Below are 72,089 nucleotides of genomic sequence, written 5' to 3' on the forward strand. Positions count from 1 at the left end.
CTCATATCTATCTATTTCCACTGTGGTGATAAGATGATGCATTTTTCCCTACCAGTTTCATGTCTCTCTTTTTCTCATTTTTGTGATGTATGTTTTGTGCTGTATTTATGTTGTGGTGTATATGATGGTGTGCGCTCTCTAGCCTATTGTGTAGTGGTGCCCACCACTTTCTAGGATAGCTCCCCCCATGCTATAGGTATCTGCAAGTGGCAATTAAGATGAAAATGTTGTTTCACCATATAGCTGCCAATCACCACACGCTTTCCATTATTTCCTGCCACCAGCTTTGTCATCTGGCTGTTATAAAAATGAAAACTATGTCTCATGTCTATCAATGTACAGCATTGCCATAGAGGTCAATAAAGGTCATAGTGCAGAAGGTAGAATGGAACATGCCAAGTTTTCTTTATGAAAAGGTCAATAAATTAGTTATTGATAAACAATTTAGTTGAATCCACATTTGCAACCTTGTTTTTATTGCTCTAGTACATCTAAAGTACAAATGAAACAACTTTGCAAACGGTTTTGATAAAACAGTTATCGTTTTGCATATACAGGTCCTGTTCAGACCAACGTGTCTCCATGGTTGCAGACTACAAACAAACCTCTGTTGTCAGATTCTGCAGTCATACTCCTTTTAATTAGTGTAACCAGAAGTTTTTACCTACAAATAAAAATTTACTGTACCTGAATGGGCCTCCTCAGCCCCTAGGGTCCTTACACCAGCTGCTATAGTTACACCCCTTCCAAAAATCTTTTTTGAAAATTAGTCTCACTGCCTAGTTACTGAACTTAAATGTAATATTAGAATAAAGGGATTTTCAATAATTACATAAAACAGTTATAAGAAACAAAGTTATGTAACACCCATATCACAAATGCAAAACACTTAGGCCTCATTCACACGAAAGGGTCCGAGTGTCGGCCGATAAAATTGGCCGTTTTGGGCCGTTTTTCCCGGCCGGTTTGCTTCTGTTTTGCATCCGTTCCAATTCCATTCCCGGCCGTGTTGCCGTTTATAACGACCGATTTTGACCCGTTTTGCATCCGGTTTTTTTCCCTGTCCGTTTTAAAATCGGATGAATCTGATTTTAGGCGGAATTCACACGACAGGGTTTCCCGGCTGGGTGATGGCCGTTCATAAATCGGCCGTCACCCGCCTGCATTAGGAACAATAGACCCCTAATGGGGCTATTCACACGACCGATTTTTTGACGGGCCGGGAAAATGCCACCCAGCCCCCTGCAGGTAATGCCATCCAGTCCCCTGCAGGTAATGCCACCCAGCCCCCTGCAGGTAATGCCACCCAGCACCCTGCAGGTAATGCCACCCAGCACCCTGCAGGTAATGCCACCCAGCACCCTGCAGGTAATGCCACCAAGTACCCTGTAGGTAATGCCACCAAGTCCCCTGTAGGTAATGCCACACAGCCTCCTGTAGGTTATGCCACACAGCCCCCTGTAGGTAATGCCACCCAGCCCCCTGTAGGTAATGCCACCAAGCCCCCTGTAGGTAATGCCACCAAGTCCCCTGTAGGTAATGGCACACAGCCCCTTGGAGGTAATGCCACACAGCCCCCTGTAGGTAATGCCACACAGCCCCCTGTAGGTAATGCCACACAGCTCCCTGTAGGTAATGCCACCCAGCCACCTGCAGGCAATGCCACCCTGCCCCCTGCAGGTAATGTCACCCAGCTCCCTGTAGGTAATGCCACCAAGTCCCCTGTAGGTAATGCCACACAGCCCCCTGCAGGTAATGCCACATAGCACAATGCAGGTAAAGCCACCCAGTGACCCTGCAGGTAATACCACCCAGCCCCCTGTAGGTAATGCCACCCAGCCCCCTGTAGGTAATGCCACCCAGCCCCCTGTAAGTAATGCCACCCAGCCCCCTGTAGGTGATGCCATCCAGACCCCTGTAGGTGATGCCACCCAGCCCCCTGTAGGTGATGCCACCAAGTCCCCTGTAGGTGATGCCACACAGCCCCCTGTAGGTTGCACCCATCTCCCCCCCCCCTTACAGGAGAAGTCACTGACTTCAATGTCCATATATGGACAGTGTAGTCACTGACTTCTCCTGGAGAGGAATTCCCTGCCACAGGTCGGGAATTCCGCTTCAGAAGTGAGTGACGTCACTGTGTCCATATATGGACAGTTTGGTCACTCACTTCTTCTGTAGCGGAATCCCCGGGCACAGGGTCGGTGATTCCGATTCAGAAGTGAGTGACGTCACTGTGTCCATATATGGACAGTGTAGTCACTCACTTCTTCTGTAGCGGAATCCCCGGGCACAGGGTCGGTGATTCCGCTTCAGAAGTGAGTAACGTCGCTGTGTCCATATATGGACAGTGTAGTCACTCACTTCTCCTGTAGCGGAATCCCCGGCCACGGGGTCGGGGATTCCGCTTCAGAAGTGAGTGACGTCGCTGTGTCCATATATGGACAGTGTAGTCACTCACTTCTCCTGTGGCGGAATACCCGGCCACGGGGTCGGGGATTCCGCTTCAGAAGTGAGTGACGTCGCTGTGTCCATGTATGGACAGTGTAGTCACTCACTTCTCCTGTAGCGGAATCCCCGGCCATAGAGTCGGGGATTCCGCTTCAGTCAATCGGTCGTGTGAATAGCCCCATTTGGGGTCTATTGTTCCCAATGCAGCTGGGTGACGGTCGATTTACGAACGACCGTCACCCGGCTGGGAAACCCTGTCGTGTGAATAAGGGCTTAGTGCCTCCTTACACCACAATCGGTAGCAAAAAGTTCAACAAAATGTTTTCTATTGGGGCGTTGGGGGGATCTATGTTTCATATTTGGTGAAGTTGTTCCTCCTTGCGGAGTTTTTGGGAGGCGGTACTTAAAATAATACTGGAAGTCTCTGGGGTCTCTGTCCCCAGTTCTCCCGAGGCGGCCCTTTTGTTTATGTTACCTATGCCATTACTCAGTTACAAACGCTCCCTGGTAAGGCACCTCCTTCAGGCAGCCAAATCAGTTATCCCCCGCAAATGGAAAACGGCAGTTCCCCCACTGTTGGATGAATGGTTTCAGGAGGTTGCCCTGATACAGCGTATGTAACTCCTCCTGGCTCAATCCCCGGCGGCCTCTGCACGATATACAGATACTTGGTCTCAATGGCTTCTGTTTCTCTCTTCTCCCACATACCATACTGTAGTGGCTTGAGGCCCAGTACCTATCCTCCCTCATGAGAGTTCATCTGAGAGGAGACTGTAGACAAGTACGGAAGAGTTTGCTTGCTCCACCCATGTATTTATTAGGTGCATGGCTGCGTTTCTTATTCTTATTTACCCATGCTTTTCCGGAACTGGAGTCCAGGTTTACCAGGAACTTTCATTGTCTTCCCCTTGCCTTTGTTTGTTTCCTATTGTATCCCCCCTTTTTTTTCTTTCTCTCTTATGTCTACTTTGAGTGGTCATTCTTCCTGTGATTGTGGTCACATGATGTAGCCAGCGCATTGTAGGATGTGTAGGAAGTCGACTAATTATGGTATGTTTCTTTTCCTCTACTTTTAAGCAATGTTCCTTCCCGTTATGATTACTCAGAAGGTTGGCGTACTGTGTGCTCTTCATGGGTTGTGATGCTTACCCTTCTGTTTGGGCTGTGCCCTATTTGTCATGGTTTTTTTTTTTGTATTAAAACCAATAAAAAAATTTGAATTGGAAAAAAAAAATGTTTTCTATGATTTGCTATAACACTTTCACGTTTCTGTTGAATCTAAACCTCACTTTAACCCTTTCCGGACCAAGGGTCATCGATGCCTCAATGACCACGCTTAAATTTAAAGTTTTGGCATACATTCTTTTACACCGTTATAACTTTTGAAGTATGTTGGATAACTTAACCATTTTGTTAGAGTTTTTCAGCTAACTAAGGCTCTATTCACATCTGCATCAGAGGCTCCGTTCGGGGCCTCAGTCGCAGATCCGGCTGCGCTATTGTGTCCGGTAGAATCACGAACACCACAACGGAAAACCGACAGAACCTAGTAAAGTCAGTGGATTCCATCGGCAACTGACAGAGCCAAACAACGGAATGACACAACGCAGGTGTGAACATTGCCTTATCTACTATGCCTGCCTATTCTAATACTAAAAGGCACAGGGAATACAGAGTGTATATTTATATATACTTTGTAAATAAATATATATATATATATATATATATATATATATATATATATATATAGTGAAGGAAATAAGTATTTGATCCCTTGCTGATTTTGTAAGTTTGCCCACTGTCAAAGACATGAACAGTCTAGAGTTTTTAGGCTAGGTTAATTTTACCAGTGAGAGATAGATTATATTTAAAAAAAAAACTGAAAATCACATAGTCAAAATTATATATATTTATTTGCATTGTGCACAGAGAAATAAGTATTTGATCCCCTACCAACCATTAAGAGTTCAGCCTCCTCCAGACCAGTTACACGCTCCAAATCAACTTGGTGCCTGCATTAAAGACAGCTGTCTTACATGGTCACCTGTATAAAAGACTCCTGTCCACAGACTCAATGAATCAGTCTGACTCTAACCTCTACAACATGGGCAAGACCAAAGAGCTTTCTAAGGATGTCAGGGACAAGATCATAGACCTGCACAAGGCTGGAATGGGCTACAAAACCATAAGTAAGACGCTGGGTGAGAAGGAGACAACTGTTGGTGCAATAGTAAGAAAATGGAAGACATACAAAATGACTGTCAATCGACATCGATCTGGGGCTCCATGCAAAATCTCACCTCGTGCGGTATCCTTGATCCTGAGGAAGGTGAGAGCTCAGCCGAAAACTACACGGGGGGAACTTGTTAATGATCTCAAGGCAGCTGGGACCACAGTCACCAAGAAAACCATTGGTAACACATTACGTCGTAATGGATTAAAATCCTGCAGTGCCCGCAAGGTCCCTCTGCTCAAGAAGGCAATGTACAGGCCCGTCTGAAGTTTGCAAATTAACATCTGGATGATTCTGAGAGTGATTGGGAGAAGGTGCTGTGGTCAGATGAGACTAAAATTTAGCTCGTTGGCATTAACTCAACTCGCCGTGTTTGGAGGAAGAGAAATGCTGCCTATGACCCAAAGAACACCGTCCCCACTGTCAAGCATGGAGGTGGAAACATTATGTTTTGGGGGTGTTTCTCTGCTAAGGGCACAGGACTACTTCACCGCATCAATGGGAGAATGGATGGAGCCATGTACCGTCAAATCCTGAGTGACAACCTCCTTCCCTCCACCAGGATATTAAAAATGGCTCGTGGCTGGGTCTTCCAGCACGACAATGACCCGAAACATACAGCCAAGGCAACAAAGAAATGGCTCAAAAAGAAGCACATTAAGGTCATGGAGTGGCCTAGCCAGTCTCCAGACCTTAATCCCATCGAAAACTTATGGAGGGAGCTGAAGATCCGAGTTGCCAAGCAACAACCTCGAAATCTTAATGATTTACAGATGATCTGCAAAGAGGAGTGGGCCAAAATTCCATCAACCTCATCATCAACTACAAAAAACGTCTGACTGCTGTGCTTGCCAACAAGGGTTTTGCCACCAAGTATTAAGTCTGGTTTGCCAAAGGGATCAAATACTTATTTCTCTGTGCACAATGCAAATAAATATATATAATTTTGACAATGTGATTTTCTGTTTTTTTTTTATATAATCTATCTCTCACTGGTAAAATTAATCTAGCCTAAAATTTCTAGACTGTTCATGTCTTTGACAGTGGGCAAACTTACAAAATCAGCAAGGGATCAAATACTTATTTCCTTCACTGTATATATAAATAAATATACACACACATTTACACACATATATATATATATATATATATATATATATATATATATATATATATATATATATATATATATATATATAAAAAATACACTTTTCTCTTGCCTTCTCCCAATCAGTCTACTTCTCTCTGAGACACTGTGACAGAGTAAAGGAGGCTGAGAGGAGAGGACAAGCGTGAAAGGTTTGTTTACAAACAAACTTTTCAGAGATCACCATGATTCGTTAATCATGGTGATCACATGCTCAGAAGCCGAACCAATTGGTTCAGCTATCAGGGAGCAGGGAGCTGGGGACACTCACACCGCCAGCGTCAGAGCGCTCTCCTCAGTGCTATGTTGGCAGAGCACTGTAGATTCACGCCCTGGCTACATGGGGCACATGCGGCTAGGATGTGAATCTACAGATTGTTGGCATGAAAGGGTTAAATAGAGCATTTCTCTGGGGGTGAAGAAGTCACCACAAGAACCCTATGTCCTGATTAAAGGAAACTAAAGAAAAGGCAAGAAAAAGTTGAAATATATGAGCCATTTTTAAAGCTCTGGGATCCAATTGTTTTTGAGTGCCATTATTTTTATACACTGGAAACAATGGAGAATTTTGTGAGGAGGGGCCAGACTGCCAAGATTATGCCAGGGACACAGCTACAAATTATTGTTGACGTCACAAAACATCTCCAAAAATAATAAAAACTAATTTTGGCCTTTCTAGTCTTAGCTAAGGCTGGGGCTGTAGTGTTGTAAATTAAAGATGTTTTTTCATAATGATTGGTTTCTAATATTATTAGTTAAAGGAGTTTTCCCACCAGGGACATAAATGTCAGATAGATGCAGGTCCCACCTCTGGGACCTGCACCTATCTCTAGAACAGGGGCCCCCTAAACCCCGTTCTACCTTCTTCTACTCTCGCTGCCTCCCGGCCACTTCCTGACTTTATGGTCGGGAGTTCCAAAAACAGCAGAGCGCGCTGAGCTACACTGTTTCCGTAAGTCCCATAGTAGTGAATGGCAGTTACAGAAGCAGCGTAGCATGCGAGTTACGCTGTTTCCGTAACTTACTAATCAGTACTATGGGCCTTACGGAAAACGTTCTGCCGACAACGATGATATTAATTGCTGCATAAATGATACGATCAGTCGATGAACGAGTGTTTGCTCATTCATTAGCTGATCGTTGCCCTTTTCACACGATCATTGGCCCGTGTAAAAGGGCCTTAAGGTTAAAACATCTTCCGAATTGCAATTGTTGAAAATGAATGGACAACTTTAGACCCATTGTTGACGTCTCGAGATTTATCTATAGAGTTTTTTTGGGTCAAGACCCCTGATTATATTTCAGACTTTACTAAGAGATAGAAAACCCAAAAATCCAAGTCTGAAAACTACTTTTGTAGTATAATGAAATTACCTTCAGGCACAAAGCAAAATTTGAACCTATTGTACTCGTTACATGCCATTTATAGTACTACTGTCCTCATGCCTGGCAAAGGGGCCTTTGGACCCTCTTAGACACGTTGGCCTAGTTGTGATTTAACATCCCCTCTTTTTACACCACTGACAACCCTCTTTCTTAGAACTGTGGCTTTCAATCCTGAAATAACTGCTTCCCAGTATAACAACTGAGGTGTGAAGGGTAATGAAGCTAATATATTCTCCAGAGGGATTGTGTAAGAACATAAAAAACATATAGCGCACATTCTCAACCTTGCATACTGCTCGTGGGTGTAATCGGGTCACCAAGATGACCTTGTTTAACGCAACGTATTGATTTGTGTTCCTTACACATTGTACTTTACCTTCTGTTTATCATGCAAGTGGCGCATAATGAGACTGTCTGAATCACAAGGTGTGTTACCTGAGTAGACAACTCATTGATAAAGAAAAAAACATGAGTAATCCAGTGCTCACAAGACACAACATTCCCTTCTACGGTAACAACACTATTTACTTTTACAAATTTCGTTCTACTGGACATGAATGCAACATTCATCCAGAAAATAGTCATCATTAACCCTCAAAGTCATACGGGTTCCAGTCCAGGACAAAGAAAGTGAGGTGAGATGAATCACCTTTCTTTGATGTTTCTATGACAGGGACAATTATATTTACTCTTTATTCAGGGACTTGTCCAAATCACCAATGATTGAGTATTATTAGAAGGAGTAAAATTAACATAACAAGTTGTAGTGCCAAGGACGGTGATCCATTTCTTTAGAGCATCTGTCATCACACTGCTGTTTTTGGATATTTTTGACAAATCATTTTAGAATACATTTTTTTCTTTACATAATTTAAAGTGGTATGAAGTAGAAAAAGTCACCTCCTGTCTATAAGCTTCAAATGGACTGAGCTTCAATACCAGACACAGCCCATGAACAAGAGTGGGGCTATTTCTGTAAGAAAGCATTTATTTTTTTCTAATCATGTGCAATCCCTTTTAGCTGGCCCTAGTTATTAAATAATAAGTCCTGACCATTCCTTATGCCAGACAGAAATGGTCAGACAAAGTGGTCATACATGTACTACCAGCTTAGATATTTATTGGCCAAAAATAACAAACAATATGCACATGTCCAAACTAACCAATCAATAGAAATGATGACTAATGGTTCAACTAGTCCAGCATGAGCAAACAGTATGATCATCATGAATTACAGATGTGAACAGAACAATATATTTATCTTGCCCCTGTAATTCAGAAGATCCATGGGGGTCTTCACATGGGCAGATTTCTCAAAGCCGTAACCTATTTAGATCCCGAGTAAAGGTTGTCATGACCTGTCTGGGAATCTGTACAGGAAATAACTCTCTGTGCGTGGGAGGGTCATTTTAAAGGATCCACCCCTGCTTATCCCTATTAAAATACATCAGTTAGTAGCTTCCTGTACATCCTGAGAGGGGACTGGTCATTTATACAACATTGCATACAATGCTGAGCAACAGTGAACATGATTGGTCAACTCCCTCTCTGAACAAGTCTACAAGCTCTACCCCATAGACTTCTTTAGAGAAAGAAAAACCCCTTAAATCTGTTTACACCTGATTGAAATTTTCCCAAAAATGGGACACAGAGAATATATTATGGGCTAACTTTGATCCTAAATCCTAGAAAAGTGACAAATAAGGGACAAGCAACTGAGACCGTATGTACACTAGAGAATTTTTGCCACAATATGACTAAGAATAATGGATTCTGATGATAACTATTTGTAAATCTACACTATACAATACTAGCACGAAAATGGTGTTTAGAGAGGACTCCTAGTGGGAGAAGTAGGATCAACCTATGTTTAAACCCCCTTTAGGACTAATCAGTTCAAAGGCAATTAAATTTTCTTGGATATAATATAACATGTTGTCTTAGTGAGCCCGAGGGTCTAAAAAGATGGGTCTATACAATATAACTTAGCATAATTACCAACATATTTTTGGAAGAAAATCTGAACAAAGTCTGCCACATCTATTTTTGTAACATTCCAGTCCCCATAGACATTAGATCATTTGGGTATCTCCTCAATATTGATGGGATCCCCAAATAATCTAATGTCTATGGGGCTGGAAGGTTACAAAAATAGATGTGGCAGACTTTTTGTTTCTTTTGATCGGTTCATGCCAGATCTTTTCCACTAAACCCCCGATTTGACTCCTAACTAGGAAATCGATTAGCTTGGACTGCAAATTCCAGTGGATAATATTTGAGTATGTAGAAAAAAATTATTATGAGCACATGTTCCATTACAAAATCTGTTGCTTCAGTCAGAAACTTTATTGGACATGCTTAACTCTTCTTCTAGGAATCGTTGCATTCATGTGGTATAACGGTAATCAACTAAGAATTTCCCATTTAGGGCAATGTCATTTCTAACACAGAATAATGTACACTATCTGGATAATTTTTTAGTACAAAAATGATCACAATTGCTTAGCAATAGCGGAAATTTATTGAGCAAAATGCACCAAAAGATGGAGTACATGGCTCTCTCTAATGCCACCTAATAGCTAGAGTATCTATAAACCAATAATTTGCACCACAATTTGGTCCATATCTTTTACCCCTTGGCGACATGTGACATAACTGTTCATCACAGCCGCCAAGGGGGAGTATGGAGTGGTCTCACGGGCTGAACCTGCTCCAAACTCTGCGGGTGTTGGCTGTAACATACAGCCGACACCTCAATGTAATGGTCAGGATCGGAGATAACTCCGGTCATTTAGCCACGTAGATGCTGCGGTCAATAGAGACAGCGGCATATAAGTCGTTAGTGCAGCCCCCTCTGTCTGCCCATCAACCTCGATGAGATTGCGGCGTGCTGATGGTTAGCATGGCAGCCTGGGGGCCTACTGAAGGCCCCCAGGTCTACTATCTTTGTGCTCCTATTAAGCCCTGCCAGAGGCTTAATAGGAGCCAGTTCTAAAAAAAAAAATAGAGGGGAAAAAAAGAGTTAAATAAAGTATTTTTTAATGCACAAAACAACATTTTTTAAAAGTCTAAAAAAAATCCTTTCCCATTTTTTCCCCTAAAGTGTTGTAAAAAAGATCAAATAAATTAACATAATAGGTATCGCCGCGTCCGAAAAAGATAAAAACTGTTGTAATATAGCATTATTTAACCTGCATCGGCACCTCAGCCTATGGAATGGAATTTAAATGTGATCAAAAAGTAGCATGTACCCCAAAATGGTACCATTAAAATCTACAGCTTGCAGCGCAAAAAACAAGCTCTCACCAGTGGCAGATCCCCATAGGTACGTTATGGGCGGCTGCCCGGGGCAGCCCAAAAATCACGTTTTTGTGTCTATATTGTATATAGTTTTTTTTTGTTGTCTTTCCCCTTGTTCTACCCTGATTTATGTGATTTTGTTTTGTATATTTAATGCCTTCCCTTCGAAACAATTACCCTCTGCGTAGGGTCATTAAATTTTGTTTTTGCTCTCCTGCTTTGGTTACATGCTATCAAACCAAGTCCTTTTGAAATTAAAAACAAGTTTTTGCCGCAAATCGTGGCAAAAACTGCGACAAAACTGAAGGCCCCTGGAACTAATTGTATCCACGTCTGCATCCGCCACTAGCTCTCACACCACTCAATTGATAGAAAAGTATAAAAGTCATGCCTCTCAGATTATGGTGACGCAAATAATTTTTTTAACTAACTGTTTTTTCTTTGTAGACGTGGTGAAAGATAAATATATATATATATATATATATATATATATATATATATATATATATATATATATATACACAGTGAAGAAAATAAGTATTTGATCCCTTGCTGATTTTGTAAGTTTGCCCACTGTCAAAGACATGAACAGTCTAGAATTTTTAGGCTAGGTTAATTTTACCAGTGAGAGATAGATTATATAAAAAAAAAAAAAAAAAAAAGAAAATCACATAGTCAAAATTATATCTATTTATTTGCATTGTGCACAGAGAAATAAGTATTTGATCCCCTACCAACCATTAAGAGTTCAGCCTCCTCCAGACCAGTTACACGCTCCAAATCAACTTGGTGCCTGCATTATAGACAGCTCTTACATGGTCACCTGTATAAAAGACTCCTGTCCACAGACTCAATGATCAGTCTGACTAACCTCTACAACATGGGCAAGAACAAAGAGCTTTCTAAGGATGTCAGGGACAAGATCATAGACCTGCACAAGGCTGGAATGGGCTACAAACCCATAAGTAAGACGCTGGGTGAGAAGGAGACAACTGTTGGTGCAATAGTAAGAAAATGGAAGACATACAAAATGACTGTCAATCGACATCGATCTGGGGCTTCATGCAAAATCTCACCTCGTGGGGTATCCTTGATCCTGAGGAAGGTGAGAGCTCAGCCGAAAACTACACGGGGGGAACTTGTTAATGATCTCAAGGCAGCTGGGACCACAGTCACCAAGAAAACCATTGGTAACACATTACGCCGTAATGGATTAAAATCCTGCAGTGCCCGCAAGGTCCCCCTGCTCAAGAAGGCACATGTACAGGCCCGTCTGAAGTTTGCAAATGAACATCTGGATGATTCTGAGAGTGATTGGGAGAAGGTGCTGTGGTCAGATGAGACTAAAATTGAGCTCTTTGGCATTAACTCAACTCGCCATGTTTGGAGGAAGAGAAATGCTGCCTATGACCCAAAGAACACCGTCCCCACTGTCAAGCATGGAGGTGGAAACATTATGTTTTGGGGGTGTTTCTCTGCTAAGGGCACAGGACTACTTCACCGCATCAATGGGAGAATGGATGGAGCCATGTACCGTCAAATCCTGAGTGACAACCTCCTTCCATCCCCCAGGACATTAAAAATGGCTCGTGGCTGGGTCTTCCAGCACGACAATGACCCGAAACATACAGCCAAGGCAACAAAGGAGTGGCTCAAAAAGAAGCACATTAAGTTCATGGAGTGGCCTAGCCAATCTCCAGACCTTAATCCCATTGAAAACTTATGGAGGGAGCTGAAGATCCGAGTTGCCAAGCGACAGCCTCGAAATCTTAATGATTTACAGATGATCTGCAAAGAGGAGTGGGCCAAAATTCCATCTAACATGTGTGCAAACCTCATCATCAACTACAAAAAAACGTCTGACTGCTGTGCTTGCCAACAAGGGTTTTGCCACCAAGTATTAAGTCTTGTTTGCCAAAGGGATCAAATACTTATTTCTCTGTGCACAATGCAAATAAATATATATAATTTTGACAATGTGATTTTTTTTTTTTTTTTTTTATACAATCTATCTCTCACTGGTAAAATTAACCTAGCCTAAAAATTCTAGACTGGTCATGTCTTTGACAGTGGGCAAACTTACAAAATCAGCAAGGGATCAAATACTTATTTCCTTCACTATATATATATATATATATATATATATATATATATATATATATATATATATATATATATATATATAGGTATTCCCAGTACATTGTATGGTACATTAAATGGTGTAGTTAAAAACTACAACTCGTCCCACAAAAACAAGCCCTCATACGGCTAGGAAGTCGGAAAAATAAAAAAGTTCTGGCTTTTGGTCAAGCAGACAAGAAAAAACTAAAATAAAAACCCGAAAAATGGCTGTGGCCACAATGGGTTAATAAATTGAGAGCGTAATATGCAGATATTTTCTAGAAGCAATGTTTCTAGGAATGGAGCACCTGTAAATGATGTCTAGTGTGGCATGCCATGATTTTTCACACATGTCTCTGCCAGAAATAAGAGGTACAGTAGGGCCCTATAGACTTCTATAGGTGTCATATTACAACTTCGTGGTGTCATAACAAGGCAATGTGCATACGGCCTTAGAGTGAGTAAGAAACTGTATTATGAACATATGTTCTATTACGAAATCTGTTTCTTTGGTCTGAAAATGTATTGAACATGTGTATTGCTTAACATTTCTTCTAGGAATCAGAGCTTTCATATGATGTAATAATCACATGAGAATTTCCCATATGACGTCTCGTGCAGACGGCAGAGCTGTGTGTACTGCACTTATAGGGCGGTAGTATGGTTCCGTACTATAGAGCCTTAGGTACTACATGTGCCGCCATATGGTGCCTCCGCATGGCTCCATATTATGGAGGTGTTTTCCCCTAGGAGAAACGCATCTGCTGGACAATGGTACAATTTTTTTGTGCAAATTTTTACTCGGATGTCATATGCCGCCATATAAACTTGGAGACATACGAAGGGTCAATATAGGCCCATATACTTCTGGTTGGAGATCTATGGTTTAGAATATGATTGAAATGGTTTTGCCATGTAAAAATTGTTCTAGTCAAAGCAAAATATCTTCACGTGAGCGACCTACAGACAAATTCTATAATCATAAGTGATACCTACCATATGAAGAGATAATATAATAAAAGTGACTCCTTACCTTTATGAGACTATATTTCTTTGGTAGTGATTCCTGTGATGGCGTCCTTCACTATTCTGCTGACACCTGTTCCACACACCGGCAATGCGTATAGCGCAGAGGTACCTGTATACACAGCTGCAATTTTATTGCACTGAAATCAATAAACTCTTATCTCTGATTATAAAAAGTTAATACCCTATTTTTTAAAAGGTAGAAAAGCAGAATCAATCGTATAGTCAAAGCTGGCCAAGTCTTTGGCCTCATGCACATGACCGTACAGTATTTAGCCAATAAATACTTCAAGGACGGGCTGCGGAGTGTCAACCGCATTTGCAAACCATGCTCATAGTAATAAGTATAGGAGAACAATTCGTAAATGCAAAAAATAGGACATGTCCTATTTTTTGCGGGTCATTTCTACGGCCTGGTCACTTACCCATGAATATACGGGAGGGTGTCCGTGGCCGATAGAAATGAATGGATTGGTATTTGATCTGCAATTACAGATCCGATAAAGACTACAGTCGTGTGTATGAGGCCTTACTCATTTCGATGGAAAAAATAAGTGGAATTGAGGTTCATGTATGTGGCAATGTCACGTGCACAGACCCTGTATGGCAGCACAAGGAGACCCTCCCTATGGGTCCTATGGATTCGCAGGCAATCCATGTAATCCTGTATGGAGCCTCTGAAAGCCATACACCTAGGGAAGAATACCGAAGGCATGCAATTGAGCATGACACCAATTTTTCCAGTTTGTATGGAATCCAATGTGCTTCCATGTAAAGTCATACAAACACAGAGGACCTGTACATTTTCATGGGTGCTGTATTTGGGGTTGTGTGACACACAGGGATAGGAGGGGTAGATAGAGTAGGCAGTCTCCCTCCGTGCTTCCATGTGTAAATAAGAACATTAGGGATTAGTGACGAAAGGTGCAACAGTGGACAATTAAATGAATGATGTCCATCCTACAACTATCACACTCAACAGGGACTGAGGGTGGTGGGCATTCTGAAACCTCTGCCTTGGGCACCAACAGAACTTGTCCCGCCCCTGAAGACATGCAGCCAGAATATAGCCGCGTGCGTGAGCTAGGGGTGTAAAATAGGAGGTGCAAAGGTTACAGTTGCACCAAGACCCTGGTGCATTGTTACGACCAGCAGGTTTGTCTGCACACTGTGCTACTCCACTGGTGTGAGTATTGGCTGATCCAGCGGACCAATATACAACAGTGTAGTGCACCGAGGGTACAGGCACTGGCAGATCATACCCTGGCAGATGAGAGAGGATCACAGTTTGTTACAGATGTAAAGTCTCAGGCGCGTCTCAGTAGTTGGATACAGATTCAGTAGACAGTGGGATGCAGACTGATGGCGAGTACCAGGATAAGGACTGGACGCAGATAGAAGAATGCAGACTGGTAGGGGATAGCTGGATACAGGCTGGTGGCGGATAGCTGGATACAGGCTGGTAGTGGATAGCTGGATACAGGCTGGTGGTGGATAGCTAGATACAGGCTGGTAGCGGATAGCTGGATACAGGCTGGTAGCGGATAGCTGGATACAGGCTGGTAGTGGATAGCTGGATACAGGCTGGTGGTGGATAGCTGGATACAGGCTGGTGGCGGATAGCTGGATACAGGCTGGTGGCGGATAGCTGGATACAGGCTGGTAGCAGATAGCTGGATACTGGCTGGTGGCGGATAGCTGGATACAGGCTGGTGGCGGATAGCTGGATACAGGCTGGTGGCGGATAGCTGGATACAGGCTGGTGGCGGATAGCTGGATACAGGCTGGTGGCGGATAACTGGATACAGGCTAGTAGGGGATAGCTGGATACTGGCTGTTGGCGGATAGCTGGATACAGGCTGGTGGCGGATAGCTAGATACAGGCTGGTAGCGGATAGCTGGATACAGGCTGGTGGCGGATAGCTGGATACAGGCTGGTAGAGGATAGCTGGATACAGGCTGGTGGTGGATAGCTGGATACAGGCTGGTGGCGGATAGCTAGATACAGGCTGGTAGCAGATAGCTGGATACAGGCTGGTGGAGGATAGCTGGATACAGGCTGGTAGCGGATAGCTGGATACAGGCTGGTGGCGGATAGCTAGATACAGGCTGGTAGCGGATAGCTAGATACAGGCTGGTAGCGGATAGCTGGATACAGGCTGGTAGCGGATAGCTGGATACAGGCTGGTGGCAGATAGCTGGATACAGGCTGGTAGCGGATAGCTGGATACAGGCTGGTGGCGGATAGCTGGATACAGGCTGGTAGAGGATAGCTGGATACAGGCTGGTGGTGGATAGCTGGATACAGGTTGGTGGCGGATAGCTAGATACAGGCTGGTGGCGGATAGCTAGATACAGGCTGGTAGCGGATAGCTGGATACAGGCTGGTGGCGGATAGCTAGATACAGGCTGGTAGCGGATAGCTGGATACAGGCTGGTGGAGGATAGCTGGATACAGGCTGGTAGAGGATAGCTAGATACAGGCTGGTAGCGGATAGCTGGATACAGGCTGGTGGCGGATAGCTAGATACAGGCTGGTAGCGGATAGCTGGATACAGGCTGGTGGCGGATAGCTGGATACAGGCTGGTGGCGGATAGCTAGATACAGGCTGGTGGCGGATAGCTGGATACAGGCTGGTGGCGGATAGCTGGATACAGGCTGGTAGCGGATAGTTGGATACAGGCTGGTAGCGGATAGCTGGATACAGGCTGGTAGAGGATAGCTGGATACAGGCTGGTAGTGGATAGCTGGATACAGACTGGTGGTGGATAGCTGGATACAGGCTGGTGGCGGTTAGCTGGATACAGGCTGGTAGCGGATAGCTGGATACAGGCTGGTGGCGGATAGCTGGATACAGGCTGGTGGCGGTTGGCTGGATACAGGCTGGTGGCGGATAGCTGGATACAGGCTGGTAGCAGATAGCTGGATACATGCTGGTAGTGGATAGCTGGATACAGACAGGTGGTGGATAGCTGGATACAGGCTGGTGGCGGTTGGCTGGATACAGGCTGGTGGCGGATAGCTGGATACAGGCTGGTGGCAGATAGCTGGATACATGCTGGTAGTGGATAGCTGGATACAGACTGGTGGTGGATAGCTGGATACATGCTGGTAGTGGATAGCTGGATACAGGCTGGTGGCGGATAGCTGGATACAGGCTAATAATAGATATCAGGTGCATACTGAAATCAGATTGCAACCAGGAACCTTTGCAGGGCACAACTGGGTTGCACCAAAGTTGCTCAGGTCAGGTGTGTTCAGTGAAACAGACTAATATATCTGGTTATTGACAGAAATTGGCTGGTGAACGTTTTTGGGTGCGTGTGCTGGCCCTTTAAGATGCAGGGATATAGCTCGCGCCTGCCCTATAGGCAGACGCAGCAGCATTGGCAGAGGAGGGAAGTGCATGGCAGTGTGGAGATGCAGGAACAGCGTGTAGCAAGGGTAACCTGGCAGCTGTGCCTAATGGGAGAAGTAGTACGCCAGCGAGCACAGAGCACGGGTTACATGAATAAAGAGACCCAATGGTATTATAAATGGCACATGGATGGTAACAGATCTTGCACATTGGTCCAGGAGCTTCAAATAACACCTTTGGCATGAACCCTAAATGAACATCTGGCCACTAGAGCCACAAATTTGGCTTGCATGAACCTGTCCTCAGTTATTTAAAAAAGCCGCTTAGACATAATTTATCTTGACTTTAATCTGCTGGAAATTTTTTTAAAAATAAAAAAAATAGAGACGTATCCTATTTTTGCACATAAAAATTTACACTGACAATTCAACCGTAACCAAGAAAAATTATTTTCTTAAATCAACACTAAGTAAACTCAATGCTTAAAGCGAGTTGCTCCTATAAAACAGTGTTTGTGCCCTCAGGCCCTTAAATATTTTCATCTGTTTGGACAAGACTTGGAGTGACTTGACGTTTACTGGAAAAAACTACTTGAAGCCGGTAACTCATGTGTAAGTTAATTCCACGAAAAAAAAAGTATATATATATATATATATACATATATATATATGTATATATATATATACATATCACAGCACTAAGGGTGGAACAGTCGAGCATAGTCAGCAAACAGTGTATTTTTGTGTATTACATTTTTCTTATCACATTCCTGACACACCTTATCAATACAAAAATATTGTACGCTACACATAGAAGACAATTAACCTCAGTATTTAAGTCTGTTTATACGCAAATATCAGTCGTGGCAAATATCACACATATAACCTTGATCCTCCTGTAGTGTTGGTATCAGTTGGGCTGGGTTAAATTGGCAAAAATACATATAAAAAGGACTGTTCACACAAAAAAATGGTCCATTTTTGAAAACCCTTTTCCATGTGCCCAATTAGGGCATATGGATATCATGGAGGGCGGTCCAGTGCTCGGATCCCCCTCTACGAGCCAGAGCGGGAACCACAAAATGGCTCTTGATCCGGTAGACACAGCCCGTCCATGTTGTACATGGTCGGACATTCAAAGCTGATCACCAAGGGCTTTCTGAGACAACCCCTTGAAGGCTCAGACACATGGCCACATTATAGCTCCATGCAATAGCCATGTATTTAGTGGCAAGTACAAAATCAGATCTTGTCCTATAGGAACAGAAAAGCATCTTACCCCAAAATCTCACCTACGTGTCCCTCATCAATCAGGGGATTCATGGGTGTCTTCTGGCAGGTCACTCCTGCTGCCTAACTGTAGGCTCAGGTCATGGGCAGTGGTTGTCATAAATGACCCAGGAACCTGTATAGGAAATAACATGCACACATGCAGACTTCACATTGAGACCTACCCTATACAGGAAGGACTACAGGCTTATGGATTGGGCTTACTTGTATATATACAGTACATTAATGGACGGAGTCCTCAAGAACTTTTTATAGGAGTTGTTCAACATTGAAAATTCTACCTGCACAAATTCAGACTCCAAGATGAGATCTAGATCCTCCAGGACTAATGCAGAATATATTGCAAAGTAGTATTAGTAGTAGGCTAACTCTCCTTGACAATTGACTTGACTCTTTGACAATTGACAATATCCAGTATGGCTAACTAAAGTGTCATTGGCTTTTCTTGAACTTGATTAAAAAGTCATTTGGCTGGTGAAGATATTGACCCAAAAGGTGAATTTTATCCGATATTGTTATAAGTTTCCAAATTGAAGGCCCAACTGTCCTAATAAGTGACTGGAATGACATATGTCTGGCCCTCTTAATGGGGATTTCCCTGTTCTCTTCCCATTTAAAGACATGTACAACCAAAGGTAAAGGTCAAAACCTCAACCAATAGAGTACCAGCCAAGAGATTGGTCAGAACTTGATGCCACAGATGCAACCCCCGACCACATTGGCCCAATAGAAACTTTATGGCTCCATATCAGATATCAGATATAGACAAGAAGTTACTCATTATTATGGAAGCCAAAAAAGGTAAAAGAATACCATGAAACCAAGGCCTAAAAAAGCGTAACAGTCTCTTACATAGACAACATGTATGGAAACCAATGGGATTGGGTTCCATACAGAATGGAAAGCTGCAGTTGTGTCCACCCTTACTTTTGCTTTAATTTGGTGAAGGATTCCAATTTCTCATGAAACCATTTCAATACAATATTGCGATATGCCAGCAATTCACATCACAACCACTGGGTGGTCACACATAAACACATATAGCATAGATATCGCATGACAAGGTATCCCTAAATCATGTTTTTCTTTAAAGCTGTTCATCCCACGCCATACAATTTAGGATATGTTGAGATAAGAGGAAATATTAGGAAGCAGACATCTGTATGTAGGATTTCCTCCTCTCCACAACAGTACATAATGGAAGAGGGTAATGGCCCAAATGTCACATCACCTTTCTCTTCTCCAAGGAAAAGCAAATGGGTAGCAAAGAACCACCAGCCCTCCTTCCCGATATAGTAGGTACGATGGCATGAACCAGCTGCAGGACGAAAGCCCAATTTTTAGTGTTAATATGGAACCCTCTTTTCTTTAGGTGCTACCTTAATTTATCTATACAACTACATACATTTACTAGAGATCAGCAGATTTTCTAAAATTTGTTTTGGGCTGATTTTGTTGAATCGGCCGTCCAATACGATTCGGTCTGACTAAATTTTCAGCGAATAGCAAGTTTTCCCTGTTTGCCCTGTCTGACTCTCTGAAGGACTGTATCCAAGTTAGATACAGTCCTAGAAAACATCAGAGAGTCAATCAGGGCACTTGCGATTCCATCCTTAAAATAAAAAAATTCCAGACTCACCTCTTCTAGTCTCCTGTAGTGACGCATCCCTGCCAGACTCCTGAGCTGATGCCACTTCGTCCCAGTTGACCGCTGCAGCCTCTGGTAGGCTGCAGTGGTCACATGGGATAAAAAGACACCAACTCAGGAGGCCACCAAGGACATGTCGCAGCGTCGGTCACATCTCAGGAGGTTGGCAGGGCCGCGTCTCTTTGCCAGACCAGGTGAAGTTTTTTGTTTTTTTTTTGAAATCTCCTCTTCTCCCCTCTTTGTTTTTCTAAGCAGTAAAATGATTGCCCGCGACCGCCATTTTGATGATCCGTAAACCGCAAACCCCAAATGTTTTGGATTTCAGTGAATCCAAAACGTTTGTTAAATTTAGAGCTTATTTGATTTGTTTACAATCAATTCACTCATCTATAACAATCACTGTACATATTAGTTGAAAAAATCAGATCACTTAGTCCAGGGTCCAGGGGCATAGCGCATAAGGCGGGCAGAGGTCGCAGTCGCAACAAGGCCCTGGCGCCTGAGGGATCCCAAATGCTACTCTGCCACATAAGAAGGCACCAGTATTATAAATATCACATGGTAGGTGGGGGGTCCTGTTACAGATTTTGCACTGAGGACCAGGATTTTAAAGTTAAGCCTGTAGCACTGACTCTGACCCAAAGATTTCATCCGTAATTTCGGACTGCAATTACAGACCCATTACTTTCTAATGACCATGGACACCTTTCTGTATATTTGCGGGAAGGTGTCCGGGCCGTAGAAAGCCTCCACAAAAGATAGGATGTCCTATCGTTTGCTTTTTACTGACCGTACTCCCATACTTTATATGGGAGCACGGGCCGAAAATGCGGATGGCTGTCCGCGGCCGCCAACAGCCGGCCGTGCCCGTAATCGCAGACCGTGATTATGGGCACGGCCGTGTGCATGAGGCCATAGGGCCCCATGCACACGGCCGTAGATTTCACCCATCTGTAAATACTGTCTATAAATGACTGCAGATCCGTATTTATGGTCATCCGTAAATCATCCGCATATACGGAAGGATGTCCGTAAATACGGTCCAAAGTGCCTCCGTAATGCATCCATATTTACGGATCTGCAAACAGAAGAAAACCACAAATGACATGCAACATCTGAAAACCTAGCGTCGCCTACCAACGCCTCCATATTTACGGACGGCTACAGGTGTACATCCGTAGCCGTCCGTAATTACGGAAATGCCCTTAGATTTCTATGGTGGGTCCACGCCATAATTACGGACAAAAAAAACACATGTTCTATCATTTCTACGGCACGGACATCCATCCGTAAAAATACGGAAAGGTGTCCGTAGCCCATAGAAATTAATGGGGCCATAATTGCAGTCCGAAATTACGGATGAAAAATACGGACGTGTTCATGGGGCCTTAGAAGTAGCATCATATTTCTGGAAATTCTGTCTTGAAGGTCCCAATGATGATTCAGATCTACTTATCGAAGATGAACAATGGTCTCTGAGGACGACGGTGACTAAACAATGTGTGATGTAAAGCCTTTCCTTATCAGGTGGGGAGAACAGGAACTGTGTGTGTAAAGGGAATGTGCATTGTGTCTCACGGAAGCGGTTTCATAAAGCATGGGCAGTGGGACAACATCAAGAATAACGCTCACGGAGGAAATTGTAAAGTAGAATGACCGTATTGTGGGAGGAAATATTACAGAGCATTTCTCGCCAAAAATAAAACAAAATCAACTCATCAGCAAATTTAAGTCCTTGAGTTATTTCATCTCTAATTCCTAGAAATGCAATTTAGTGGTCTATCTTTTTATAAAAAAAAATTTTTTTATGAATTTTTATTGGCTTATCAAAATAGATTTAAAACAAAACATACAATTATATTTTTTAAAGAGAAAAAATAAACGATCTGACCAATCCTCCCTCCTATACCGTAAGTTGTATATCCGATTCTGGGAAAATTGATTGGCAACCATAATGGAAACCGGGACAATTTTCCTAGGGTCCTGAATGGCAAATCTAGGTATGTCGCAGGGAATGTAGGATTGTATAACTAGCAGATCTGCCTGGGAAAGTTGGGTGACAGCTCCTATGAGCGCCATAGTGGTTATCATCCAGCTTTGCCAGAAAAAGATCTTACCCTTTAGGGAATTTAGAGTCTATGGGGGGATTCCCACATTCAGGAGAATAAAATGGCTACAAAGCGCATCTCTCACTCTAGAATTACACAGACAGACCATTTAATAGGCACTGTGTAATGCTTTATTTCCCCTGTGGTGGCGCTGCAGGGGAATTTACAACTTGATGTGGACTTCCTTCACAGATTACAGCTGATCGTAGGGGGTCTCAGCAGCAGAACATCCTGTGAACAGCCTATTGTTGGGAGACCCTTCTATGAAATTGAGAAGGCCCAATGTGGACAACCTCTTAAAACCTCCAGATGATATTTGCAATATGGAGGATAGTCAATGAGACCAATAAAAATGTAAGACTTTGTAGGTTACATCTTTCAAACCATCATAACATTGTTTTTGTATCAAAATTGATGGGGGTCTTAGGATAGACTTGAGGAATATACCATGAGAATATAAGGAGCCTTCTCCAGAAAAACTCTACTTGAAGGATCACTTGACAATAAAGAGATCATAAGGTCTCCCCTTCCTGGGACCCCCAGCGAACCGTTATAATCTGTGGGGAAACCTGGCAGCAAGTGTTCAATTTACCTGCAGCGCCACCACAGGGAAAATGAAGCATTACACAGTGCCCATTCATATTAACGGGTTGTCTGTGTAATACAGAACAGGTCCTCCAGAGCTAGAGACGCTTTTTGTAGCCGCTCTCAACTCTAGCCAAAAGATGAGGATCCTGAACAGAGGACCCCCCTCAATTAAAACAGAATTCCCTAATAGGGTGGTTTTTTTTTTACTGGACAACCCCTTTAAGTTGACCATAGACATGCTATATTTGCCAGCACGGATCGTAAGGATCAAGTCTATGTTGACTAGCAGATGGCGTCAGAGGTGTCTGATGGCTGCGGTTCCCTGCTTCCACCATAGAAATGATTGATGTTTGTGGTGGTGTTGGGGGAGATCTCTGTCAGTCGAAAAGTAATCTCATGTATATGGCCAATCTAGAGCCACGTCTTCATTCTTAGAGCCATGGTCTATCCACCTACATCAGCTATACGGTGAACACGAGAAGCTTATAGTCTTAGGCTTCCTCGAGAAAAGAACATCTTGGATGCTGTCCATAGAAAGAATTTCTCGTAAAGGGAAGTATAACTGAAAGGGATATTGACCACAGGGAAATTATAGAAGAATGTTTCCGTAAAGTATCTAAGTCATTGTTGGACAAGTCAACCTGAGGATCCTTTAATGAGCCAATGTTTTAACGAAAAAATGAGGCCAAGCCACGTCCGGGCTCCTGAAGTTCAGCAGATGACAGCCTCACATGTAGATCACATGATTTTGGGGTTTATAACTTTTTGGGGTTATACAATGAAAAACCTATTAGTACTGATGACGTGATTAGAAATGAGGTAATTGACTCTACACTGATCGAATTTGGTCTGAATTTCCCAAAAGTTTTGGATCTGTAACTTTTAGGGTTCGAGACCCATACATTTTACAAATTTTAAAAAGGATCTTTCCCATAATGTCGTGCAGGCAGTCTTCTCAAAATGCACTGAGGTTCTCCCTTCCTCTAGCACGACCACTCATGAATGGTATAGGTGAATGACATTACTAATGCTGTCTTGGTGGCAAAGAGCTTAAAAGGGGTTGGATACAGTCCAAAAAGACATCAGAGAGTCAGACCTGAGATTTTAGGGCAAATGGGGCACTTGCAATTCGTGGTGAATTTATTTAACTGAATCGGACAACTGATTTGATTGAATTGGACCAAAAATGAGTTTTGGGCATTTTAGGTGGAAATACCCTTTGATTTAAACTAACCTAAAATGTTTCTTCTATTTAAAGGGGATGTCCACCACTCTACCAGTCACTAATATATTTTGACCGGTTTATTAGGGTCAACAGAGCACAGCATAAACCTCTAATTACAGAGAATTATCATTCCATGACAACCACAATTATTGTAGTATCTTTGTATAAGTTTTTTGTCTAAAAATGGAGCATCCCTTTAAATTACAAAAGTCTACGGAGTAACCATGAGCACAAAAAATAAATGATAATAAATGACAAATGCAGCGCAACCAGTCTCTCCAGTGAGATGATATTCAGGTTTCTAATGTGACTCACACAGCAAAGAAAAACCTAATTTCTACAAAGTCAAAAAGGTGAATTCAACTTTTTCATCTGTGATATTTATAGTTTTTCTTGATATGTAATACTATGCAAAGAACCAACAGCTCATTCAGTTAATTCCCACACTGTCATTTCTGAAGACTCACTCATATACTCACTAAGTAGTGGACGTGATGACTGTCAGTACGAGAGTGTCTGATGTCTGAAGTGAAAGTAACACATCTTTCAAATGAATCTCCACCTTTCAACACCATGTAGTGTTAAAGGGGCTTTCCAGCCAATAAAAATTGATGGCCTATCCTCAGGATAGGCCATCAAGAGCTGATGGGTCAGGGTCCGACTCCCGGGACTACTATCGATCAGCTGTTTTGAGGGGGCCAAATAGGTCTTCAATTTTTTATTAGCTGGAAAACCCCTTTAAGGTCTAAAATTCTTGCAGATTAATTTTTAAATATATCTTTATAGCGGTTGGAGCCCCATTTTTCTGATACAGAGCTCCAAATTCCCTGCAAAGTCATAGAGTTAATTGAGAATATTCTGGCTACCTGCAGCCACCACTAGGGGGAGTTCACACTATACAGTGTTATTATTCATTTCAATGTATGAGGGTATGTTCACACGAGGGCGTCCGTAACGGCTGAAATTACGGGGATGTTTCAGCCTGAAAACATCCCCTTAATTTCAGCCGTAACGGCATGTGCAGGCGCTTGAACACCGCGTCAATTACGGACGTAATTGGCGCTGCTATTCATTGGAGTCAATGAATAACGGCTCCAAATACGGCCAAAGAAGTGACAGGTCACTTCTTTGACGCGGGCGTCTATTTACGCGCCGTCATTTGACAGCGGCGCGTAAATTACGCCTCGTGTGAACAGACAAACGTCTGCCCATTGCTTTCAATGGGCAGATGTTTGTCAATGCTATTGAGGCGCTATTTTCAGACGTAATTCGGGGCAAAAACGCCCGAATTACGTCCGTAAATAGGCCGTGTGAACATACCCTAACAGTATGCATTAAGCTCCTAAGCTCCACCTAGTGGTGACTGCAGGCAGCCAGAATTTTATCATGAATTGACAGAATTTTTAACTATGGTGTTTAAGAGTGAATATTCACTAAAAGTCTGGGTTCATGATATGGTTTGTGCCTCATCGCGAAGTTGCTTTTTAGATCTGTTCCAAGTTTTAAAGCTACCATGGTGGTGCACTGCACCGTGTCATGGGGCATGAAACCAATTTAAAGGTGGCTAAAAAACAAACAACTAAAAACGAAATAAGTCATATTACAATTCTATTCACACCACATTTAGGACTTGTTCACACGTTCATGATTCTATTAAACAGAAGCCGCTCACATTCCGTCGGCAATGCATGTGAATGGGGTATTTATGGAGTATCCAAACATATCCGGTGACGTACCTATAGGTTTCTATGGGTCCAACGTAGGCCAAGAGGGTATTCCTTTGTCAGTTTAACATCTGGATACTGTTCATGGGCAGTAGAGTCATCATTCTATTCAATACTGCAAAAGGTATATGTTTTTTATTTTTTTTACAATGAAAGTCGTTGGCAGATCATGCCCAAAACGTGGTGTGAATAAAGTCTACGGCATCTATCTCTGACATTGACAGCTTAATACCAGGGGTTCCAGCAGTTATTGCATGGGGAAGAAGTAATAGTACTATAGAGCACCAATTGAATTCATTACATACATGGTTCCGTCCAGTTCTCCAGGGCAAAAGCCAATTTCTGTCCTGACTAATATAGGGCGGTCCTGAATGGGGGATGCCGTGTATGACTTCCATAAACTGACTCTACACCGATGTTTATTCCCCGTGATCTGTTTCCACTGCAATATTTTATAAACTTGTATTTTCTTTTTCCCCATAAGTTCAATCACTCATTTAAGGTCAGGTTGGTGCAGCGAAAGCTTTGATAACGTAAGCAAACACACTCGCCAGCTGTTAAACTGCTGCATATTGACCATAGGTAAAGACGTCATTGATGTCAGACTTGTCATTGTAGGCAACATCCTAGGGACACGCATTGGGCATGAGGCGGCAGCATGAATGAGCTAACAGATGTCATCTAAATAATTGTAGAGGATATTGAATTATAGTAAGTCATTAACATGACAAATCCATCTGCCCGTGCAAGACAACACAAAGATGCCAGCACTACCATGACATAGTAGCCATTTTTCCTACTTAAAGGGGCTGTTCTCATTCCCCAATAGGAGTTGCTGGGTCAATAGAGGATCTCAACATTAGAACCAGTCCTATATTATATAAACAGTGCAAGACGACAGACACATAAAACACGGTACTCGGCACTAAAGGACCACGTGCCCCTATTAAAATAAATGAAGGCCGATTGACCCTATCGTGACCTGAATGGAACTTGCAGAAATCCATGCACCTGCTGCAGAAACAACCCCATTCAGATGAATGTAACGTATTTTCAGTCACAGAAATTTCTGCAACAAAATTTGCCACGTGTGACTGCACCCTTAGACCACATGCACACGATGCATATTATGTGCAGATTTGCCGTATGGATTTTCCTGCGGCAAAACCGCAGAATAAAACAGTACTAGCAAAGTTATCTCATCTACACGTTGCAGAATTTTTCCGCGTATAAATTGACCGGCGGTGCGGATTTTGTAATTTGCAGCATGTCAATTTATCTTGCGTTTCCGTCTCAGAATTGTATCTGACAAATTTATAAAAAAAAACATACTAAAATCCGCAGCATAAAAACCGCACCTATTTCTGCATCAAAAGGTAAAAATTGCATTATAAAAACGCATATTAAGTCCAATTTTTATTTGCGGAATTACCTGTGTTTACCTGCGGTTTTGATGCGGATTAGGCTGGATTCACACATCGCATATTTGTTGCAGATTTTGTTGCAAAATTTGATGCAGATTTTTGCACATTTTGATGTCGATTTTTTTTAGACAAAGTCAGAAGTGGTTTCAACAGGAACGGGGAATATAAAGGAAAAAATTATACTCCTCCTTCCTCCTGGCTCTGGCTCAAAAATCTGCATCAAATAGCCAACGTGTAAATCCAGCCCCAAGGGCAGGCTGCGGATTTTCTCACTCAATTCTGTTGGGAATTTTCCCTGCCGATTTTACCCTTTGCAATGCACACCAAAATCCTCATCAAAATCGGTGTGAAAAATTCGCAACGTAACACATGCAGATTTAGTCGCGGATATGCTGCAAAATCGGCGGCACCTGAAATAGTATAAGTTCTTCCTTGATATCTCCTTTTCCTTCTGAAACCACTTCTGGCTTTAGCTCAAAAATGTGAACGTCACCTAAGGCCGTGTGCACGGTCCGTGATTACGGGCATGGACGGATGTGGACTGACACCTGCATTTGCGCTCTGTGCTTCAATTATAAAATATAGGAGCACGGTCCGCAAATTCAAAATACAGGATGTCTTATTTTTTGCGGGTCATTTCTATGGCCTGGACACTTAGCCGTAAATATAAGGCAAGTTGTCCATGGGCCATAGAAACTAATGCATCTGTATTTTTATCAGCAATTACGGATCCGTAATTGCGGATGAAATTTACGGCTGTGTGCATGGGGCCTTAGGCTGCAGATTTTGCCTGCATTTTTTCAGCCAAAACCAGGAACGGAACCTAAACAGAAGAAATATATACAGGAAGTCCTAATAGGTCGGCTCTCCCGGATCCAAATCTGGTTTTGACTCAATAAATGCAGGTAAAAGCTGTTTTCACCTGTGCTGTTTTTACAGGTGAATCCTATTTATTGCACATTTTTCAGAGCGGGGTCCTCTCCGCAGCAGGCGCATGGATTTCTGCAAGTTCCATTCAGATGAATGGATCCGATTTTCAGACCAGGGCTTCATGGCGTTGCAACGTAAGCAATTATGACGTGTGTACATTAAATTGCATTGCGATGTCAGCAATGGTAACACATCACACGTGTACATGTGACGTCATGCGTCCGTGATTTCCGTAATGTTTTTATGGCAGAAATCCCATTACAGTCCCTCCTCGCATGTCGCATGCACACTGTGGGGGATCACTGGTCTTATGATACTTTTCTTGGTGAGAGCATCAAGACTACCATCATCTCAAGTGTACAAATCCCCCCCACTTCACACAAGCACCCTGCAGCAGTGTGATTCCTGCTCTGAAGCTCTCCTGCCGCCCCAGGTGTTTTGTATATGACTAGCTGCTTGGAATAATAAGAAGTGATTGCTCTGGGAAGCTCTACAGCAGCCCTAGGAGTCTTCACACCTGGAGGAGAGAGAGATAGAAGGGGAGGAGGAGGGCATGAATGAGTGTGTGATCTCTCCCAGGCTTTTATTACAGCTGCTGCTGGGGAGGGGTGTACAGAACAATGCTCCTCCTTGCTGCTTGTGCTCAGAGCTGGACTTCCCCTAGTACAGGCAGATACAGGCAGCACTAGAGCTAGAAGCACACACACTCTGTGACTTGGAGGGTCTCCTCCTTCTTTGGGGTCCCCTGGGATACTATTCACCCCTTAATCCTGCACACTCTGGACTATTAACTAGGACGCTCACTGCTCACTTTTGGGACTGTGTATTTTGGACTGGATCCTGTTTATTTAGGTAAGAAGATACATTGTATCTATTTGTTTATATTCAGTAGAGGATTGTAGTTTGTTTGGTTTTACTATTTTCTATCATGTATTGGAAGGAAACTGTATATAATATGTTGAGCTTGTAGGTCACTACGAGTACCAGCAATTCGTGTCACCCAAGGTCCCTACAGATGGACCCACTCTGGGTAACAATTGAGGCTAAAAAACTATAGAGTAAACTGGGAACAGAGTTGTTACCCTGCTTTACCCACATTGTATCATCACATGTCTGAGTGGTATAGAGAAACTGTGGGGGGTACTTTTTTTTTTTTTTTGTATTCTATATTTTGGGTTTTTTGTGACCCTATTGTGTCACTGCATAGAATGGGAAAGATATAATATTTTGTTTTTATTGGTGTGTGTGTAAAAAATTAAATTAAATATATATTTTTTTACCATCCGTTTTCTTTCTCAACATCTGTCGCTCGTTGACCGTCTCTTATACTCTTTTATGTCTTTTAATTTGATAGGTGGATTTAAAAGGCCCTTTATTTTAGATTAGAATTTTTTTTTATAATGTAATATAATTGTACTGGGTTTAGTTTTGTCAGCCCTTAGTGACCTGTGCACCTTGTTCTACCTGTTTGTAAAATTCCTCTCACGCCTACACGTTTTTATGAAATTAATATTTTACTTTACTATGAATGGATTAGTCATGGCTTATGGCTACTACATGATTGCTGGCTAGATAGGGTGATGAATATACAACCTCCGATGTAGTTGATGGTAATAAACTCTTGGATCTGGGCACGTGCGTAAGATCGGATTGTCTGCAATATTCTAGGCATATGAAGAAAAAACAAGTTGTTTTTGCTTCTACTTTTTGCATTTATTGTTTCTTTTCTATACTTTTGCTTGTAGGCTCCTTTAGTCAAATTGCTCTATGTATTTTTTTTTATTTATTTTGGCCAAAGCGAGAGGGTGTCAGATTTCACAGTAGGTTGGGATTGCGAATTACGAGAATGGGACGTCATTGTGTGCCTTTGAAGAGGAAATTCTAGAAATCTATTTAATGTAAGGTTGTGGTACTACTTTTTTATTTTAAAAATTTTTTTTCTTACCCAAAACAATGACTAGGAAGGACTATTTTTGGATCTAGCCCCAGTTTTTCTAAACCAATAACATTGCATTGCGTGAGCAGGGCCTTATGCAAGTCCTATTTCACCATGTGTGTCTTTTACATGAGACGTTGTCATTTGTGTCCTGTCACTTTTGTGCACTAAACAATTAGCAAAAAAGTCTGTAGAAACCCCAAATGGTTTCCACAACGCTATAGATCCAAACCCTGATGATGTGTTTATCTTCGGTGGGGGGGGGGGGGGAGGGCAGCTTTGTTTGCTATATAAATATCCTTCTCCCTTTTTATAATCTGATCTCAATGCGGAGGATATTTTCTAATTTGTCACATTGTTGTGTAAATTCTCCTATTCTTTTGCTGGAAGACTTTGAGGAAAAAAAATAAAAAATTTCAAAACTAAGCGTTTTGTCTACATTACCTTCTACACTTTGATAAAGTCTTTGTAGTTTAAAGACAAAAGAATCTAATTTTGTAGCTGCAGATGTGGACTTTGATGTGGTGAACGCACCCCCAGCGTTTAAAGTGCAGGCCTGGCTCTTACATTGAAGTCACCAGACAAATTAATTTCAGGGCTTTTGGAAACAATGGAGGTTGTGGGAAACAGAATATATATATATAACATTTTTAAAGCCACCACCATGTTTGAGTTCTGTCCTCTGTTCCTTTTACATTATCGTTGCATATGGAAATGATCCATAAGCCTCATTCTCATGAATTTTGTGGGTGTGTGTTTTCTCCCACCCTCGTTTTTTTTGTTGTCAAAAGTTAAAAAAATATATTAAAAAAATGTGTGTGTGTGTGTGTAACGTCGGCCTCCCCGCATGAAGAGAAAATAAAAAAATTATATATTAAAGATAAAATCCTTGGAAATATTTCCTACACACCCATAAGGATCCATATGAAAGGGGGTGTGGCTCTCAGTAGAAGAGGTGGAGTTTCTTGGCTGGTGTACTAGGCAATATTAAGGGAAGTGAGTGGGTAGAGGAACTCCGGTGTCCTCTTGCAGGTTAGTTTTCAGATCCAATTTTATTAGTAACCAGTTGTTTTGGGTTGTTTGTTTTTTAAAGAAGCCCGGGCCTGGAATATTTTCGTTGGCCTACTACAGCTCAATTGTGTCTAAACCATTTGGGCTGGATGCAATGTGATGAATGAACCACGTCTGCTTGTGACCTGTTGGCTCTCATTCACAACAATGGGGCCCGTCCCTGGCTGGACTTGTGATCATTGTAGAGCTGAGATCATGAATGGGGAAAGGTGCTGCAGGTAATCTGCGCACGTGTTTCACCCATCACATGGTATGACATGAATCTACTGTTTAGTCTCTGTACACAAAGGTGTGTTGTGAGGCTCAGTATCAGGGCTCTGTTGTGGAGATCGGCCTCCTGCTGGTTCACATTACATCGCTCTTTTTGGGCAAAACTGGATTGACAGATGGGATTATTTTGAATGCAAGGCCAAAGTGTTTTATGACTTTCCAATAATCTGAGTTGCCTGTAGCCATGAGAAACATTTTGGAGGTGTGTGTGGGTTGGTTTTGTTTTGTTTTTTATATATATATACTGTTTTACTTGTTTTCCTTTTTTTTTTTTTTTAAACAAGCTTCTCTAAGACAGGGCAAATTTTCTGTCTTGGTTATAGCCTCACTTTTGTGAATGAGGAGGGGCAGTGATTATTCCACTGGGCACCACGATATAATGTTAAGAGCACTCGGCCCATCGAATTATAACCCTTAGGGCTTATTCACACGAATGGTGAATACGTCTGTGTGACGGCCATTAAAGCAATGGCCGTCACACGGACGCATGTATTTCAATGTAGCTGTTCACACGGCCGTTGTTTCAACAGACCGTGTGAAGGGTCTGTTGAAAAATAGAGCATGTTCTGTTTTCACGGATCCCTCCATAGACTCCAGTCTATGGGGAGCCTTGAAAACAGGTCCCACACGAGTGGAACTGCAGTTTTTCACGTCTGAGTTTCCCCATGTTCGTGTGAATAAGCCCTTAGGGGCAACCTGTGCTTCAAATATAACTGAAGACCCGGTGATATCCATTGCAAATTACGTGAAACTTTAGGGCGTGGGTCATGAGACAGAATTGTTGTTTTCAGATGAAAATGCCCTTTAAGTGTCTTTAACCAGAGCTGAAAGCCCCGACCCTTCTAAGATTAAAATATAATATTGGTGTGGGATTGACCGTTTTGTATAATAGTATTTATATTGTGAGGGGTCTGGACTTTCCCTCCTGGGGTAGAATTTCACGTCCTACAAGAAAAACTGCCATATAGTGGGGCCGGGCCTGGTAAGACGGAATAGTTAATGGTAACCTGAGATTTCTGAATGAGTTTGTTGCTAAGCAGCCTCCATACATGTCATCTGGCCAGTAACGTGCTTTCCTGGCACGTGAGACCTATGTTGTATTCCTTTGCTTCTCAGTAACCGCGCAGATGTCCGATTGGAAGGATTAACCTCTTCTAGTTTACCCTAAAATCTGCAATGTAATACAGTGCCAGATATTGCAAGCAATACTGGAAATGCTGATGTAGCAGAGCTGAGGTTTTGGGGCTGCAATTCATTGTTCTCTATCATAACACTCGCGTTATAACGTTGTAGGTTTACTTGTAGTCTTTAATAAAAATAAAAAAAATGGCTGAAGTAGAGATACGAGGTGTGCCAAATGACAAACTCATTGCTACTACACCTCTATATTTTGTTAAAATTCAATATAGAGGTCTGCTCTGTTTTTCTTCCATCCTTGTGGCCAACAGAGTCCACTTAGAAGCCACTATAAAGTACGTTCATTGTCAGTTGAAGACCTTTCTGAAGCGATATAGATAATCCGTCGTTGGCTACCTGGCTCTATTATACAAAGGAGCGCATGATGGATCAGATATGTAGGGTACCTAAAGAAAATGTAAGGTTTACCAAATGTGATCCTAGTCGTTTGGCCTTTACAGACACGGGTTGTACGTTTCCTAGAGGCAAACCCTTTGGCTATAATGGGGCTATTTGAAGAGTGACCATGAACCGGTGCAAGCACCCGCTCTGTGGACGACTTACTGGGAATCCAGCATGGAGGTCATGTTGTTCTCTTACCAGGGCATGCAACCTGGCTGCTGTTTGGCATGAACGCCAGTGGGTCGACAATACGGTGTAGACCAGTGGCCTCCAACCTATGGCTGTCTGCATGTTGGGAGTTGGTTTTGCATCAGTTGGATTCCACTGGTTGTAGATGATGGGTTTTATATTTAATAATATGTATAATTCCAACATGGAAACTTGATCTGTTCTGTATGAGTTCTTGAATTTAATTTTAGGTTGTTTTGTTTTGTTTTTTTGTTGCTTGAATGAAAAAAAGTAGGGAAAAGTATTGATTGTTTTTTAGACCCAGCTGGTGTTTTGTGTAGAATGGGTGAGGTATTGGTAGGGTCCCTCCCTTTTTGTGACATCAAACTCAACACGTCGGACACTTCAGTCTCTGCGGCACAAGAGTCATATTGGCTTGTGTCTCACATCTGGCCCTTCTAGTAAATTTTTCCCTTGAAGGACACCCTTCTAATAAACCCTGTTTGCTTTGGGGACTCCATAGTGATAAGACATGCGCCCCCCCCCCCCCCCCCCCACTTCAGAAAAACTTCTGGAAAAATAAAAAAATTCACAATCCGCCTGGTTTTTCTTTTCTCCTATAGATCCAATGACTGAGTTTGAAATCCGAAACATGGATCAGGTGGCTCCAGTTTACAACATGCACCGAGGAATCCTGAAGGTAAGGCCCATTCTAGTCCATTTCTCCTTTTTGTATTCATATTGTAAAAAATAAAATTTCAGCTTAAACTTGAGCCTAAAAAAAAAAATGTAATTACTACATTTTTGTATGGAGATAACTTTTTGACCACCCCTGTTGGGAAATGTAATTGCGGCGTTTTTGTGGCAGCGCATCGGTCAGTACGTTTTGGAGCTGATTTTTACATGCAAGAAAATATTGTCCCAAAACGGCACTTCGTGAATTAGGCCTAACCCATCTTCCCAAGAAAACACCAGCAGCTGTAAAACCCACACGTATGTGCTTCTGCATACACCGAAACCTGTTCTGGGAGTAATAGATCCGCTTGCAGCTTATATTTGCTGCTTTATATTTCATGTCAAACAAAGGGCTTTGTGTGGTCTGGTATTTGTTTGCTAAACGGGGCAATTTCAGGCCACCTTTTGACAGTCCCCGCAGGTCTGACTGTCCCTTTATCTCCTGCACACAGTATAGTAACCCCACCCAGTTCATTTGCACTGCAAGGTATGAGTCGTGGCTGTTGTAACCACTAAAAGTAATTTTCTGGTTACAAAAAATTAATTTTAGGGAAAAAAAAAAATGTTACCATTTTATTTGCTGTGTGTGTACATACACTGATGGAACTCCCAGCGATCAGCTGTAATCTGTGGGGGTACTCGGTAGCAAGTCTTTAGTTTCCCTGCAGCACCACCACAGGAGAAATGAAGCATTACACAATCGATAATGAAATCAATGGGCTATCTCTGACTAACTCTGCTCTGCTACCTCTGCACTTAATTAACTACTCTGGAAATCATCACTATCATCCCTTTGTTAACCAGCATGACAACAGGAAGACTTGGTCCAGCCGGTCTTTCACACCTCTCACCCTCTGACTACGTAGTAGATTTCTCAAGGCGTGTTCCATCTTCTCCTCTGTAGCTAATGACTATAATGATGTGATTAAAAGGTTTTTTATTTTTAGCGCTCGTATAGTCGTAATGAATAGAGCCTTGTTCATGTGGAGTGTAGGAGCCCACACCATGATCTGTAGCATAGGAATGTACACAGAGGTGACAGAGCCGGTTCCTGCCGAGAGGTTGTCAGGAGGACATAATTATTAGTACGGGAGGGCGCATCATTTGCTGTATTATTTTTATACAAGACACTGCTTATTAGTCCACCAATTACTGACGAATAAAAATGTCTCCCTGTAATGACGCAGTGACTGCATTGTATCCCTTGTACATATGACTTAACCGTGTTGTCGATGGGGCTTTTTTATTTAGGTTTGTGTGGATTTCTTTTATTTTTTAAAAATTAAGACCATTGTGAGGCCAATTTCGGACAATACATTTTTTGGGAATCCTTTTTTTTTTTTATTATTTTTATAATTACTTTAACTAAATAAGTGAATTGTTAGAGGTTTCCCCCTTTTTACCTGCTACTGCCCTCTATGGCCGTAGCCAAATATCTGTTCTGCCTTGAAGACTTTGTGCATAAGTGCAATCATTCCTCTATGTAGTTGCAAAAAAATAAATAAATGTATATATTTTCTTGTAAAGCATTGTATCGACCAATAAAGCTGGTAATCCAGCTCTCCCAATAAAGCACTTACCTAGTTCGGCTATATTCACACGCAACAGATGAGCTGCAGAAATTTCTGCGACTGTCCCATTCATCTGAATGGCGTTTGCAGAAATCCACGCACAAAACTTTATTTTTTTTTATTTTTTTTTTGCATGCATGGAATAGTTTTTCAGTCGTCATTTCTACAAGACCGTGGGCTTATACCTTTACACAGTAGCACGTGTTCTCCTGCCATATACTGACATAACTAGTCAGATTTGACTGGGAAAACTCAGTGATAACCCCTGTAACGGCAGCCATATTGGTTGCCATCCAGGGAGTGCCTCCCATTTCATTCATTTTACGATGTTTTTTTGGTGATAACGCTTGGTTCTCGCACTGTAGAGATTTACAGTAAAGTCATAGGCTTGGTAATCTTTCATTTTTGGTAACCACCTTGTTAGTGTAATTCTGTGTTGAAACAAGTTATGTCCCCTATAATATCAAATTTTTTTTATTTTTTTTTCCCCAATCAGAGGCAGCTGGCGTTTGACAATGTAAACCTGTCGACATCGATATTCACTGGATTGTACTCTGCCTATGATGCATATGAAGAAGAGCAGGCGGTGCCTACTGGCATGGACTCCTTATCTCATGGTAAGACTGGCAACACGTCTATCAACCCTATCCTTTACATTATGTGGCATTGTAGATACTCAATATTTAATACTAATAATGGGGTGTTTTTCTTTTAAAAAATAAATAAAATAAAATTCTTAGTGATAGGCCACTATACGTTAGGACTTTGTAATGTCTCTTAAAGGGAATTATATTATACAGAATTTATATTTTTTTTTTAAAATTAAAACCATATAATAAAACACCATTTGTTTTATTTCCAAATGTAGATTTTATTTTAGATTTTTATTTTTTTCCCTCTTCTCTACACGATATTGCATGAGCTGCTACTTTGCTCTGTTAAGGCATTCAAAGATACGCTTTACGGCAGCCACATAAACCATAGGAAACTATGGTCTGGAGATGACTCCTTGACCTTTTATAGGATAGTGTTGTGGGCGTGCTCTGTGCCCTGTGCGGAGAGGTTAGTGTGCAGGGAGTAGGAGAGTTGAGTCCATCATCTATTGGCAATGATGGGACCTGTGTTATCTGCCTCCACCTTTTACTATAGAGTTGTTACCAGTCAGTGTAATTCTGCCTGTGATGTGTTGACTTCTGAGAAGTGATCCCTACAGAACAGGAAGGGTCAGTCTATTATGAGGCCAGAGTGAAAACTGCATGACCTGAAAATAAAAAACCAACACAAATTCTTAAATGTGTTTTAATATACGAAGTTGATTTAAACAATAACTTGGTGGCATGACAGCAGTTCTATAATAACCACCTTTAAAAAAAGTGGCTATCGGGGAGTTGAAAACCGTGTGTCACATATGTCCCCCCTTCCTTTTGAGCTCATTCAGCAGAGCCAAAAAGTCAGATTGTGTCCCATGTCTAAGGAGTTTGTATGATACTCTACCAAAACTTAATCTAAAGAGAACCTGTACCTAGGTCTCACTTTTTAAATTCAGATTTTTGCCCCCCCCCCCCCCCCCCCTCCTCTCCCATGTACTCCGCTATGCAGAACTGAACATTTTGTCGGATGTGTATTCTGTGGCCAAGCCCTTGGCTCTTGGCTTCATAGAAATTTGTTGAATTTCTTTTTCAGATTCCGGCAGCTGTGAATTGCCTTTGTTGACCCCATGCAGTAAGGCCGTTATGAGTCAGGCATTGAAGGCCACATTTAATGGATTCACAAAGGAGCAGCGGCGGCTTGGTATTCCCAACAGTAAGTATTAAAGGAAGAGTATTCAGTTATCGGATATTGCTGTTGGTATTGGGAGAGCTATTCCAGCAAAGGCGGTTCTATTACTGAAAATAAACCATGTTTTGTTGGCTGACATCCTGAATAATCTGACAGACTGGTTGCTAGGGATGTGCTGCCTGACAACCCTTTATAAAAGGCTGGTGCTGCAAGAGTTATTGGATCCGTACAAACCAATCTGTCAAAAATGATTCAGCTGTTCAGCTCTGGGCTACACAATACAAATAAGCCATTCCCGAATTTTTGGCCGGCATTATTGAGTTTTTTTTATTTATTTATTTTTCTTTTAAATCCCTTTTTCAGCCATAATGAAATATATTCCTAATTTTTGAAAGGGTTAACTTTCAGTCTTAGTATAACTTCGTCGCCACAATTCTTGATCCTATGACTACCTTTTTGAATATTTGCTGTTTTGGGCTTTTTCTACTAGTCATGTTATTGTTAACTAGGCCTGTAAGTGTTACCGGGAGGGGAAGTTGCGACTACGTCACAGGAATGTACACTGCTATTTTGCAACATCCAACTATTTAAAGCATGTCTCTCTGCACGACACTTCGTCATTGCTTCACATTTTCCAAAGGGAACACATTGTTTAGAATTTCACCAGACTCGATCCGTAAAAGTTAACTTTCATTAATAGAACCTGTGACTGTCCATACTATGTATTTAGATGTTTAGTGTCAATGTGAAGCGCGTAAAGCACCAATATTTGTCAGTCAACATTTCACCTGCTTTTAGGGGGTGGTTTGCTTTTGGCTAATTTTTGGTGTTTAGTGCCTCCGGCTAATAGATGAGTGTCCCAAATGGAATTCCCTAATTGAGTATTTGAATGTTTTTTCTAAACCAGACAACCCCTTTAATGTATTGTTCTTCTGTTTCCTTCTAGATCCATGGATGTGGAATCAGACTCACGTGTGCCAGTGGCTTTCTTGGGCTGTTACTGAGTTTTCCTTGGCGAATGTGAATTTTCAGAAATTTATTATAACTGGGCAAGACTTGTGCAACCTGGGAAAAGAGCAATTTCTCGAGCTGGCCCCGGACTTTGTGGGTGACATTCTCTGGGAGCATCTGGAACAAATGATGAAAGGTAATTAGGAGGAATTCAATGAATGAATGCAATGAAATAGCTTCTGGGAATGGCATGGAAATTTTCCCAAGCTATGTAAAGCATTTTCTAATTGCATATCTCTTCCCAACGATGCCTATACAAATCTATATAAATGTATACGTGGTTCTGATGTGCTAGGATATTGTAGTGTTTTTGTGTAGAAATTTCAGAGCTCAAGACTGTAACATATTCCTATTACTTCTCTCAGAACAAGAAAAGGTTCAGGGTCAATATATTGACCGCTCCAGTCATAACCCCATCTCCCAGTGGATCAGCAATGACTCAAGTAAGTAATGTTACTTCCCATGTTTATTAACAAAATTATCGATTTAAGTATTTAATTTTGTAAAATATGTTTTGTTTTGTTTTTAACTTCACCTCTCAAATCGAGTATTTGTTTACTGGCTGTTTTTGACTATATTTGGTCCTTCACAGTAACGGGGCTTGGTTTCTAAAGGGGTTTCCACCAACAATTTTTTTTATATATTTTTTTTTTTCTGATATACTTGATTGGTGAAGGTACGGCTGCTTGGCGACACACCAATGCAAAAAGCAAGGGTGTTCCCAAATCTCCATGGAGAGGTGGGTGCCCATGCAATTGCTCCATAAAGGTCAATCATTTATCTGGATAGAAACTGTGCATTCATGACAATCTACATTTTACCACTCGGTGATGATCCTAGTGGCCAGACCTTCACTAATTGAAAAAATTATTTATTTATTTTTTCTTAAGTCTTATTCGAAAACCCCTTGAAAGCTGATCTGTGTCACTGAGACCTAAGGTCCCCTGTGAACCACCTGAGTGATATCAGCTGGGCATTTTTTTTTATTTTTTTTTGGTGAAGACTAGGTTTTATGTACTAATGAGCCCTACCAATAGTCATCTCACCCAGGTAAAGCCCTATATGACCCATTCCAGATGGGGTAAGGCCAGTCTACACCAAGAAATGCATGTATTTCAGGCTATTGCCCCTCAATCTGAAGGCACTGTTTTACCGTATCGATCAGTTTGTTTCCATTATTTATTTATTTTCATTTGTTTTTATCCATTAAGGCTTCAATATGGAGACTCCGCATTGTGGATCCCAAGTACAGAGTTACCCTAAGTCAGAAATGTACAGTGACCTGTGTCCAGTGACTCAAGTCCCAAATCTCCTTCCAGTAAAGCAAGAGTTCCAGAATTATTCATGCATGAAATCCATGAGAAATAATTACTCCACGCTGAACCACGACTATGGTCAAAGCAACATGAATGTTCTGCTTAACGCGCTTCATTCTGGTAAGTAAAGAAAATATAAAATTCTCCTATCCGGTGTGTGTGTGTGACTGGTCCCCCTTCTTTTTTTTTTTTTTTTTTTTTTATATATATAATATATATATATATTTTTTTATATTTAATTCTAACATTTTATTTGGGTCTCCAGTTAAATCAATGGACCGGGACTCCGTAGACAGTGGCACAGAAAGCTTTGAAAGCTCAGATTCCATGCTACAGTCATGGACCAGCCAATCTTCTCTGGTGGACATGCAACGCGTTCCGTCCTACGAAAGCTTTGAGGAAGACACCAGCCAGGCGTTATGCTTAAACAAACCATCAATGTCTTTTAAAGACTACATTCAAGACCGAAATGACCCAGTGGAGCTGGGTAAGCCAGTTATCCCGGCCGCTATCCTTGCTGGTTTCACAGGTAAGATTGTGTGTGTGTAAATAAAAAAATAAAAAATGGTGCTTATATTTGATATCTACATAGCTAAATTTATTCAGATTTCTTTTAATAACCTTTTTTTTATTTTTATCTATTTCATAGGGAGTGGACCTATTCAGCTTTGGCAGTTCTTGTTGGAATTATTGACCGACAAATCATGTCAGCCCTTTATCAGCTGGACTGGAGATGGATGGGAATTTAAACTCACTGACCCAGATGAGGTTTGTATTATATCTGTTTTTTTTTTTCTTTTATGGGCTGATTACAGGTATCCGTTCAATGGACTTGCATTTCACCCTAGTTAGATACCTCTCTGACTATATTTCTACTTTTTCCAGCTGCCAATTAGTGACTTCATTGGTTAGTGGAATTTCCCAGGCTGATTACGTTACAATAGATTTCATTGTATTCAAAAACTTTTTTAAAAAGGGAATATAGTCATTCAAAAAATAGGAGGGATGCATTGAAAAAAAAAGTCAAACATTACTCACCTCACAGATTCCCAGTGTTACAGCGTCGTCACTCCTGTTCTCCCTGCTGCTTTTTATTGACATGGCTGCAGTGATGACATGCCTGTATACCCACGTGACTGCTGCAGCCAATCACTGGCCTCAGTGATCCTGTGCCATATACCCACTGAGACCAGTGATTTGGCTACAGCATTCACGTGGGTATATGAGCACGTCATTGCTGCAGCCATGTTTTTAATGCATCCCTCCTACCTTTTTACATTTATTTTTTTTTAATCACTTGGAAAGCCCCTTTTAAATGAAATACCTCTTATCCCGGACAAACCCCCAATATTGTATTTATGTACATACTGCCCTAGTCATTATACATATAATCTATGCAAGACTGTATACACCAGCCACTATGGGTATTAGGATAACTCGGAGGTAATAAACAAGCTTCGGTACTAAAAGAATGTACTAATGTTTTTCAGGTTGCGCGCCGATGGGGAAAAAGAAAAAATAAACCTAAAATGAACTATGAAAAGCTAAGCAGAGGACTGAGATACTATTATGATAAGAACATTATTCACAAGACCTCAGGAAAACGCTATGTGTATCGGTTTGTGTGTGATCTCCAAAATTTGTTGGGGTACACAGCGGAGGAACTACATGCCATGCTTGATGTACAGCCTGACACAGATGAATGAGTCAACCAAGACGTTATAGCCGAAGCACACAATTGTACTGTGAATATACTGGGGTGGGGGAGAACCCTTTCGGTCACTACTGGACTGTTAAAGAAAGCCGAAATTATGGAGTTTGGGTCTGAAAGGCAACGCGTTTTGAGACCTTTCTAGGAAGTGGTTTGTGTTGTACTTTTCTGACTTGGTGAAACAGGTGACCCTTAAGGGTACAGATTTGAAGAATATTGCACCAAAAGGTTTTGTTTTTTTTGGTGTAAAATATATTCCATGTTTTGACACTGGGGGAGGGGTGGAAAGGAGGACTCGCATCTTCAGCCAACCAGACTTAAAGAAAATGACAACATATCAGAACCTAAATTTTCATTTAATGCTGAAAAAAATTGATTGCTAAACCGTATCAGACTGCACTTTAACACCTCATGATGCCTGAGTCCTCGTGTCTTATGTTAACTTGTAGTTGTCATATTTTGTATATTTTTAATTATTTTCTCAGACCATTTCAAGCGCATGTAAATAATTTTCTGATATTTTTTTCATATTTGCATAATTATTTGTTCCACAAGGGATGTGTATATTTGAATTTCAGATGTTTGTTTTTTATCCCCCTCTATAAACCCGTCCATGAAACTGCACATTTGTTTTTTTATTTTTTATTTTTTCCCTTTTGTCATTCCAATAGTAACAAAAGAAAATTTGTCATCAACAGATTGGTTTAGTAATGCCATTGGTTTCTAACAAATCTCAGGAAGCCTTTTGGCTTGCAAAATTTCTGTGCGTACTGTCTGTAGATGGCATACTCTATTTGTGACCCTAATATATGTAAAACAAATTTTTTTTTTTTAAATCATTACAGATGCATAAACTAAGTGTTAAATAAATTCTGGATGCCTGCAGCTGCCCCTAGGGGGAGCTTACTGCATGCTGTTCATATAGTGAACACATTAGTAAAATCCGTATGCAGTAAGCTCCCCCTAGTGGTGTACAAAATGTACTAATTTAAATTAATGGGTATTTGGAGCACTGTACCAGAAAAATAGAGCTCTGACACAGGACATGGAAGGATATGATGAATGAGTAAATTTAGGTGGACCTTGTCAGCATCTCCTGTTTCAATCATCCAAGTTGCCAGATATAAGTTCAATATTTTCAGCCTATCAATGTTTTTGAGACTGTTGCAATTTTCTATGTATTTTTTTTTTAATTATTTGTAAGTCCTTAATGTTGAATACTTTAGAGTTTTTTTCCATTCCTGTATATATCGCTTTTTGTTTCCTTTGGTTGTTTTGATGCCATCTGATTTTGAGAATTTTAATGTTCCGGCCTCCTTTTCATAGATGTGAAGGAATTTTGTGTAGCAGCTATTTTTACTGCAAAATATTATTATATTGGATATGTATGTATTTTTTATTTCTCGTGGTTTTTTTTTTGGTTTTTTTTTAAAAGGTTTATTTTGTATCTAAAGTGCCTTGTAAACTAAAGCATATATATTTCTGTATAAAGTAACTGGAACGGTAGCAGATGCAAATTGATGGAATTCTGATTAAACTGTTTTTGAAAAATGTATTTGTTCCTAATTCTTTAATTTATTAAAACAAAAAATATGCTTAAGGCCTGATTTACACGAGCGTGTGCGTTTTGCACACGCAAAAAGACGTGGCGTTTTGCGTGCGCAAAAGGCACTTAACAGCTGCCTGTGTCATCAGTGTATGATGCGCGGCTGCGAGATTTTCTCGCAGCCGCCATCATTTTGACACTCCGTTTGGATGTTTGTAAACAGAAAAGCACGTGGTCCTTTTCTGTTTACATTCAGAGTTTTACAGCTGTTGCGCGAACCACGCAGTTCGCACGGAAGTGCTTCCGTGCGACCTGCGTGGATTTCACACACCCATTGACCTCAATGGGTGCGTGATGCGCGAACAGCGCACAAAGAAAGGACATGTCGTGAGTTTTACGTAGCGCACTTGCGCTGCGCAAAATTCACGCACTGTCTGCACTGCCCCATAGCCTAATATAGGTGCGCACGAAACGCGTGAAAAGCATGCGCGTATATTACGCTCGTGTAAATCAGGCCTAACTTTGAACACAATTTTACACTTTATACAAATGTAATACAAACAAAAACTTGAATCGCTTTGTGAATACTTAACTTGTACTGATCTTGAGTTAAAGGCTGTTTTCTACTCCAGAGCTGCACTGGAGAAAAAAGTGCATGTCACTTCTTGAGCCGTTTTTCATTGACTCGATAGAAAAACGGCCGTAACAAACAGCGCAAAAAAACGCAAGTTGCTTGAACGGATGCAAATCAGAGGCTGTTTTTCCTTCAACAGCTCCGTATTTTCAGTTGTTTTGTGAAGCGTGTGAACATAGCCTTATGCTCCAGAGCTGCACTCACTATTCTGCTGGTGAAGTCTGTGTATATTATTCTGTACAGATCCTGAATTACAGACAGTATTTATACTCTAGAGCAGTGGTCTCAAGACCGCAGGACACAGAGCCGCTAGTATCGGCTCTGCTCCGAGACTCTGTGGAATTCCCTGACATCGCTGTCCATATATGGACAGTGTTGGGGTCTTCCCCCAGAGCGGAGTCCCGGGCAGAGCGCTAGTACAGGCTCTGCTCCGGGACTCTGGAATCCCCTGACATCGCTGTCCACATATAGACAGCAATGTCTAGGGCTTCCCCAGAGCTGGACAGTGATGTCAGGAGCACAGCTGGCGTCCCAGGCAGAGTGCTAGAAGCGGCTCTGCTCCGGGACTCCAGCTCTAGGCAAGCCCCTGATATCACTGTCCATATATTGTACTGTGGCATTATCTACAGAGGGCACTGTGGCATGATCTACAGAGGGCACTGTGGCATTATCTTGACCTGTGTCTGCCAACTGAGCCGCTGGACTGCATTTAGCGACACTTAAGCTGGAAAACTGGATTATTGAAATGCGGCCCGTCAACTTCTAATTAATTTTTTTCTTTGTGGCTCACTTACCCGGCCGAGTTTGAGACCCCCAGCTCTAGAGCTTCATTCTGGTTTCTATTATAACTAGTTAAACACAAGCGCCCCCCCCCCCCCCCACCCCCAAACAATTGAGTGGAGTTACTATAATCCAGTGGGATATTTAGAATTCACACCAGAGACTCCTACAGTAATCTCAATCGGTAAAAAAAAACTTCCCAGAATGAACAGTAACGCAATGTTTGTATGGACCTATGTAGGTCAGCAAGAATTGCTGGGAGATTTCCGCTCTGCTGTTTTCAGAATGGTAGATGCAGCACTAGACTACAAGGCACTGCAACTAAAGTACAGCTCTGCTGTTTCTGTACTTTCAATAGAACTGCATGGAGCGATGGTGTACTCCCTCCTCACTGTGGGTGTGTTAGTGGGAAAAGACTGTTCTAGTGGTTTGACCCCCTACAAATCTATACCTATCCCGTGAATACGTGAAATGTTTATGGCTGGAAAGTTCCTTTTAATCATTCAAGTAAGTTTGTCAACCTCGTTGCTAAACAAGCCACCATGTTCAAAAGGATTTGCCTGATGGGGGTTTTAAACCTGTGGGGAAAATACCCTTCTACTATTATACACAGGGGCGTAACTAGGAAAGACTGGGCCCCATAGCAAACTCCTGACCAGGGCCCCCCCCGGGTGCCACAAGCAGCCCCCCTTATAAATAGTGCCCCCTGTAGACAGTGCTATATAGGCCTCCCTATAGATCGTGTCGCACCCTATTTGTAGATGGAGCCCCCACCTCACCCCTGTAGATCTCGCCATAAAGCCCCCACTGTATATAGCCCCCACTGTATATAGCGCCACACAGCCCCCCTTAGTAGATAGTGCAGCACAGCCCCCCTTAGTAGATAGTGCAGCACAGCCCCCCTTAGTAGATAGTGCAGCACAGCCCCCCTTTGTAGATTGTGCCACACTCAGACCCCTGTAGATAGAGCCACAGCCCTCCCCCTTGTAAATAGTGCCATACAGTTCCCCCATGTGTATAGTGCCACACAGCCCCCCTTTGTGTATAGTGAGTGCCATACAGGTCCCCCTTGTTTATAGTGCCACAAGGCAATGGCGCATCCGCGAAAGTTTGTATCAGCCAGGGAGATGTCACTCAAACATGGAAAGGTGGGTTTGGAGGCAGAACTATGTGACTCTTTAGGAAAGCGGCACTGCCCCGATGACCCTTTAATGAGTAGCATATAGTGTGCGCTGTTTTTAACCACTTAAGGACGCAGCCTAGTTTTGGCCTTAAGGCTCAGAGCCCATTTTTCAAGTCTGACAAATTTCACTTTATGTGGTAATAACGTCGGAATGCTTAAACCTACCCAAGCGATTCTGAGATTGTTTTCTCGTGACACATTGGGCCTCATGTTCGTGGTAAAATTTGGTCGATATATTCAGTGTTTATTGGTAAAAAATTGCAAAATTTAGAGAAAATTTATAAAAAATTGCATTTTTCAGAATTTAAATGCATCTGCTTGTAAAACAGACGGTTATACCACCCAAAATAGTTACTAGTTCACATTTCCCATATGTCTACTTTAGATTGGCATCGTTTTTTGAACATTCTTTTATTTTTCTTGGCCGTTACAAGGCTTAGAACATAAACAGCAATTTCTCATATTCTTAAGAAAATTTCAAAAGCCTTTTTTTTATGGTACCTCTTGAGTTCTGAAGTGGCTTTGTGGGGCCTATGTATTAGAAACCCTGATAAAACACCCCATTTTAAAAACTAGACCCCTCAAAGTATTCAAAACAGCAGTTAGAAAGTTTTTTAACCCTTCAGGCGTTTCACAGGAATTAAAGCAAAGTGGAGGTGAAATTTGCAAATTTCATTTTTCTTGCTGAATTTCAATTTTATTCATTTTTTTTTTTCTGTAACACAGAAGGTTTTACCAGAGAAACACTACTAAATATGTATTGTCCAGATTCTGCAGTTTTTAGAAATGTCCCACATGTGGCCCTACTGCGCTTGTGGACTAAAACACAAGCCCAAGAAGCACCTGGTGGATTTTGAGTCCTCTTTTTTTATTAGAATATATTTTAGGCAGCATGCCAGGTTTGAAGAGGTGTTGAGGTGCCAAAACAGTATGAATCCCCCAATAGTAACCCCATTTTGGAAACTACACCCCTCAAGGAATTCATTTAGGGTTGTTGTTACCATTTTGACCGCACAGTTTTTTCACAGCACGTATTTGAATTGGGCTGTGAAATGAAAAAAAATGTCATTTTTTCCAATAAAATGTCATTTGTGATCAAAATTTCTTATTTTCACAAGAAATAAAATACTCCATTTTGTTGCCCAATTTGTCCTGAGTGCGGCAATACCCCATTTGTGGTGATAAACTGCCGTTTGGGCCCATGGGAGGGCTCAGAAGGAAAGGAGCGCTGTGTGTTCTTTGGAGTCCAGATTTTGCTGGATTGGTTTTCGGGTGCCATGTCGCATTTGCAGAGCCCCAGAGGTATCAAAGCAATAGAAACCAACCACAAATGACCCCATTTTGGAAACTACACCCCTCAAGGAATTCATTTATGGGTGTTGTGACCATTTTGACCCCATAGTTTTTTCACAGAACTTATTTGAATTGGGCTGGGAATGAAAACAAAATTATTTTTTTCAAATAATAATGTAGTTTTGGCTGAAAATTTCTTATTTTCACAAGAAACAAAATACTCCATTCTGTTGCGCAATTTGTTCTGAGTGCCGCAATACCCCATTTGTTGTGATAAACTGCCGTTTGGGCCCATGGGAGGGCTCAGAAGGAAAGGACCACCATTTGGCCTACTGGGGATTTTCTAGTGCGAAGTCATGTATGCAGAAGCACCTGAGGTACCAGTACAGTTGAAACCCGCAAGAAGTGACCCCGTTTTAAAAACCACCCTTAAGGCATTCATCTAGAGGTGTAGTGCGCATTTTGACCGGAGACCTACACCCCATAAACTGTAATGTGGGTTCTCCCGGGTATGGCAATACCCTACATGTGGCTGTTATCAGCTGCCTGGACACACAGCAGGGCTCAGAGGGGAAAGACTAGGGGGGGATAAGCTGTGCGGAGTGCATCAGGGTAAGTAAAATTGGGGTAAATTATAAACCAAGGGATGTATGATACATTTTAAAACACTCTTTTATACAGAGCTCTGGTTATTCGGGACACGTGTCACATTGATATATTGTGTCATCCCTTATCCCCCTCTTATAGCAGACTTTGCACCTCTTTTGACTTTTTCCCTTCTTGCCAGTTTGGGGAACTTCTCCTGGAAAGTGTTGCCCTGGTACGATGCGTGTGGCCTCGCTTCCAGAAGTACTGGGTGCCCCCCCTTCTTGGTCCCTAAAGATTAGGTTCTTGATAATCACCTCTTGAAATTCCAGGAAAGTTCCCGTCTGGCCTGCACATCGACATAGCACGTACGCATTATACAAAGCCATCTGTATGATGTGCCCGGCCAGCTTCTTATACCACACCGCATGGCGCTGTAGGGCTTCAGGGCTTGATCTTACAAGTCCATCCCTCCCATGTACCTATTGTAGTCCAGGATGCAGTCTGGTTTGGGGGTGGCCTTTCCTTCATATAGCCTAAACCTGTAGGTATACCCTGATGCACTCTCACAGCTTATACATCTTCACGCCATACCTTGCCCTCTTACCTGGCAGGTACTTGCGGAATTGAACCCTCCCTTTAAAATGTACCAGGGACTCATCAATAGAAATACACTTCTCGGGGGTGTATGCTTGGGAAAACCGGGCACTGGAACGGTCTAATAGGGGTCTCCGTTTATACAAACGGTCAAAACTGGGGTCATCTCAGGGTGGGCACGGCTCATTATCAGTATAATGTAAGAAGCAAAGTATTGCCTCATTTATTTATTTTTTTAGGTTCCAGTTCAGTTCTGAAGTTGCTTTGAGGGGCCCATATATTAGAAACCCCTATCAAACACCCCATTTTAGAAACTAGACCCCTCAAAGTATTCACAACAGCATTTAGAAAGTTTATGAACCCTTTATGTGTTTCACAAAAATTTAGAGCAAAGTAGAGGTGAAATTTACATTTTTTTTTTTGTCAGAAAATCCTCTTTATACCATTTTTTTTATAACACAAAAGGATTTATCAGTGAAACGCAACTCAATACGTATTGCCCAGATTCTGCAGTTTAGAGAAATATCCCACATGTGGCCCTAGTGCGGTAATGGACTGAAGCGCCGGCCTCAGAAGCAAAGGAGTACCTAGAGGATTATGAGGCCTCTTTTATTAGGCACCATGTCCGGTTTGAAGAGGTCTTGTGGTGCCAAAACATTGGGAACCCCCCAAAAGTGACCCCAATTTGGAAACTAGACCCCTTGAGGAATGCATTGTAGTTTTCATGGGGTGCATGCGACTTTTTGATCAGTTTTTATTCTATTTTTAGGTGGCGTGGTGACTAAAAAACAGCAATTCTACTATTGTTTTTTTATTCTTTTTTTTTTTACAGCGTTCACCGTGCGCTATAAATGACATATTCACTTTGTTCTGCGGGGCGATACGATTACGGCGATACCAGATGTTTATAGTTTTTTTTTATGTCTCATGGCGTTTTCACAATAAAATAAGTTTTGTAAACAATCATTCACTTTTTGTGTTACCCTATTCTAAGAGCCATAACGTTTTTATTTTTCAATCAATAAAGCCGTGCGAGGACTTATTTTTTGCGTAACGAACTGTAGTTTCGATCAGTACCATTTTTCGGTACATGCGACTTTTTGATCTCTTTTTATTCCATTTTTTGGGAGGTGAAGTGACCAAACAATTGTGATTGTGGTACGGTTTATTATTATTTTATTTTACGGCGTTCACCGTGCGGGTTAAATAATGAAATAATTTTGTACTTCAGGCCGTTACGGACGCGGCGATACCAATTATGTATAGTTTATTTGTTTGTTTATATATTTTTATTAATAATAAAGGACTGATAAGGGAAAAGGGGGGATTTTTACTTTTATTACTTTTAAATCTTTTATTTTCTTATTTTTACACATCTTTTTTTTTACTTTATTACTTTGTCCCACTAGGGGACTTGAGGGCAGGAGGCCCTGATCGCTATTCTAATACACTGCACTACATGCGTAGTGCAGTGTATTAGAACTGTCAGCTACTCACTGACAGCAAGCATAGTGGGTCCTGACGTTGTCAGGACCCACTAGGCTTCCGTCTATGGCATAGCCAGACGCCATTGTTTGGTGTCCGGTTGCCATAGTCACCATCGCCGGCCGCTATCGCGTAGCAGGCCGGCGATGGCAGCTTAACCCCTAAAAAGCCGCGATCTCTATAGAACGCGGCTTTTAAGGGGTTAATCAGCGGGGACACAGCGATCGGTCCCCGCTGTAGGAGCTGTGACAGCTGCTGAACAAGACAGCAGCGTCACAGCTCCTGTATGTGTCGGGAGGACGGCCGAAACGGCCGTTACTCCCGAGACGTACTATTACGTCATGGAGCGCGAACGATACAGCTGCCATGACGTAATAGTACGTCAAGGAGCGGGAAGGGGTTAAAAGTGGATTTTAAATATTTTGCTGCATCTGAAAAAAACATACAGGGGAATTTTGTCAGGTCATGTATTACCGCATGGTGGAGGTTCAAGGGGTTAAAACTACCAGAAAGATTCCCATTAAATATACAATGAATTGAGAACAATTCCATCTGCCCTGCAATTTTGTTATAAATGTATCCTATATAATTACAGCTCCAGAACCAAGCTCATACATATATGCAGTACCACAACCAAGCTCAGTGCATAAATACAGCACTAGAACCAAGCTCCATACATAAATACATCCCCAGAACCAAACTCATTACACATACAGCACCAGAACATATACAGCTCAATTTAGTGCAACCCCTGCCGTATAGGTTTGTATGGCATAAAACTACAGCTCCCAGCATGGCCCGAACAATGGTGAGGAGATGCTGTTTCACAAATAAAAAAAAATCATACCACCCATCATCTCGCTGCAGATCATACAGTGACTACATTACTGATTAGAGGCAGAATAAACATTTACGTTAAATGACTCATCGGTGACGTCTCAGATTCTAGTTCTTTTCTTCTCCCTCTGGTCCAGACCTCTATGATGGATTTCTCCCGACCATGACCCATTTCTGCAGTTTTCCACTCGGATGTCTTCAGCTTCTCACTTTGAAAACATTTCTGCACCTATAAAACGAAGTTAAAATTCTCAACACCTCTAAATATAATAAAGCGCCATACACTGCACCTCTAACTATAATAGCGCCATATATTGTGTCCCTGATTATAATAGTACCATACACTGCACCTCTAATTATAATAGCGCCATACAGTGTCCCTGATTATAATTGTACCATACACTGCACCACTAGCTATAATAGCACCATACACTGTCACACACACACACACACACACACACACACCCCGTGCCCCCTGTAGATAGTGCCCCCATAGATCGTCTGTATAGTGCCCTACATAGAAGTCCCTGTAGATAGTGTCCCACATACAGCCCTCTGTAGATAGTGCCCACATATGGACTCAAGAGCTGCAAGGCAATAGTGCTAACCGCGGAGCCACCGTGCTGCCCTACATATAGCTTCCCCTATAGATAGTGCTCCACGTATAGCCCACCTCTGTAGATAGTGTCTCACATTGAGCTCCCCCTGTATATAGTGTCCCACATACAGCCCACCTCTGTAGACCGTGCGCTACATATAGCCCCCCTGTAGATAGTGCCTCACAGGTGACCCACCACTGTATAGTGTCCCACATATAGCCCACCCCTATAGAAAGTGCCCTAAAAATAGTAGTGGCCCACATCCCCACATATAGACCCCCACTGTAGATAGTGGCCCACATCCCCACATATAGACTCCTTCTGTATATAGTGGCCCACATATAGACCCCCCCTGTATATAGTGGCCCACATCCCCACATATAGACCCCCTGTATATAGTTCCTGCGCAGTCTGATGGCAATGCAGATCTGCTCTCTTCTGAGCAGGTCTGCTGGAGCTGCACGACACGTCGCTCAAAGGCGCTGATTGGCAGGGCAGAATGAGTTGCCCCGTCAATCATCGCCTTTCAGGCACGAAAGCGGCGCATTGACGTCATCGCACAGCTAGCGTCGTTGAAAGGCGCTGATTGTAAGGCGCTACATGCCCGGCCATTCAGTGCTAATGCATATATTTGTACATGCGTGCTATAGACGCAGGTACACTTACTGCGAGAAGGGGTGGCTGTCGCTAGCACCGGGGCCCCCATCCGGTGCTAGCGACACCTTCAAGCATGAGAGGGCCTGTGTCGTCCGGCCCATACATGTTAGAGGCTCAGTGACGCGGGCCCCGTAGTAGCGGCACTACCGCTGTAGCAGCCATAACGGCTGCTAGCGGCGCCACCGGGCATATGGGGGGGGGGCATGTTGGCTGGCGGCACAGGCCCCCTCTGGACGCGGGCCCCTTAGCGGCCGCTATGGCTGCTACCGCGGTAGTTACGCCACTGCTACTAAGGCTAGCCCTGGTACTATCTAAGGGTACATACATCTTTTTGATTACTTTTTATTCCATTTTGTTTGGGAGGCGAGGTAAACAAAAAACAGCAATTCTGGCTTTGTTTTATTTTTTCCGGCATTCATTGTGGGGGATAGATATCATTATATTGTAATAGTTTAGACTTTTACGGATGCGGCGATACAAATACCTTTTTTTTAATTTATATTAATTTATGAGAAAAAGTTTTTGTTTTTTTTTAACTTTTTGTACAGTGTTCAAAATAAAATTTTTAGGGACTTAATAAAATGATCTAACATGGAAAACCTGGGGGCCTTTAGTGGACCCCCAGGCTGTCATTACAACCCTCAGCTCCCTGCGATTGAAGATTGGAGCGAGGTGTCGGTTATAATACACAGCTGATATTCAGTGTACGGAGGGGGCTCAGCACGTGAGCCCACTCCATATGCTATGATGTACAATTACATTAATGCTCCCTAAGGTAGGATAAATACATGTCTCATTCCATTTGATATAGACTAGTTGCTATGAATACACTGCCCGACAGCCTTTCATAGGCAGCACATCCCTAGCAACCAGACAAGGCAGGAAATCTAATGTATAACAACATAAAGCTATTTTGCCATCGTCATGGGTTTTCATTCAACCCTATAGACGTCCAGTCACATAATTCCCATCAGACCGCACCCTGCATGGTATTTTGGAAAAGCGGAATGTGCAAAATTGTAGAAAATGTTTCCTTGAGTTTGACTGTGGTTTGTCCACAATTAACTTCAGACATTTTCCTAAACATAAGATAAGACTCACTTTAATTACAGGCTTCAGAAACACACATGTAAATAATTTCCACCGTCTACAGATAACAATTGAAGACAAATACTTCCGGATCTTGTTGCTAGGGATTAGTATTCATTCCTATTACATCCTTGATATATCGGTGAGTTACAACATTCTACGAATTTTGGAATCCAAACTAAGAAACCCCAATGTCCCCCCTTATTACAGGGGTTGTCCAGGATTAGACATTTTTTTTCCGCATAAACAGCGCCATGCTTATCCTTGGGCTGTGCCTGGTATTGTATCTCAGCTCCATTTACTTGAATGGGGATTATTTGGGATACCAGACAGTCCATGGATAAGAATGGTGCTGTTTCTGGAGAAAAAAAAAAGACAGACTCATTTTTATAGTCCCGGATTACCCCTTTAATACTCATTTACATCAATATATGAGTGGTATTTAATTGATATTCTTATCTTTTCACCAGTGGCACAGTTACATGTGGTTTATAATCATAATAGATGGCACCCCGCCCCCCCCCCCCTGTAGATAGCGCCTCTGTTGCTCCCTGTGGGGGCAGAATCCCTCTTGCAGGGGATTCCACTCTTAGATGGAGCCCCTTGACAATACTATCCATATATGGACAGTGACATCAGGGGCAACTCCTGAAGCGGAATCCTCGGCCAGAGGGATTCTGCTCCTATAGGGAGCTAGAGTGGCGCTATCTACAGGGGGGAGGTGCCATCTATGGGGTTTATATCTACAAAAGGGCAGTGGCACCACCTACAGGGGGCACTGTGGATCTATCTGCAGGGGGCTGTTTGGCACTATCTACGGGGGCTGTGTGGCATTATCTACAGAGGGCAGTGAGTGGCATTTTCTACAGAGGGAAGTGTGTGGCATTATCTACAGAGGGCAGTGAGTGGCATTTTCTACAGAGGGAAGTGTGTGGCATTATCTACAGGGGGCAGTGTGTGTCTATCTACAGGGGGCAGTGTGACATTATCTACAGAGGGTAGTGTGTGGCATTATCTACGGGGGCAGTGTGTGGCATTATCTACAGAGGGAAGTGTGTGGCATTATCTACAGGGGGCAGTGTGTGGCATTATCTACAGGGGGCAGTGTGGCATTACCTACAGGGGGCAGTGTGTGGCATTATCTACAGGGGGCAGTGTGTGGCATTATCTACAGGGGGCAGTGTGTGGCATTATCTACAGGGGGCAGTGTGTGGCATTATCTACAGAGGGCAGTGTGTGGCATTATCTACAGAGGGCAGCGTGTGGCATTATCTACAGAGGGCAGCGTGTGGCATTATCTACAGAGGGCAGTGTGTGGCATTATCTACAGGGGGCAGTGTGTGGCATTATCTACAGGGGGCAGTGTGTGGCATTATCTACAGAGGGCAGTGTGTGGCATTATCTACAGAGGGCAGTGTGTGGCATTATCTACAGGGAGCAGTGTGTGGCATTATCTACAGAGGGCAGTGTGTGGCATTATCTACAGGGAGCAGTGTGTGGCATTATCTACAGAGGGCAGTGTGTGGCATTATCTACAGGGAGCAGTGTGTGGCATTATCTACAGGGAGCAGTGTGTGGCATTATCTACAGAGGGCAGTGTGTGGCATTATCTACAGAGGGAAGTGTGTGGCATTAAATTCAACTGTTTTTAAAATGGACAGGGAAAAAACAGATGCAAAACGTGTCAAAATCGGCCATTAAAAACTGAAACATGCCTCTAAACAGAAACGGAACGGATGCAAAACTTTTTATCGGCTGACCCTGTCGTGTCAATAGAGCCAAACTCACGGGATATTTAAAAATGAGTATTCTAAACCGGACAAACCATTTAACATGCATAAATTCCTATATTGGCCCTATTACATTATAAAATGTGGTAAATACACTGTTGGACCTTTTCTTATAGACAGTTATCATTACTGGATCCTCATAATAATACTCAGATATGCTAATCATCATCATTATAAATCCTGTATTGACAAACATTTATACACTCAAAGCTACAAAATAAAAAAAATATTATATAATTAAAAAAAATTTACTGACATAGCCCTGCCCATAAGGGCAATATAAAAAAGTTGAAAAATATCAAAGCAAAAAATATTACCAGAGTAATGTGCATTGAAAACAATGTCTTGGCTTGGATTATTGGCCAGATATAATTAGAAAACATTTTAAAGTCATTTCCCTGACAACGGTTTTCTATTTATGATGACAAATGGTTTAGAAGTGGCAGAATGTGGGATGAGGTCTCCTTCCAGAATGTACCGGATATTTAGTAGTATCTTGTGTCATGTCCACATGAATATATTAGCAGAAAATATAGTATGCTATGTTATGTATTATATTATGTCAATCGTCTTCCACATGTCACTCTCTGGTGTTGCAAAACTAAAACTCCCAGCGTGCCCGGACAGTCTTTAGCTTCCAGTGCAACATATTAATAATTAGAGTCAAAAGAATTAAAGAAAGTAATTAACAAAAAGTTTTTCATTTTTTTTAAGAAAAACAGCGCCACTCTTGTCCATAGGCTGTGTCTGGTATTGCAGCTCAGATATATTCAATTGAATAGGATGAGCTGCAATATAAGCGTCAGTTCTTGGTCAAGAGTAACGTGTTTCTGGAAAAAAAAATTAGACCCTTTTTTCTAATCCCAGATTTTTATTAAAATCTCATGAGAATCACAAAGCTTTTTGATTCTGCTCTGCTTTTTTTTAAAAATTTTTTATCAATCATTTATTTATTTATGAGTAACTTCTAACAGTCTCATGAGGTAATAACAGTGTCCAGCACTCAGTAATTCTTCATCTAGTCCGAAATGCACTAAAATGGGGTGCCAGGTCATTGGCATGGGAATTATGGGTCCTGGAGTATTGGAAACTTGGATTTATGGGACTCTTTGTTAAAGTGTACCTAAACGCATGACAAACTTCTGACATGTCATAGTGACATGTCAGACGTATGGATTGGTGGGGGTCCGAGGACTGAGAACCCCACCAATCTCTAGAACGAAGCAGCTGTAGCGTTCGTGTGAGCGCTCAGCTGCTTCGTGTCTGTTCGGCTTTTTCCGGAAAGCCGATGTATCGGAGTTCGGGCTCATAGACTTTCTATTGAGTTCGTACACTGATACATTTATTTCCGGAAAAAGCCGAACAGACACGAAGCAGCTGAGCGCTCACACGGGGACTTCAGCTGCTTCGTTCTAGCGATTGGTGGGGGTCTCAGTGCTCGGACCCTCACCAAGGAAGCTTGTCAAACGTTTAGCTACACTTTAAGGATGCCCAATGGGCCTGGAAATATGAGCAGCACAAATGCACATAAAAAGCTGTGATCCAAATGTAATATTACTCCTCGATAAAACCATTGTTAGGCTACATCTCGAATATGGGATCCCGTTTTGGGCTCCACATTGTAAAAAGGATACAGTAGAGCTGGGAAGGCCAGTGGCGGCTAGATTATTAAATTCGATGGGAGGTCTCTTGGGCATGGTGAAAAAAAGGAATTACACATGATTTATTTATTTTGAGAACTGTAAGAAGGACCAGAGGACATTCTTTACATGTGGAGGAAAGTTGATTCCGATATTAATATAGGAAAGGGTTCTTTACAGTTAGAGCAGTCAAACTATGGAATGCCCGACCCCAAGAGTCAGTAATGACAGAAACTATGTCAGTATTCAAAAAGGGCTAAATGCTTATCTAATGACAAATGGCATTGAGGGTTATAAATAATTTAGCATTGAATGATGGATAATTGATCTGAGAAAGGCTGAACTGACGGACTTGAGACTTTTTTCAACCTAAGTATCTATGTAAAAATGCTCCAAATCCCAACAAGTCTTTTTTTTTTCTCTTCACATCTTATGACTATAAATCTCGTGGCTCATTAAAATATTATTAGGATGCTTTTGCTTCACTGGTTTTGAAATATGATTATAGTTTAGTAGTACCGTACTTCAAGAGACAAGAGAAAATAAGCCAGGCCAATTCCAGATATAAAGATAGCAAGAAATACATTTCCATAACAATATTTTTTATCTTTTATGTTTACAACGTATGTGTAGTCCTTCAAGAATTCTTAGACATGCTTGCCAACTCTACCAGAATGTCCGGTAGGCTTGCATAAAAAAGGAAGAGTCATCAAATTTCTTGCAAGCTTCACATACTTACCTCTCCCCATTTTTGCGCTTCCCTCCGATCCCAGACAGCGCCGCCGCAGACAATGTCCTGACACCGAGCAGCACCTGTACTTTGTCTTCAGCGGTGCCCAGTAGTGAAGGGCAGGATAAGGGAGAGGTACGTCTGGTCTAAGGTCTGTAAAGGGTTGGGTTATGGTCTGTTCTAGTCTGTAAATGGAGGGAGTCTAGTCTGGGATCTGTATACAGGGGTGTCTGGTCTGGGGTCTGAATATGGGAGTCTTGTGTCTGTATAAAGGGATTGGCTGGGGTCTATATTTTTATTTAGGGGTCTGGTGTGTGATCTGTATTCATTTTGGCGTGTGCGGAAAGCGGTCATATGTATTATTAGTGATTCAAATGCTTTAGGTTAGGGGCATGTCCTATATAAATGGGGGGCATAAGGAAAAAATGTGTGCACCGCTTTTTGTTCCCTCTGATGTCCCTTCTCAAAAGTTGGCAAGTATAGTATGTTCTTAGGCTAGATGGCAACACAATAATGCCTGGGGTATGAGGGGGATGAGGGTAGCGCAAGTCAGGTTTTAATGTGGCTGCTTTCGGTTGCATCTCTTAGTGGCTTTAGGGGACAATATTGCATGATTTTCTCTGCCAAGGAACATTGGGTGGCCAAAAATGCCATGTTAACCAGACCTTGCCGACTTCACCAATCTAAGGGATGGACGTACAAACTCCATTCAGATCTTGCACGGTCAAATTTATGCACATACGGATAATATCAGCGGTGGAGAGGATGATAGAAATCAGTGATGGATCTACCAAGGTCTGAACACCAGCTGCCTACAGCTAAAAGTACTAAACACAGCACTCAAACAGTGTTCAGTATTGGGGCCCAGAAACAGGAAGAAAACCTCTGTATTCAGGCCATTACCATTGAAAACATTGAAAAGGTGGGAATTGGGGATTCAGGGAAGACGTAATTTGTCCTCCCAGAATTCTTTGTATCATTGTCAATAGTTATCTTATGGCAAGCATCATTATCTTTATCCTCCGGTGACTTATTCTTCTATCATTTTCACCATTGATATAATCTGCTTAGCAAGAGAAAGACCTCCAAAGCTATGCAGATCTTTGGTGGGCTCACAATTAATACCTCTGGTAGTTTTACATAGTTTAACAATGTTAGGAACCTAAATCTGTTTTGAAGTTTGAGAATGACCTGGTTTACCCCCCAGTAATTCTCATACTGTCATTCTCACACACTAACTATAGTGTTACAACAATCAGGGGCATCCAGTCTTGTCAGTCCCATGCTCCAGTAATAAGTTCCCTTTATCCAGATGCTGAAGAATATATTGCAATCAGATAAATTGACTGAATAATGAGAATGACCCAGCTCATTCTCAGTATCGAGATGTACTAGTTTGTCATTTGGTACCTCATGGGTCAATTCAGCAAACTTTTAATAATTCAATCATTTAAGACCCAATCACAGTGTCGCACTGCTTGTCAATGTCCAGGACTACAGTAGAACTATAAAACCCTTTGGATTGGTATCTCTTCTGAGTGGTTAGTTGACTGTAGGACTCATGAATATTGGGGATCAGTCATCAATAAGAATGCTGGTAACCATTAGTCAGATTCTGGTTCTCTGATTGGTCATCCACAAAACAAGTAGATATAATTTAACACCTAACTCCAGTGCTATCCCAGATAGTTATACCTAACGCTATATAGTAAACTATTTGTAGATAAATTGTAATTAGAGTTTGGTTGCTCAAGATTATATCTGGAATACCTGATGGACTTACACCTGCATAGGGAACTGAGTCTAAAATAACAGAATATGTCTAGGACGCCAACCAGTTTTCCATAAAAATCTAGAAATCTTAAAAATGTACTTATTTGTTACATATACAGCATTCAGCCATAACCATGAACCACTTACAAGTGACGTGAATAACATTGATGTTCCGGTTACAATGGCGCCTGAAAAGAGGGCGGGGGGTTATGTTAGGCAGTAAGTGATCCGTCAGTTCTCGAAGTTGATGTGCTGGAAGCAGGAAAAACAGACAAGTGTAAGGATCTGAGCAAATTTGACAAGGGCCAAATTGTGATGTCTAGATGACGGTCATAGCATCTTTAAAGCAGCAGGTCTTATGGGGTGTTCCCAGTATGTAGGGGTTAGTACCTACAAAAATTGGTCCAAGGAAGAAAAAATGGTGAACTAGAGACGGGGTTATGGGTACCCAAAGCTTATCGATGCATGTGGGGAGAGAAGGCTGCCATGTTAATGCATTACACTATCAGTGTAATGCTTCATTTCCCCTGTGGAGGAGCTACAGGGAAACTGAATACTTGCTGCCAGGTTCCCCAACAGATTAAATTTGATCGCTGGGGATACCCTGTAATCAGCTTATTGTAGGGGAAACCTAACAAAAAGGGATTGTCAAAAGTGGACATCCCCCTTTAACTTTTAAGTTGGCCATACATATTAGATAAAAGTCGGCCAAACCGACCGATTTTGGCGGGACCAGCGGGAGATTTAATATGTATAAGGGAGGCCTCCTAACTCTCCCTTGACGGCAGGTGTCAGGGGAAAAAAGAATCGAGCAAGTTGGAATATAATGTGCCCAAACATTGGTTCTCGTGAGAGATAAGTGGCTGCTAAAGGGGTCTAGCAGCATCTTATTCCATTCTTCTAATTGAATAAACATATTCTCCAAGCCGAGCGGGGCATGTTTATAGCGGAGCCGGAATTGATTGCTATCTGTGGATCAAGCTTTATGACGACAGCTACATCAGCTATTTGGCTGGAATAAACTTGCCAAATACATAAGACGACTAACAGCCATTCCGGCATTTGGCGGGAGTGATAGAGAAACATTTGTGACAGAAACTTCTGTGCCACAATTTTCTCTTACACAGTATGGCCTCCACCAGTACCAGTCATTATCTTTAAGAAATTCTATATAGCCAGCTTTATATATGTCATTGACCTCATACTTTCTAAAGCCCTGAAAACCAAATCTGCCTAGATATGCTGCAATATGGGCGGAGGGGACATATCACTGCTTAGATAGGCACAATCATCTGTCAAGAATTTGGGAAAGATGCATGAAAATAATAGTAAAAGCTGAAATATCCAATAACATCTTCATTATGCTGTAAATCAAATGACAGATTATTCAAAGCTCCACGGCATGATACAATCTGGAAGTAAACATACAAGTCTTTCCCAAAGTGATGATCAGTGATTCACTCAGACAGCTCATGAAATTACTAGAGAGAGAAATATCAGTGCGGCTGCTGTATAACGTTACTGACATCATGGTGAAATCTTGGTCTGCACGTGTGACTGGATTTACATGTTGACTCCACATTGCGATGAATCCAATGATAAAAGACATGGACAACAAAACAATGCCGCACATGACCTGCGCTTTGAAGAACACATAATACACAATGACAACATAAAAAGATCAACTGTGACAAATATCAGCATGTAGAAAAACAAAACAGGAGATCAGAAACTTCCTGGGAAATAGTTTGCCATATTAAACATTGCCAGAAATACCAACACTAACTTATGTAATACAAAAATATAACTACTATAATACTGCTCATATATACAAGAATATAACTACTAAAATACTGTCCCCTATGTACAAGAATATAACTACTATAATACTGCCCCTATGTACAAGAATATAACTACTATAATACTGCCCCCTATGTACACGCATATAACTACTATAATACTGCTCCTATATACAAGAATATAACTACTATAATACTGACCCTATATACAAGAATATAACTACTATAATACTGCTCCTATATACAAGAATATAACTACTAGAATACTGCCCCCTATATACAAGAATATAACCACTATAATACTGCCCCCTATACAAGAATATAACTACTATAATACTGTCCCTATATAAAAGAATATAACTACTATAATACTGCCCCCTATATACAAGAATATAACTACTATAATACTGCCCCCTATATACAAGAATATAATTACTATAATACTGCCCCTATATACATGAATATAACTACTATAATACTGTTCCTATATGCAAGAATATAACTACTATAATACTGCCCCTATATACAAGAATATAACTACTATAATACTGCCCCTATGTACAAGAATATAACTACTATAATACTGCCCCTATATACATGAATATAACTACTATAATACTGTTCCTATATGCAAGAATATAACTACTATAATACTGCCCCTATATACAAGAATATAACTACTATAATACTGCCCCTATGTACAAGAATATAACTACTATAATACTGCCCCTATATACAAGAATATAACTACTATAATACTGCCCCTATATACAAGAATATAACTACTGTGATACTGTCCCCTATGTACAAAAATATAACTACTATAATACTGCCCCCTATGTACAAGAATATAACTACTATAATACTGCTCCCTATATACAAGAATATAACTACTATAATACTGCCTCATATATACAAGAATATAACTACTATAATACTGCCCTATATATAAGAATATAACTACTATAATACTGCCCCTATATAAAAGAATATAACTACTATAATACTGCCCCCTATGTACAAGAATATAACTACTATAATACTGCTCCCTATATACAAGAATATAACTACTATAATACTGCCTCATATATACAAGAATATAACTACTATAATACTGCCCTATATATAAGAATATAACTACTATAATACTGTTCCTATATGCAAGAATATAACTACTATAATACTGCCCCTATATACAAGAATATAACTACTATAATACTGCCCCTATGTACAAGAATATAACTACTATAATACTGCCCCTATATACAAGAATATAACTACTATAATACTGCCCCTATATACAAGAATATAACTACTGTGATACTGTCCCCTATGTACAAAAATATAACTACTATAATACTGCCCCCTATGTACAAGAATATAACTACTATAATACTGCTCCCTATATACAAGAATATAACTACTATAATACTGCCTCATATATACAAGAATATAACTACTATAATACTGCCCTATATATAAGAATATAACTACTATAATACTGCCCCTATATATAAGAATATAACTACTATAATACTGCTCCTATATACAAGAATATAACTACTATAATACTGTTCCTATATACAAGAATATAACTACTATAATACTGTCCCCTATATACAAGAATATAACTGCTATAATACTGCCCCCTATGTAGAATATAACTACTATAATACAGCCTCCTATATACAAGAATATAACTACTATAATACTGCCCCTTATATACAAGAATATAACTACTATAATACTGCCCTTATATACAAGAATATAACTACTATAATACTGCCCCCTATATGCAGGAATATAACTACTATAATACTGCCCCCTATGTACAAGAATATAACTACTATAATACTGCTCCTATATACACGAATATAACTACTATAATACTGCCCCCTATGTACAAGAATATAACTACTATAATACTGCCCCTATATACAAGAATATAACTACTATACTACTGCCCCTATACACAAGAATGTAACCACTATAATATTGCCCCCTATGTGCAAGAATATAACTACTATAATACTGCCCTATATACAAGAATATAACTACTATAATACTGCCCCCTATATGAAAGAGTATAACTACTATAATACTGTCTCCTATATACAAGAATATAACTACTATAATACTGCCCCTATATACAAGAATATAACTACTATGATAATGCCCCCTATGTACAAAAATATAACTACTATAATACTGCCTCATATATACAAGAATATAGCTACTATAATACTGCCTCATATATACAAGAATATAGCTACTATAATACTGCTCCTATATATAAGAATATAACTACTATAATACTGCCCCTAATAAGAATATAACTACTATAATATTGCTCCTATATACAAGAATATAACTACTATAATACTGTTCCTATATGCAAGAATATAACTACTATAATACTGCCCCTATATACAAGAATATAACTACTATAATACTGCCCCTATATATGAGAATATAACTACTATAATACTGCTCCTATATTCAAGAATATAACTACTATAATACTACCCCTATATACAAGAATATAACTACTATAATACTGCCCCTATATACAAGAATATAACTACTGTGATACTGCCCCCTACATACAAGAATATAACTACTATAATACTGCCTCATATATACAAGAATATAACTACTATAATACGGCCATATATATAAGAATATAACTACTATAATACTGCCCCTATATACAAGAATATAACTACTATAATACTGCCCCCTATATACAAGAATATAACTACTATACTACTACTCCCCATGTACAAGAATATATCGGCTATAAGTGATGTATAAACTTTATATGTAAAACAATGGTGAATTATGAATGCTCTTTTGCACAGGGTGGTATTTTTTATTGCACATTTTTGAGCCCCTGCTGCATTTTCTTTTAAGCCACAACATACTTAGGGCTTATTTACACGAGCGTGTTAGACGTCAGTGGGACGGCCGTTGAAACAGCGGCCGTCCCACGGACCTACAGTGAAGGAAATAAGTATTTGATCCCTTGCTGATTTTGTAAGTTTGCCCCCTGTCAAAGACATGAACAGTCTAGAATTTTTAGGCTAGGTTAATTTTACCAGTGATAGATAGATTATATATAAAAAAAATTAAAAAATCACATTGTCAAAATTATATATATTTATTTGCATTGTGCACAGAGAAATAAGTATTTGATCCCTTTGGCAAACAAGACTTAATACTTGGTGGCAAAACCCTTGTTGGCAAGCACAGCAGTCAGACGTTTTTTGTAGTTGATGATGAGGTTTGCACACATGTTAGATGGAATTTTGGCCCACTCCTCTTTGCAGATCATCTGTAAATCATTAAGATTTTGAGGCTGTCGCTTGGCAACTCGGATCTTCAGCTCCCTCCATAAGTTTTCGATGGGATTAAGGTCTGGAGACTGGCTAGGCCACTCCATGACCTTAATGTGCTTCTTTTTGAGCCACTCCTTTGTTGCCTTGGCTGTATGTTTCGGGTCATTGTCGTGCTGGAAGACCCAGCCACGAGCCATTTTTAATGTTCTGGTGGAGGGATGGAGGTTGTCACTCAGGATTTGACGGTACATGGCTCCATCCATTCTCCCATTGATGCGGTGAAGTAGTCCTGTGCCCTTAGCAGAGAAACAGTCATTTTGTATGTCTTCCATTTTCTTACTATTGCACCAACAGTTGTCTCCTTCTCACCCAGCGTCTTACTTATGGTTTTGTAGCCCATTCCAGCCTTGTGCAGGTCTATGATCTTGTCCCTGACATCCTTAGAAAGCTCTTTGGTCTTGCCCATGTTGTAGAGGTTAGAGTCAGACTGATTCATTGAGTCTGTGGACAGGAGTCTTTTATACAGGTGACCATGTAAGACAGCTGTCTTTAATGCAGGCACCAAGTTGATTTGGAGCGTGTAACTGGTCTGGAGGAGGCTGAACTCTTAATGGTTGGTCGGGGATCAAATACTTATTTCTCTGTGCACAATGCAAATAAATAGATATCATTTTGACAATGTGATTTTCTTTTTTTTTTTTTTTTTTTATATATATATATAATCTATCTCTCACTGGTAAAATTAACCTAGCCTAAAAATTCTAGACTGTTCATGTCTTTGACAGTGGGCAAACTTACAAAATCAGCAAGGGATCAAATACTTATTTCCTTCACTGTATGTAATTCAACGTGGCCGTTCACACAGCCGTTGTTTCAACGGACTGTGCGAAAATAGGACATGTCCGTTCCTTTTGCGCGTCACGCATCCCTCCATAGACTCTCAACTATGGTGGATGCGTGACATCGCATCCCGCAGCGCTGAGCACGGATGCACCTGCCGTTTTTCACATCAAAGTACTGGCCTCAGCGATCCCACTGATGTGCCGTATACCCACTGATTGGGTGCAGCGATCATGTGGGTATACAAGCACATCATCGCTGCACCTATGTGAATACACAGCGTCGGTGAGGAATGGAAGCAGTGGCGCTGGAACGACGGGGATCCGTGAGGTGAGTAATGGCTCTTTTTTTATTTATTTCTTTTTGCATCCCCTCTTCATTGGCCAATTTTTTAAAATAACTCGTAAAACCCCTTTAAACAATGGAGATCAGAGGTTTTTCTAATCTCCGCCAATAGAGCGGGGCTGCAGCGGTGTGTTACAGCTGTTGCCCCGCTTCTGGTCGCACGGGCAGGCCGAGCATACTTGTCGCTCAGGATGAGCATACTCGTTATGGATCTGGAAGCAGTTAGATGGTACATATAGAAGAAAAAACATTAATTGGTACTTTTTCCGGGGAAATAGAATTTTAGGCAGCCAGTGCATATAAAAATAATTCTGGGCTCCTACCACGAGCCACACAGCTGGGGGTCGTGAGTCACTGGCTAGGGACCACCGCTCTAGAGTATGATACAAGGTCTGATATCATTGACCAAATGTATATGTGTGTCACGGCACGGGGTGTGAACCCACTGGGCCGTACCGCATAGCGGGATAGCAGCTGGCCAAACAGGTATAGGCAATGTCTATAGTTCTGGAAATGGTACCTTAGGCAACGTAGACAGTAGCGTTGGTTTCAGGCTGAGATGAGGCTCCGGCAGTAGGCAGGCACCAGGCGGGGTGCAACACAGCAGATGGAGCAGAGAGCACAACACGACTCCAACACTTTAAGGCACAGGGGCATGGGGATACGGGGTACTGGAAACAGAAACGGAGCACTGGGAACTGGGAAACACTAAGGGACCATTTGCAAAGACAGACTAGGGTAATACAACAACGCTCAGGCAATGAATGGTAGGTCAGAGCCCTTTTTATAGTCCAGAGGCATTCTGGGCTAATTTGCAGATATTCTGCATGTGCGCATACTGGCCGTTTAATGACGGGCACGCGCGTGAGCGTGCCCCCTGCGGGAGCCAGTACCTTGATGCGGAAGTGAGTGCCGGCGTCACCCAGGAGGGAGATGCCTCCCGGCACTCACTTGCCCATGGCCGCGGCCATCAGGGTGTAAGTCAGGACGACGGTCCACAGCCATAGATGTTACAGTGCGTCTGTCATGGTAGTGTTAGATAGAGCAGAGCTTCACCATAATTCATAGCCTATATATATTTTGTTTTTTTTACAAAATTAAAAAAAAGTAATGTTGGGAACTGTAGTCCAATGACGATATCATTGAGAGGGGAAGTAGCTAACTTTTTCTCCTAGAAATGGAACTTAATATAGCTGTCAGAAAGGGACATAACAGCATTAAAAAAAAAGTTGGATCTGGAATTTTTAAGAAATGTAGCAGTTATATTGTCCATGTCCACCATGAGACACAAACCATGAACAGTTTTGTTTAAATATCTACGAATACTAAATAATGGACGCTGTGCAGTGGTGAATGTAGAAGGGGACACTTTAACTGAATTTATTGCTTAGTCACCTAAGTGTCTGTCAAGGAGACAAACTTCATATGGATTTTCCAAACCTCAGCCAGCATGCCTGGACTTTATAATGAATTTCCCAAGAAAGCACATTTGGGGCTGTCATCTTGTCCTTACTTGCTCAAAACTCCCAGGAATGCATAGAGGCAGCTGCAAGCCGTCACAAGCTCTCCGATCCTGGCAGCACAACATGTCTCTCCTCTAACAAATCGACTTAAAACCGTAAAATACATATCTCTGGAGATTAACTGCTCTCAAATATGGACAAGACCTGAAATAAACATTGAGACGAGACCTTTACATCGTAACCACTCTCATGTTCTTATGTTCTTTGCACCGTATACACTTGCTTGGCACCAGATAGGATGTGTCACCCAGAGCAGATGTGTGTTATGTAATATGATGCAGAAGATCAGATGTGTATGGATATTCACCAGACCGACCTTACGTTAGACTTGTTAACGCCTTCCCCTATATAATGTACTGTCATACAGCGTATAATAAACATAAAGTCAATAACTATAAGCGCCATACACAACAGTACCATACATTGGTCAAATAAGACTTCCATACTGTTGCCTAGATAACAATGCTAAAAAAGTGCCGCCACCAACATACAATGTAAAAACAATATACCGTACAGTGCATTAGTAGTAGTGCCACACCATGTAAATACAATGCAAAAATATACTGTACAGTACATTAGTAGTAGTGGCAGACATGTAAATACCATCATACAATGCAGAAATAATAAACTGTACAGTGCATTAGTAGTAGTGCCACACCATGTAAATACCACCATACAATGCAGAAATAATATACAGTACAGTGCATTAGTAGTAGTGCCACACCATGTAAATACCACCATACAATGCAGAAATAATATACAGTACAGTGCATTAGTAGTAGTGCCACACCATGTAAATACCACCATACAATGCAGAAATAATATACAGTACAGTGCATTAGTAGTAGTGCCACACCATGTAAATACCACCATACAATGCAGAAATAATATACTGTACAGTGCATTAGTAATAGTGCCACACCATCTAAATACCACCATATAGTGCAGAAATAATATACAGTACAGTGCATTAGTAGTAGTGCCACACCATGTAAATACCACCATATAGTGCAGAAATAATATACAGTACAGTGCATTAGTAGTAGTGCCACACCATGTAAATACCACCATATAGTGCAGAAATAATATACAGTACAGTGCATTAGTAGTAGTGCCACACCATGTAAATACCACCATACAGTGCAGAAATAATATACAGTACAGTGCATTAATAGTAGTGCCACACCATGTAAATACCACCATACAATGCAGAAATAATATACAGTACAGTGCATTAGTAGTAGTGCCACACCATGTAAATACCACCATACAATGCAGAAATAATATACCGTACAGTGCATTAATAGTAGTGCCACACCATGTAAATACCACCATACAATGCAGAAATAATATACAGTACAGTGCATTAGTAGTAGTGCCACACCATGTAAATACCACCATACAATGCAGAAATAATATACCGTACAGTGCATTAATAGTAGTGCCACACCATGTAAATACCACCATATAGTGCAGAAATAATATACTGTACAGTGCATTAATAGTAGTGCCACACCATGTAAATACCACCATACAATGCAGAAATAATATACTGTATAGTGCATTAGTAGTAGTGCCACACCATGTAAATACCACCATACAATGCAGAAATAATAAACTGTACAGTGCATTAGTAGTAGTGCCACACCATGTAAATACCACCATACAATGCAGAAATAATAAACTGTACAGTGCATTAGTAGTAGTGCCACACCATGTAAATACCACCATACAATGCAGAAATAATATACTGTACAGTGCATTAGTAGTAGTGCCACACCATGTAAATACCACCATACAATGCAGAAATAATAAACTGTACAGTGCATTAGTAGTAGTGCCACACCATGTAAATACCACCATACAATGCAGAAATAATATACTGTACAGTGCATTAGTAGTAGTGCCACACCATGTAAATACCACCATACAATGCAGAAATAATATACCGTACAGTGCATTAGTAGTAGTGGCAGACATGTAAATACCACCATACAATGCAGAAATAATAAACTGTACAGTGCATTAGTAGTAGTGCCACACCATGTAAATACCACCATACAATGCAGAAATAATATAATGTACAGTGCATTAGTAGTAGTGCCACACCATGTAAATACCACCATATAGTGCAGAAATAATATACAGTACAGTGCATTAGTAGTAGTGCCACACCATGTAAATACCACCATACAATGCAGAAATAATATACCGTACAGTGCATTAGTAGTAGTGCCACACCATGTAAATACCACCATACATTGCAGAAATAATATACAGTATAGTGCATTAATAGTAGTGCCACACCATGTAAATACCACCATACAATGCCGAAATAATATACTGTATAGTGCATTAGTAGTAGTGGCAGACATGTAAATACCACCATATAGTGCAGAAATAATATACAGTACAGTGCATTAGTAGTAGTGCCACACCATGTAATGTACCATACAATGCAGAAATAATATACAGTACAGTGCATTAGTAGTAGTGCCACACCATGTAAATACCACCATACAATGCAGAAATAATATACTGTATAGTGCATTAGTAGTAGTGCCACACCATGTAAATACCACCATACATTGCAGAAATAATATACTGTGCAGTGCATTAGTAGTAGTGCCACACCATGTAAATACCACCATACAATGCAGAAATAATAAACTGTACAGTGCATTAGTAGTAGTGCCACACCATGTAAATACCACCATACAATGCAGAAATTATATACTGTACAGTGCATTAGTAGTAATGCCACACCATTTAAATACCACCATACAATGCAGAAATAATATACTGTACAGTGCATTAGTAGTAGTGCCACACCATGTAAATACCACCATACAATGCAGAAATAATATACCGTACAGTGCATTAATAGTAGTGCCACACCATGTAAATACCACCATACAATGCAGAAATAATATACCGTACAGTGCATTAGTAGTAGTGCCACACCATGTAAATACCACCATACAATGCAGAAATAATATACCGTACAGTGCATTAATAGTAGTGCCACACCATGTAAATACCACCATACAGTGCAGAAATAATATACAGTACAGTGCATTAATAGTAGTGCCACACCATGTAAATACCACCATACATTGCAGAAATAATATACTGTACAGTGCATTAATAGTAGTGCCACACCATGTAAATACCACCATACATTGCAGTAATAATATACCGTACAGTGCATTAGTAGTAGTGCCACACCATGTAGATACCACCATACATTGCAGAAATAATATACTGTACAGTGCATTAGTAGTAGTGCCACACCATGTAAATACCACCATACAATGCATAAAAAATATACTGTACAGTGCATTAATAGTAGTGCCACACCATGTAAATACCACCATACAATGCAGAAATAATATACAGTACAGTGCATTAATAGTAGTGCCACACCATGTAAATACCACCATACATTGCAGAAATAATATACTGTACAGTGCATTAGTAGTAGTGCCACACCATGTAAATACCACCATACAATGCAGAAATAATATACCGTACAGTGCATTAGTAGTAGTGCCACACCATGTAAATACCACCATACAATGCAGAAATAATATACCGTACAGTGCATTAATAGTAGTGCCACACCATGTAAATACCACCATACAGTGCAGAAATAATATACCGTACAGTGCATTAGTAGTAGTGCCACACCATGTAAATACCACCATACAATGCAGAAATAATATACCGTACAGTGCATTAATAGTAGTGCCACACCATGTAAATACCACCATACAATGCAGAAATAATATACCGTACAGTGCATTAGTAGTAGTGCCACACCATGTAAATACCACCATACAATGCAGAAATAATATACCGTACAGTGCATTAATAGTAGTGCCACACCATGTAAATACCACCATACAGTGCAGAAATAATATACAGTACAGTGCATTAATAGTAGTGCCACACCATGTAAATACCACCATACAATGCAGAAATAATATACCGTACAGTGCATTAGTAGTAGTGCCACACCATGTAAATACCACCATACATTGCAGAAAAAATATACCGTACAGTGCATTAGTAGTAGTGCCACACCATGTAAATACCACCATACATTGCAGAAATAATATACTGTACAGTGCATTAGTAGTAATGCCACACCATGTAAATACCACCATACAATGCATAAATAATATACTGTACAGTGCATTAGTAGTAGTGCCACACCATGTAAATACCACCATACAATGCAGAAATAATATACTGTACAGTGCATTAGTAGTAGTGCCACACGATTTAAATACCACCATACAGTGCAGAAATAATATACAGTACAGTGCATTAGTAGTAGTGCCACACCATGTAAATACCACCATACAATGCAGAAATAATATACTGTATAGTGCATTAGTAGTAGTGCCACACCATGTAAATACCACCATACAGTGCAGAAATAATATACAGTACAGTGCATTAATAGTAGTGCCACACCATGTAAATACCACCATACAATGCAGAAATAATATACCGTACAGTGCATTAGTAGTAGTGCCACACCATGTAAATACCACCATACATTGCAGAAATAATATACTGTACAGTGCATTAGTAGTAGTGCCACACCATGTAAATACCACCATACATTGCAGAAATAATATACTGTACAGTGCATTAGTAGTAGTGCCACACCATGTAAATACCACCATACAATGCATAAATAATATACTGTACCGTGCATTAGTAGTAGTGCCACACGATGTAAATACCACCATACAGTGCAGAAATAATATACAGTACAGTGCATTAGTAGTAGTGCCACACCATGTAAATACCACCATACAATGCAGAAATAATATACTGTACAGTGCATTAGTAGTAGTGCCACACCATGTAAATACCACCATACAATGCAGAAATAATATACAGTACAGTGCATTAGTAGTAGTGCCACACCATGTAAATACCACCATACAATGCAGAAATAATATACCGTACAGTGCATTAATAGTAGTGCCACACCATGTAAATACCACCATACAATGCAGAAATAATATACCGTACAGTGCATTAGTAGTAGTGCCACACCATGTAAATACCACCATACAGTGCAGAAATAATATACAGTACAGTGCATTAATAGTAGTGCCACACCATGTAAATACCACCATACAATGCAGAAATAATATACTGTACAGTGCATTAGTAGTAGTGCCACACCATGTAAATACCACCATATAGTGCAGAAATAATATACAGTACAGTGCATTAATAGTAGTGCCACACCATGTAAATGCCACCATACAATGCAGAAATAATATACTGTACAGTGCATTAGTAGTAGTGCCACACCATGTAAATACCACCATACTGTGCAGAAATAATATACAGTACAGTGCATTAATAGTAGTGCCACACCATGTAAATACCACCATACAATGCAGAAATAATATACTGTACAGTGCATTAGTAGTAGTGCCACACCATGTAAATACCACCATACAATGCAGAAATAATATACTGTACAGTGCATTAGTAGTAGTGTCACACCATGTAAATACTACCATACAATGCAGAAATAATATACCGTACAGTGCATTAATAGTAGTGCCACACCATGTAAATACCACCATACAATGCAGAAATAATATACTGTACAGTGCATTAGTAGTAGTGCCACACCATGTAAATACTACCATACAATGCAGAAATAATATACAGTACAGTGCATTAATAGTAGTGCCACACCATGTAAATACCACCATACAATGCAGAAATAATATACTGTACAGTGCATTAGTAGTAGTGCCACACCATGTAAATACCACCATACAATGCAGAAATAATATACAGTACAGTGCATTAATAGTAGTGCCACACCATGTACATACCACCATACATTGCAGAAATAATATACAGTACAGTGCATTAGTAGT

The 72,089-nt window shown here is 41.1% G+C and overlaps 1 protein-coding gene across 1 annotated transcript; it reads left to right on the forward strand.

Annotated features, from left to right (window-relative positions):
- Positions 1 to 28,627: 28,627 nt before the first annotated feature.
- Positions 28,628 to 42,620, forward strand: ETS2 (ETS proto-oncogene 2, transcription factor). Its single transcript, XM_075850991.1, has 10 exons — positions 28,628 to 28,808; positions 33,603 to 33,679; positions 35,782 to 35,902; positions 36,969 to 37,088; positions 38,011 to 38,211; positions 38,441 to 38,518; positions 39,287 to 39,511; positions 39,657 to 39,920; positions 40,041 to 40,159; positions 40,882 to 42,620. Exons 2-10 carry the CDS (start codon positions 33,608 to 33,610, stop codon positions 41,095 to 41,097), a joined length of 1,416 nt encoding a protein of 471 aa, XP_075707106.1. The 5' UTR covers positions 28,628 to 28,808; positions 33,603 to 33,607; the 3' UTR covers positions 41,098 to 42,620.
- Positions 42,621 to 72,089: the final 29,469 nt, after the last annotated feature.

This window comes from Rhinoderma darwinii, chromosome 2 (genome assembly GCF_050947455.1).
Source record: "Rhinoderma darwinii isolate aRhiDar2 chromosome 2, aRhiDar2.hap1, whole genome shotgun sequence".
Classification (NCBI taxonomy): Eukaryota; Metazoa; Chordata; class Amphibia; order Anura; family Rhinodermatidae; genus Rhinoderma; species Rhinoderma darwinii.

Coding starts and splice junctions, on each gene's coding strand:
- ETS2 (XM_075850991.1), top strand. CDS start 33,608: ATGACTGAGTTTGAAATCCGAAACATGGATCAGGTGGCTCCAGTTTAC. Junction 38,519..39,286: donor GTGGATCAGCAATGACTCAA/GTAAGTAATGTT, acceptor TTATCCATTAAG/GCTTCAATATGGAGACTCCG. Junction 40,160..40,881: donor AACTCACTGACCCAGATGAG/GTTTGTATTATA, acceptor AATGTTTTTCAG/GTTGCGCGCCGATGGGGAAA.